At 38.3% G+C, this 60,948-nt stretch overlaps 1 protein-coding gene across 1 annotated transcript; it reads right to left on the bottom strand.

Moving 5' to 3' along the window:
• Positions 1-2,208: 2,208 nt before the first annotated feature.
• On the bottom strand, positions 2,209-53,007 carry LOC138328003 (von Willebrand factor D and EGF domain-containing protein-like). The gene is made up of 17 exons (XM_069274556.1): positions 52,864-53,007; positions 52,091-52,288; positions 50,356-50,514; positions 47,459-47,521; positions 45,644-45,912; positions 28,902-28,988; positions 28,426-28,532; positions 27,462-27,759; positions 8,577-8,662; positions 7,191-7,254; positions 6,659-6,874; positions 6,050-6,252; positions 5,377-5,722; positions 3,354-3,512; positions 3,064-3,247; positions 2,677-2,858; positions 2,209-2,458 (listed from the first exon to the last, which is right to left on the bottom strand). The coding sequence occupies exons 1-17, from the start codon at positions 52,928-52,930 to the stop codon at positions 2,336-2,338; spliced, it is 2,811 nt and encodes a 936-aa protein (XP_069130657.1). The 5' UTR covers positions 52,931-53,007; the 3' UTR covers positions 2,209-2,335.
• Positions 53,008-60,948: the final 7,941 nt, after the last annotated feature.

The raw sequence follows: 60,948 nt of genomic DNA, 5'->3' as shown, positions 1-60,948 counted from the left end.
AAGAGAGAGGAAGGTCAGGTCAGGTACAACATAGAGGAAGGAGGGGGAGTTCAAGTACAACATAGTGGAGTGACAGGGAGTTCAAGTACAACTTAGAGGAGGGAGAGGGAGTTCAAGTACAACTCAGAGGAGGGAGAGAAAGTTTAAGTACTACTTAGAGGAGGAATGGGAGTTCAAGAACAACTACGAGGAGGACGGAGAGTTCAGGTACAATTTAGAGGAAGGATGTTTTGTTTGTTTGATTAATTAAAGTCCTATTTAAGAGCTATGGCTATGTAAGGGCGGCCTCCCAGAAGGAGGTCAAGTACAAATTGGAGGAGAGAGAGGGAGGTCAAGTACAATTTGAAGGAGGCAGAGGGATGTCAAGTTTAACTTAGAGGAGGAAAAGGGAGGTCAAGTATAACAAAGAGGAGGCAGAGGCAGGTCTAGTACAACTTTGAGGAGGTAGAGGGAGGTCAAGTAAAAAATTAAAGGAGGGAAAAGGGAGGTCAAGTACAACTTAGAGAAGGACGGAGAGTTCAGGTACAACTAAGAGAGAGGATGTTTTGTTTGTTTGATTAATTAACATCCTATTAAGAGTTATGGTTATGTAAAGGCGGCCTCCCAGAGGGAGATCAAGTACAAATTAAGGAGTAAGAGGTAGGTCAAGTACAAATTAGAGGAGGAAGATGGAGTTCAAGTAACAACGTAGAGGAAGGAAAGGAGGTCAAGTACAACTTAGAGGAGGGAGAGGAGTTTAAGTACAACTTACAGGAGGGAGAGGGAGGTAAAGTACAACTTAGAGGAGGGAGCGGGAGTTCAAGTATATCTTAGAGGAGGAAAAGGGAGTTTAAGTACAACTTAGAGGAAGGAGAGGGGAGGTCAAGTACAACTTAGAGGAGGGAGAGGGATAGTCAAGTACAACTTATGTGAATCAGAGGGAGTTCAAGTACAATTTAGAGGAAGGAGAGGGAGTTCAAGTACAATTTAGAGGAAGGAGAGGGAGGTCAGTTACAACTTAGAGGAGGAGAGTCAGTTCAAGTACAATTTAGAGGAGGGAGAGGGAGTTCAGTACAACTTAGAGGAAGGAGAGGGAGTTCAAGTACAACTAAGAGGAGGGAGAGGGAGTTCAAGTACAATTAGAGGAGGGAAAGGGAGGTCCAGTACAACTTAGAGGGAGCGAGAGGGAGTTCAAGTACAATTAAGAGGAGAGAGAAGGAGTTCAAGTACAACTAAGAGGAAGGAGAATAAGGTCAAGTACAACTAAGAGAAGAGAATGAGCTCTAGTACAACTTAGAGAAGAGAGAGGGAGGTCAGGTACAACTATAGAGGAAGGAGAAGGAGTTCAAGTACAACTTAGAGGAGGGAGAGGGAGGTCAAATACAACTTAGTGACACTGAGAAATAAGTAAGTAGTTCGGTCAAAGGTCACTGTGTCAGCAAATCAGAATGCGTGCACGTGGTAACTTAGAGGAGGGAGCAAACAAATTATTAATAAATATATTATTTTTAAACTTACATGAAGTACTTAATAAATGTTTGTTATCTATTAACGTCCTATTAACAGATATGTTCATGTAAGGATGGCCTTCCATGTTTGCGGTGTGTAGCGTGTATGTAGTGTGAGGTGCATGTTTTGAGAGACTTCGGTATATTCGTGTTGTGTCTTCTTGTATAGTGAAACTGTTGCCCTTTTTAATAGTGATATATCACGAAAGCACGTCACTTAAATTCATGTTAAACAATATGTAAACAGAACTTTAAAAAAAATCTTAAAATTGATATTTAGTATAGATATATTATATTGTTAGAGTATCATCATATCAGTTCCAGAATATAATAGTAGAATACGCAGAATAGATGAAACAATAAAATCGCATTTCAACATCAACGATTGAATTAATGATTTGGTCACAATCCCTTCCTATTAGGCTTAGGATATACTCCCGGCATGATTTTAGCTATTTTAGGCCTGGTCCCTAGCCGGACACCAGACAATGCTGAACGGTGGCCGGGGCTCTCAGGCAGCATCAGAAAGGTGTCCGAAGAGTTTTAACTCGAAGCTAAAAAATTTTTTTGACCAGTGTTATCCGATGTCGGAAATATGGCCAAAATCAGCGGTGTGCTCCCGATTAACCCATATCCCCGGACATTGGCCGATCATTGTAACCATAGCATTAGTAAAACACAATAAGATCGAAATAAAATATATACATACTGATAGTTGTATGCAGCTCAGACTGGTTATATTACAGTCATAGCATGTCGGGTTATACGCTAAAATAGTGGTCTCATTACTGTAGTTGATTCCGTCATTTGAGATGCTCAACTTGTAGCCTTCCGCATAAACCTGTTCGCTATCGGCCCGACCGCCGTCTGCGGATGGAATCCGGGATGGTACATATACAGCTAAAATCATTCAAATACCTCGCAGGAAAAGACTGTTGGGATCCATCAATTTCCAATCGGTCATAATAAACCTGTAGTTCAGGAAAGAAATCAATGTTTTAACCGTTGTTACTATTATATCAACTGCTTTATCTTTTTACATATTTGGTAAGTTTCTAAGGCTATATGATTAAAAATACATACATATATATAGTGTAACTTTAACAGTTGAATGTTTTAAAATTTGAAATATGTGTTATTTAATATTTTTGTTGACTTTTATTAGGCTTTGATAAAATATCAAACATACCTTTATCGGTCGAACAAGACATGTTAAACTGACGTCAAGGAAATTAATCCCAGAGATAACAAATGCCTTGCAGGATTTTTGATCGTTCGGACAAGTTATTCCTCCAGATAATATTTCAGGTGCTATATTAGTTTTCAGTATACAGCTTTCTCCATAGAAATCGGAATAGCAATCACAAGTTCCTGAAAAATATCATATTCTTAAGCTTAATCAATTTCAATTGTATTTCACATCCACATACATGTATTTTACGATTCTTTTTGTAAAAATGTAAATATATGTATGTTTTAGCATAACATTGAGCGCACTGCTGAGCATTAGTATTGTACTAAGCTCATACTTGCATAACTTATAATCATTGACATCCTATTATAATTGTCTGCCTACCATTTATGCAAATGCCATTCCCAGAACAATTATCTGTACAGCTTAATTCCAACAGTTCCTCCAGAAATGACGCGGATGTACCATTAGCATGTGTTGTTAAATTTTCGAAACGCTCTGCTTCACCTTGACACGTCGTTTGCAAGGCTTTCTTGGTGTCTTCCAAAAACCCAGCATGTCCAGATATCTGAATATGATAATTGTATTGATATGAGTATTTGCAAGACAATAATTTGAGTTTCAATATACATAATGAGATGAAATGAAAAGATATTGTGAATCGAATTATTTACCATGATATCATCCATGCATTCCTGTATCCCGTTTTCTGTAATGTCATTCATCACGAATACGAAATCTTTACATTTAATGAGCATAGGATCGCTATCCATTGTGTTCCGACAGACCTCTTCTGCTAGGGACTCATTCCAACCATTTATCCAGGTAATATTCTGAAACAAAAAAATCAATGAAGTTCAAATCAAACTTGACGATTAAATTCTATAATAGTATAACACTATCAAGTATAGTTCAAAAGTGGGTCCGCAAAATGAAATGAAAGAGAAATCATTTTCTATTTTGTTCCCTTTAATAAGGGTATTTACTAACTACTTTGACTGCAAATTGAGTTTTATAGCACAAAAATAATTTTTGACAGGATTAAACTGAAGGTGTTGGGTTTGCTCCAAATCTTTGGCATGTTATCGATATTGTTCATAAAAACATGGTATACATTTAATCTTTAAGCAGATATTTTTGAAAACAATCCGCAAAAAAATAGCTATTTAAAGACTGAAATGACGCTAGTGAGATTTTCCCTACAACTTAACATTTGCCTCAGAAGACTTTAAATTCAAAACTGATCTAAATAAGTAAACTAACATATACATGTATACTATGAAATTAGTGTATTTTTTTATTCTCGCATTTTTACTAACAGTACAAAAAGCTTAACAACTAGAAATTCTCTTAAATAGTTTCTTTTTGATGTCAGAACAGAAATCTAATAATAATTGACAAAATTGTATTTTCATTAGCAATTCAAACTCGAATCTTTCTCTCTTTTGGAAACTTGTTTAAAAATTGATTAAAAAAGAGCAAAACAGAATAACATTCTGATTTTCATTTATAATATGTTTAAACTAAAACATATTACAACACTACAAACGCTATAATCTTAGTTTTGACCAATCCAGGGTCTTAATTTCGTTACCACGACAACAAAGATGTTAAAACTGTTACTATCTTATTCTGTATACGTCATAACCCATATGAACAACTTTTACTTAATTCTGACAAAGTCTATATGTTAACCAATCAGATGTCATCATTTTGTTACCATGTCAATCAATCTTTTTGAAAGTGATACGATTTTATTCAGCACACTTTATTACTCCAATATTTCAATTTTCACTTAAATCTGACATTATCTTAACTTCAGCCAATCAAACGCCTTCATTGTATTATCATGGCGACCAATATTTTCGAAAGTGTTGTTAGTGCATGTAGTTAGCATCTAAAATTATTACTACACATCGTTTTCATATAATTTGGACTCTGAAAACTGAAGCTTGAAATGTATATCTAGGTTAATTAACGAAAAAAGTTGTCCGTTGCTGCATGTATCTGCAATCGCTATCTGCAAGTCACCAAAAAACTGTTTTCCCAGATTTTGATTTTAAAAATACAGTGTGACTTCCTGAAACCGAACCTTCTCTAAACCGATCACCTCTAGAAACTGAACATGGATGCCATGTACGGAATGAATTCCTCTTTATTAATAGTAAATAAAACTTCCTTAACCGATCCCACCCAATTACGAATACCGGATCGATTTTGAGATCGGAAGAGATAGCTCAGAAAGTATTTTAATGCAGGGTAAAATTGTGGATACACCCGTTAATAGAGTGAAATGAGATGATAAAGAGCAATGTTCTGTTTTCTCTTTTCCCCAAAAGTGTTCTTTGTTACATATTGATTACGCTAAATTTTCCATTTCAAATCTGAAAAAAATATATACGATCTACTCAAAATTATTTATGAATAAAAATATAGAATATTTAACAAAGGATGACCTATTTTTGGCATGTCATGCAGGTAGTTTTAATGAAAATGATCACTAAATATATGGTAACGCCAGTTGGGTCTTTTTGAAATCATTGAAAGACAAAGATAGTGCTATTTTAGAGGGACAAGTATTAGTACTTCCCATATGCAAAGTTTAAATAAAATCGAGCTGTTGACAGTTCCTGTGGGATTTTTAACATCAGCTTGAACACCGTTTTTTATATGATTTTATAGGAGTAGCATACATACTTCATCTGGTGAATTTGCATATGTTTCATCCAGTTTGAGATCGAATCTTGGTACTTCAATATCTTCATCTGTAGATCGTGGGTGCCGGTGTAAGTATCCAGAGGTATCACGTTTTTCCCTTACATTTTCACGATATTTATCACATTGTGTGACATACGAGCTGAAATCGCTCAACCATTCACACGATTCCGAAGGTGAAGTCAGGTTGCAATGTGTCTGGGAGATTAAACTTGGCCTGTCGTCGCCGCGTACTGGACATTGACAGTATTGTAGTGATGGTCGTGGTAAGTCCACCAGCTCGGGATTAGAGGTAAACAGCGAGGGCCCGTCAAGTGTTGAGTTCAATCTGAAATAAGAAAAAGGCAAATTAACTTATATTTGTATAGCAGCACCTCCCTTACAAGGAACATCACATCTGATCTTAGGATAGGGTTACTTTGAAACTAAACTTAGGTTATATGATATTGGAGGTTTATAACTAATCACCTTTATCCTTTCTATTTTATTTTACAGATTAGGTGGAAATGTTGCGGCCATTGAGTTTATCACAATGATCTTATATATCATGTTGTTGTGATGTCATCTTTAAAGATGGGAACGGCGGCAGCCGTGAAAGCGTTAGGGGACCTCTGCTTGTTTAACTGCTTTTATACATTGCTATCCATATACCTACAGCCAAATATTCCCAAAACCGCGGACCTTCTTTCCATCTCTATCTCTGATGTCATTATCCTTAACACCATCTAGAAAACCACACATTCCACTGGTCGCTCTCCAGTCTGATAGAGACGGCATCAATTCGAATACAAATATGTGTGTGTTTAGTGCACCTAAATGAAGTCTCATCTTGATTACCGTTCCCGAAGGAAGTGTAACCTGTATCGAAAAAAAACACATTTAAAAGGCAGTTGGTCTAGTATGAGAACTGATATTCATTAAGGTGTATTTTCATTTGCAAAAATAGTAATAACACTTATTGTTTTACTTCGTTGATATCCATTATATAAGTACAGTTCATATTATATACATTACGATCCATCTATTAAATTAAATGAGGAGTTGTCTCTGTTCTGTCACTGTGACAATACCACGATATTAGGCCAGTCGCGACTGAAACTTCTATTTTTTTGAAAACGTGGATGTAGCACAGTGATGGAAGCTACAGGTATGCTAGGCGATGGTGCTTTCGATCGTAAGTTCGAGACCCGGATAAAACAGTTCTACCAATTACTGTTGTTTTTGAGATATATAATGCTTATGAGGTATGTATACGTATCCTTACCGTATATATTCCTGAAGTGTATTGTACCGTCATACTTGAGTCTTCACAAGCTCTCATCTCTACGTATTTGTTTACATTAGATGTAGGCAGCCATTCTTCTCCAATCTTCTCTTTACAGAAATTGAGTACAAAAACAGCGTCTATGTACCTTATTGCTACACCACATGTACAAGAACCTCGTGCTGCCTGCCAGCACGTGTCAAATACTGCATGGATCTGTAGAACACAAACATTACCAAATTTAATTTCAGTTCAGTATCTTCTCGTCTACGTACCTATTTTTCCAATACTGGTATAACCGGTTATTTTCGCGTGCTATTATTTTCGGTGTTTTACCTAAAAACGATGTCTAACTCAATTATTTCTTAATATGTTGCAGCTTAAAGTTTCGCGATGATATTAATGTTCTGTGAAGCCGTCAAAAATACCAGCTATACGATATAGTATCGTATTAACTTGTTTGTATGGCTGATGATAACATCTTCATAGTTTAAAATGAAGGTTGATTTACAGCAGTTCTATGTACACTTACCCGAATAGGTATCGTTTCATGTTGGTAAATGATATACTCTCCTTCCAGCAGAAACCGCACGTGCCTGAATTTGAAAGACGACCTAGTTGTTTAAGGATTCCATGTCCCTGATGTAGTTTGGTTTATATCACTAATATTATTTGGTATTAAATAAATCACTCTCTAGTTGAAATTATGTTTTACCATTAAGAGGATTAAAATTAAAATAACAAGCAAAGCCGTGGCATTTCCATCCACAGCTTTCAGGATATATTGTAAGTAAACATGATTGAGGTTAGGTTTAACTTTGGTTGAAACATGAAAAAATAAACTGAAGTCTTATTCGGAAATAAGATGTGTAAAATAATGTCAAGTGAAAGTGACTATTAAACTTGACTGAGCTCTTAAGGCATTTAACATCGATACTAACTTTTAAGAAAATCTATTTACATTTGTTACAAATATTGCACAGGGAATGGCAGAAAGTGACGTTTTTAGTACATCAAAGGGCCATAACTCCACTACATAATGTCGGCCAAACGAACTTGGCCAAGCCCATAAGGCATTTGACCTTGTTACGAAGTTTGAAGAAAATCGGTTAATATTTATTACAGTTATTGTACGAAGTGTTAAAGACAGACGGACAAACAGACAGACAGAGGGACAAACCCAAATTAATATCCCCCGTTTCGGAGAAAGCGGGGGATAATTATAGGTATTCTCTAAATAAGTCCAATACCACTGCGCCAACATTAGCATTAATATCGTTATATATATGCTGCAACGATGTCGTGACAATATTGAGAGCAACGACAATTTAAATCCGACCTCGCCTGGTTACTTTGAAATTAGTTAAACGGTTTGATTCAATATATAATATTGAAAACAAATTAGTAGAAACATAATAGCCGCCACATTGTTGGTGGTACAGATATCTAAATCCTTTAATATTATACAATTATGGCCTTCTTTGGAGGGATACATCTAGAATTGTCTCCAGTTATTTTTTCTCGAGGTTCGCCCTCGAGAAAATAACTCTCTGCAGGGAGACAATTCTAGAAGTATCCCGACACATAGGGACATAATTAATTTATTATACCGAACAAAATTAGAAGAAAAAAAATCTGAGGTAAAATAACTCAATAAGTTACTTCCCAACAACTTTGATAAAATTTAAGCAACAGCGTTCTTATTGTTGGTTGACGTTGCAAAGATGACGTCAAATTTCGGTCACATGCGGTGCTTCCAAAGGGTTATTTTCCTGGGGTTATTTTCCTCAGGGGTTATTTCCCTCGCCTTCAAATCCCGGTAAAATATCTTAACTTATTCAATGCCATGTGATCAAGTTAAATCCAATCAGAACATTCTAAATGAAAGTGAGGTATAATAAGATGTAATATTACATACCTGCCATCGAACGTGTTGATATGAGGATCGGTTTGAATAGTACATGATTTCCCCCTTAAAATTATGTCTTCATCCAGTACGTGTATCTGGCAAACAAGAACAGTTGTTAATGACAGTAAAAATACAGGATCAGTTCCTATTGTTGTAAGTTTGCGTATACAATATGTTGATACTTAATATAAGCATAACTTCATGTGATAAAAGTGACCCAGTCATTGTGTACACTTACAATATATCTCAAACAATTTTGACCAATTAGCGGAAATTTCTCATGAATCTACTGCAAGTTAGTCATGAATTTAAGTTTAAACATGAGATGAAGTCGAGTGTTAAAACGGCAAAATTTATGATCAAACCTCTTGTAGATTCATGAAAAATGACCTTCTATCCTCATTCTACAATTCTATAAATAATTTAGTCGTGATCGGGATCTTCTGTACCATGTCCAGTTTGTCGGCCGATCCCCGATAGATGTATGCCTATTTTGAAAAAAATGACAATGTTAAATCAGATGCACATTTGAATCATTTCTTCTATGTTTCGATTACATAAAATTTTCTAACTTTCAGTTCATTTATACTGCTGATGTCATAGGTCTTCGTCGCGATCGGTATATGGAAATATGTAAGCCGTGTAACGTTAACTGGTGTCTACGTCGCCACACAACGTCTATGAATCAAACGTTGATTAAATCATGAACATAATCCAATTAAAACGTACTTTATACCAACATCAATTTAGAATCACCTGATATACCTGTGAGATGGCAGAATTGTGTCTATTAATACATAATTGCGCGATCGCTAAAGACGACCAAATTTGGGATATTATTTTTTCTCTTTTCCTTAAATGACTATCTTCTTAACGACTTGACAAATACACCTCACGTTACGTTTTCATTTGTTTAAGGACTCTGGTCAAGAAATCATATTCTACAATACTTCACGGGAATATTCCGTGGTTGTTAGGGAAAAATATCTCTATCTTACACAGGGGGTGAAGACAGCTCACACGTGCTAGACAATAGCGTGACGTCATCAATACATGCGGTGTATCTTTGGCGCGCATTGTATGACGTCATCAATTTTAAAGCATAACGCCGTTCATGCGATAATGACGCGATGAAAAAGCTTGAAACAGAGTCGTCTTTCATCAAACATGAATCTGTGAAGTGGATAGGGATATATCAACTCTCGTGAAAGATTTTGCCGTCGGTTGAATACCAAACAGGTCTTAAGTGGACAGGGATATCTCACTCTCGTGCCGGTCAACCAAAGCCTCGGGTTGACCGGCCAAAATCTTTCACGAAGGTTGGGATATCCCTGTCCACTTCACAGTCCCATGTAAGATTCTTTTATTATCGCATTTCGGACAAGGAAATCTCACGCAACCCAGTACTAGATGTTTCTATCTCTTCCGATCTGTCTGGTACCTTCACGTTATTTTGGTGGAATATTACCCAATTCATGTAACTTTCCGCGCATGTGACGTCATACTCTCGCATGAGTGACGTCATACACTTCAGATAATCAATATTATTAGAAATATGTGCATTCAGTCAGTTACCATGGAGGGAAAGGGAGGTCAAGTACACCTAAGAGGAAGGCGAGGGAGGTCAATACGACTTAGAGGTGGGAGAGGGAGGTTAAGTACAACATATAGGAGGGATAAGGAATTTGGAGTTTAAGTACAATTTAGAGGAGTGAGAGGGAAGTCAAGTACAACTTAGATGAAGGAGAGGGAGGTCAAGTACAACTTCGAGAAGGCAGAGGCAGGTCTAGTACAAGTTTGAGGAGGGAGGTCAATACAACTAAAATGAGGGAGAGGGAGGTCAATACAACGTAGAGAGGAGGGAGAGGGAGGTCTAGTACAAGTTTGAGGAAGAGGAGGGAGGTCAAGTACAACTAAGAGGAGGCAGAGGCAGGTATAGTACAACTTAGAAAAGGGAGAGGGAGTTCAAGTACAACTTAGAGGAGGGAGAGGGAGGTCCGTTACAACTAAGAGGAGGGCGAGAGTGGTGGTCATGTAAAACTTAGAGAAGGGAGAGGGAGTTCAAGTACACCTTAGAGGCGAGAGAGGAATGTTAATACAACTAAGAGGAGGGAAAGGAAGGTCTAGTGCAACTTTGAGGGAAAGGGAGTTCAAGTACAACTAAGAGGAGTGAGAGGGAGGTCAAGTAAAACTTCGAGGAGGCAGAGGCAGGTCTAGTATAACTTTGAGGAGGGAGGTCAATACAACTTAGAGGAGGGAGAGGGAGGTCAATACAACGTAGAGGAGGGAGAGTGAGGTCTAGTACAACTTTGAGGGAAAGGGAGGTCAAGTTCAACTAAGAGGAGGCTGAGGAAGGTCTAGTACAACTTAGAGGAGAGAGAGTGAGGTCCAGTACAACTTAGAGAAGGGAGAGGGAGTTCAAGTACAACTTAGAGACGAGAGAGGGAGGTCAATACATCTTAGAGGAGGGAGAGGGAGGTCTAGTGCAACTTTGTGGGAGAGGGAGTTTAAGTACAACTTAGAGGAGGGAGAGGGAGGTCAATACAACTTAGAGTAGGGAGAGGAAGGTCTAGTTCAACACATTGAGGAAGAGGGAGTTCAAGTACAACTTAGAGGATGGAGAGGGAGTTCAACTACTACTTAGAGTAGAGAGAGGAAGGTCAATACAACTAAGAGGAGGGAAAGGAAGCTCAAGTAAACTTAAAGGAGGGAAAGGGAGTTCAAGTAAAACTAAGAGGCGGGAGAGGGAGTTCAATTACAACTTAGAGGAGGGAGAGGAAGGTCAATACAACTTAGAGGAGGGAGAGGGAGTTCAAGTACAACTAAGAGTAGGAAGAGGAAGGTCAAGTACAACTTAGAGGCGGAAGAGGGAGTTCAAGCAGAACTTAAAGGAGGGAGAGGGAGGTCAAGTACATCTTAGAGGCGGGAGAGGGAGTTCAAGTACAACGTAGAGGAAGGAATGGGAGTTCAAGTCCAACTTAGAGGAGGAAGCGGGAGGTCCAGTACAACTTAGAGGCGGAAGAGGGAGTTCAAGTAGAACTAAAAGGAGGGAGAGGGAGGTCAAGTACAACTTTGAGGCGGGAGAGGGAGTTCAAGTACAACTTAGAGGAGGGAATGGGAGTTCATGTACAACTTAGAGGAGGGAGCGGTAGGTCAAGTATAACTTAGAGGAGGGAGAGGGAGTTCAACTACAACTTAGAGGAGGTAGAGGGAGTTCAAGTATAACTAAGAGGAGGACGGAGATTCCAGGTACAACTAAGAGGAGGGAGAGGGAGGTCTAGTACAAGTAAGAGGAGGGAGTGGGGAGGTCAAGTGCAACTTCGAGAGGCAGAGGCAGCTCAAGTACAACTTAGAGGCGGAAGAGGGAGTTCAAGTAGAACTTAAAGGAGGGAGAGGGAGGTCAAGCACAACTTAGAGGCGGGAAAGGGAGTTCAAGTACAACTTAGAGGAGGGTATGGGAGTTCAAGTACAACTTAGAGGAGGGAGCGGGAGGTCAAGTACAACTTAGAGGAGAGAGAGGTAGGTCCAGTACAACTTAGAGGAGGGAGAGGGAGGAGGAGGGAGGTCAAGTTAAGAAGGGAGAGGGAGTTCAACAACTAGAGAGGAAGAGGAGTTCAAGGAGATTTCAGGTACAACCTAGAGGAGGGAGAGGGAGGTCTAGTACAAGTAAGAGGAGGGAGTGGGAGGTCAAGTGCAACTTAGAAGAAGGATGTTTTGTTTGTTTGATTAATTAACGTCCTATTAAGAGCTATGGTTATGTAAGGGCGGCCTCCCAGAGGGATGTCAAGTACAAATGAGAAGAGTGAAAGGGAGGTCAAGTACAACTAACAGGAGGCTGAGGAAGGTCTAGTACAACTTAGAAAAGGGAGAGGGAGTTCAAGTACAAGTTAGAGGAGAGAGAGTGAGGTCCAGTACAACTTAGAAGAGGGCAAGAGTGGTCAAGTACAACTTAGAGAAGGGAAAGGGAGGTCTAGTTCAACTTTGAGGGAGAGGGAGTTCAAGTACAACTTAGAGGAGGGAGAGGGAGTTCAATTACTACTTGGAGTAGAGAGAGGAAGGTCAATACAACTAAGAGGAGGGAAAGGAAGCTCAAGTACAACTTAGAGGAGGGAGAGGGAGTTCAAGTAAAACTAAGAGGCGGGAGAGGGAGTTCAATTACTACTTAGAGTAGAGAGAGGAAGGTCAATACAACTAAGAGGAGGCTGAGGAAGGTCTAGTACAACTTAGAAAAGGGAGAGGGAGTTAAAGTACAACTTAGAGGAGAGAGAGTGAGGTCCAGTACAACTTAGAAGAGGGCAAGAGTGGTCAAGTACAACTTAGAGAAGGGAGAGGGAGGTCTAGTTCAACTTTGAGGGAGAGGGAGTTCAAGTACAACTTAGAGGAGGGAGAGGGAGTTCAATTATTACTTAGAGTAGAGAGAGGAAGGTCAATACAACTAAGAGGAGGGAAAGGAAGCTCAAGTACAACTTAGAGGAGGGAGAGGGAGTTCAAGTAAAACTAAGAGGCGGGAGAGGGAGTTCAATTACTACTTAGAGGAGGGAGAGGAAGGTCAATACAACTTGGAGGAGGGAGAAGGCAGTTCAAGTACAACTAAGAGTAGGAAGAGGAAGGTCAAGTACAACTTAGAGGCGGGAGAGGGAGTTCAAGTAGAACTTAAATGATGGAGAGGGAGGTCAAGTACAACTTAGAGGCAGGAGAGGGAGTTCAAGTACAACTTAGAGGAGGGAGCAGGAGGTCAAGTATAACTTAGAGGAGAGAAGGGGTAGGTCCAGTACAACTAAGAGGAGGGAGAGGGAGTCCAGTACAACTTAGAGGAGGGAGAGGGAGTCAAGTACAACTTAGAGGAGGGAGAGGGAGGTCAAGTACAACTAAGAGGAGGGAGAGGGAGTTCAAGTACAACTTAGAGGAGGGAGAGGGAGTTCAAGTACAACTAAGAGGAGGAGGACGGAGATTTCAAGTACAACTTAGAGGAGGGAGAGGGAGGTTAGTACAAGTAAGAGGAGGGAGAGGGAGGTCAAGTTCAATTAGAGTACAAGTAAGAGGAGGGCAGAGGCAGGTCAAGTACAACTTAGAGGCGGAGAGGGAGTTCAAGTAGAACTTAAAGGAGGGATGGGAGTCAAGTGCAACTTAGAGGAAGGGAAGTACAACTTGTTTGTACAAAGGTTAGAGAGGGAGTTCAAGTACAACTTAGAGGAGGGAGCAGGGAGGTCAAGTAAAACTTAGAGGAAGGGAGAGGTCAAGTTCAACTTAGAGGCGGAAAGGGGAGTTCAAGTACAACTTAGAGGAGGGAGAGGGAGGTCAAGTACAACTTAGAGGAGGGAGAGGGAGTTCAAGTACAACTTAGAGGAGGGCAATGAGTTAAAGTACAACTTAGAGGAGGGAGCTGGGAGGTCAAGTACAACTAAGAGGAGGGAGAGGGAGTTCAAGTACAACTTAGAGGGGGAGAGGGAGTTCAAGTACAACTTAGAGAGGAGGAGAGAGGGGAGGTCAAGTACAACTTAAGAGGAGGGAGAGGGAAGGTCTAGTACAACTTAGAGGAGGGAAGAGGGAGTCAAGTACAACTTTTTAGGAAGGAAGGAGAAGGATTAAGAGCTCAAGGTACAACTTAGAGGGGGCAGGGAGTTCAAGTACAAATTAGAGAGGAGAGGGAGGTCAAGGTACAACTTAGAGGGAAGGAGAGGGAGTTCAAGTACAACTTAGAGGAGGGAGAGAGTTCAAGTACAACTTAGAGGAGGGAGAGTGGAGGTCAAGTACAACTTAGAGGAGGAGGGAGAGGGAGGTCAAGTACAACTTAGAGGAGGGAGCAGGAGGAGTTCAAGTAAACTTAGAGGAGGGAGAGGGAGTTCAAGTACAACTTAGAGAGGGAGAGGAGTTCAAGTACAACTTAGAGGATGGAGAAGGAGGTCAGTTCAAGTACAACTAAGAGGAGGGAGAGGGAGGTCAAGTACAACTTAGAGAGGGAGAGGGAGTTCTAGTACAACCTTAGAGAAGGGAGAGGGAGGTTCAAGTACAACTTAGAGGCAGGAGAGGGATGTTCAAGTACAACTTAGAGGAAGGAGAGGGAGGTTCAGAGTACAACTTAGAGGAGGGAGAGGGAGGTCAATATGCAACTTAGAGGAAGGAGAGGAGGTCTTGTACAAAACTTAGAGAAGAGATTAGGAGTGGGATCAAGTACAAACTTATTAGGAGGGAGCTAGGGAGGTCAAGTACAACTATAGCGGAGGGAGAGGGAGGTCAAGTACAACTTAGAAGAGGAAAGGGAGTTCAAGTACAACTAAGAGAGAGGAGATGGAGTTTAAGGTCAAGTACAACTTAGAGAAGGGAGAGGGGAGTCAAGTACAACTAAGAGGAGGGAGAGGGAGGTTACAAGTACAACTTAGAAGATGTCTTGGAGAGTTCTAAAGTACAACTTTTAGAGCTAGTGTAAGGGCGGCCTCCCAGAGGATGTCAAGTACAACTTAGAGAGTGGGGAGAGGGAGGCTCAAGGTCTAGTACAACTTAGAGGAGAGAGAGGGAGGTCAAGTACAACTTAGAGGAGGGATAGAGTGAGTCAAGTACAATCTTACAGAGGGCAAGAGAGGTCAAAGTACAACTTAGAGAAGGGAGAGGGAGTGCAAGTACAAGCTTAGAAGGGAGGAGGGGAGAAGGGAGGTCAAATACAACTTAGAGGATGGAGAGGGAGGTCAAGTACAACTTAGTGGAGGGAAAGGGAATTCAAGTACAACTCTTGGGAGAGGGAGGTCAATAACCACTTGAGAGGTCAAGAAGTACAACTTAGAGGAGAGAGAGGAAGGTCCAATTCAAACTAAGAGAGAGAGGAAGCACAAGTACAACTTACAGGAGGGAGGGGAGGTCAAGTACAACTTACAGGAGGGAGAGAAGTGAGGTCAAGTACAAACTTACAAATGAGGGCAAAAGAGGAAGGTAAGTACAACTTTAAAGGAGGGAGAGGGAGTTCAGAGTAGGAAGGAGGAGGTCAAATACAACTTAGAGACGGAAGAGGGCGGTCAAGTACAACTTAGAGGAGGGATAGGGAGTTCAAGTACAACTAAGAGGAGGTCGGAGAGTTCAAGTACAACTTAGAGGAGGGAGAGGGAGGTCAAGTACAAGTAAAGTGGAGGGAGAGGGAGGTCAAGTACAATTTATAGGAGGGAGAGGGAGGTCTAGTGCAACTGAGAGGAAGGATGTTTTTTGTTTTTTTTATTAATTAAACGTCCTATTAAGAGCTTTGGTTATGTAAGGGCGGCCCTCCCAGAGGGATGTCAAGTACAAATTATAGGAGTGAGAGGGAGGTCAAGTACAAATTAGAGGAGGGAATGGGAGGTCAAGTACAACTTAGAGGTGGGAGAAGGAGTTCAAGTACAATTTAGAGGAGGGAGAGGGAGGTCAATACAACGTAAAGGAGGGAGAGGGAGGTCTAGTTCAGCTTTCAGAGAGAGAGAGTTCAAGTACAACTTAGAGGAGAGAGAGGGTGGTCCAGTACAACTTAGAGGAGGACGAGAGTTGTCAAGTACAACTTAGAGGCGGGAGAGGGAGGTCTAGTGCAACTTTGAGGGATAGGGAGTTCAAGTAGAAATTAGAGGAGGGAGAGGGAGTTCAATTACTACTTAGAGGAGGGAGAGGAAGGTCAAATACAACTAAGAAGAGGTAAAGGAAGCTCAAGTACAACTTAGAGGAGGAGAGGGAGTTCAAGTAAAACTAAGAGGCGGCAGAGGGGGTTCAATTACTACTTTGAGGAGGGAGACGAAGGTCAATACAACTAAGAGAAGGGAAAAGAAGCTCAAGTACAACTTACAGGAGGGACAGGGAGGTCAATACAACTTAAAGGAGGGAGAGAGAGTTCAAGTACAACTTAGAGTAGGAAGGGGAGGTCAAGTACATCTTATAGGAGGGGATAGGGAGGTCAAGTACAACTTAGAGACGGAAGAGGGCGGTCAAGTACAACTTACAGGAGGGATAGGGAGTTCAAGTACAACTAAGAGGAGGTCGGAGAGTTCAAGTACAACTTAGAGGAGGGAGAGGGAGGTCAAGTACAAGTAAGTGGAGGGAGAGGGAGGTCAAGTACAATTTAGAGGAGGGAGAGGGAGGTCTAGTGCAACTGAGAGGAAGGATGTTTTGTTTTTTTGATTAATTAACGTCCTATTAAGAGCTTTGGTTATGTAAGGGCGGCCTCCCAGAGGGATGTCAAGTACAAATTATAGGAGTGAGAGGGAGGTCAAGTACAAATTAGAGGAGGGAATGGGAGGTCAAGTACAACTTAGAGGTGGGAGAAGGAGTTCAAGTACAATTTAGAGGAGGGAGAGGGAGGTCAATACAACGTAGAGGAGGGAGAGGGAGGTCTAGTTCAGCTTTCAGAGAGAGGGAGTTCAAGTACAACTTAGAGGAGAGAGAGGGTGGTCCAGTACAACTTAGAGGAGGACGAGAGTTGTCAAGTACAACTTAGAGGCGGGAGAGGGAGGTCTAGTGCAACTTTGAGGGATAGGGAGTTCAAGTAGAAATTAGAGGAGGGAGAGGGAGTTCAATTACTACTTAGAGGAGGGAGAGGAAGGTCAATACAACTAAGAAGAGGTAAAGGAAGCTCAAGTACAACTTAGAGGAGGGAGAGGGAGTTCAAGTAAAACTAAGAGGCGGCAGAGGGGGTTCAATTACTACTTAGAGGAGGGAGACGAAGGTCAATACAACTAAGAGAAGGGAAAAGAAGCTCAAGTACAACTTACAGGAGGGACAGGGAGGTCAATACAACTTAAAGGAGGGAGAGAGAGTTCAAGTACAACTTAGAGTAGGAAGGGGAGGTCAAGTACATCTTACAGGAGGGATAGGGAGGTCAAGTACAACTTAGAGACGGAAGAGGGCGGTCAAGTACAACTTACAGGAGGGATAGGGAGTTCAAGTACAACTAAGAGGAGGTCGGAGAGTTCAAGTACAACTTAGAGGAGGGAGAGGGAGGTCAAGTACAAGTAAGTGGAGGGAGAGGGAGGTCAAGTACAATTTAGAGGAGGGAGAGGGAGGTCTAGTGCAACTGAGAGGAAGGATGTTTTGTTTTTTTGATTAATTAACGTCCTATTAAGAGCTTTGGTTATGTAAGGGCGGCCTCCCAGAGGGATGTCAAGTACAAATTATAGGAGTGGGAGGGAGGTCAAGTACAAATTAGAGGAGGGAATGGAAGGTCAAGTACAACTTAGAGGTGGGAGAAGGAGTTCAAGTACAATTTAAAGGAGGGAGAGGGAGGTCAATACAACTTAGAGGAGGGAGAGGGAGGTCTAGTTCAGCTTTCAGAGAGAGGGAGTTCAAGTACAACTTAGAGGAGAGAGAGGGTGGTCCAGTACAATTTAGAGGAGGGCGAGAGTTGTCAAGTACAACTTAGAGGCTGGAGAGGGAGGTCTAGTGCAACTTTGAGGGATAGGGAGTTCAAGTACAAATTAGAGGAGGGAGAGGAAGTTCAATTACTACTTAGAGGAGGGAGAGGAAGGTCAATACAACTAAGAAGAGGTAAAGGAAGCTCAAGGACAACTTAGAGGAGGGAGAGGGAGTTCAAGTAAAACTAAGAGGCGGCAGAGGGGGTTCAATTACTACTTAGAGGAGGGAGACGAAGGTCAATACAACTAAGAGAAGGGAAAAGAAGCTCAAGTACAACTTACAGGAGGGACAGGGAGGTCAATACAACTTAAAGGAGGGAGAGAGAGTTCAAGTACAACTTAGAGTAGGAAGGGGAGGTCAAGTACATCTTACAGGAGGGATAGGGAGTTCAAGTACAAATTAAAGGAGGGAGAGGGTGGTCAAGTACAACTTAGAGGAGGGGGAGGGAGGTCAAGTATATATTAGAGGAGGGAGAGGGAGTTCAAGTACAACTTAGAGGAGGGAGAGGGAGTTCAAGTACAACTAACAGGAGAGAGAGGGATTTCAAGTACAACTAAGAGGAAGGAGAATAAGGTCAAGTACAATTTAGAGAAGGGATAAGGAGTTCAAGTACAACTTAGAGAAGAGAGAGGAAGGTCAGGTACAACATAGAGGAGTGACAGGGAGTTCTAGTACAACTTAGAGGAGGGAGAGGGAGTTCAAGTACAACTTAGAGGAGGGAGAGAAAGTTAAAGTACAACTTAGAGGAGGGAAAGGGAGTTCAAGTACAACTACGAGGAGGACGGAGAGTTCAGGTACAATTTAGAGGAAGGATGTTTTGTTTGTTTGATTAATTAAAGTCCTATTAAGAGCTATGGCTATGTTAGGGCGGCCTCCCACAAGGAGGTCAAGTACAATTTGAAGGAGGCAGAGGGATGTCAAGTATAACTTAGAGGAGGGAAAGGGAGGTCAAGTATAACAAAGAGTAGGCAGAGGCAGGTCTAGTACAACTTTGAGGAGGTAGAGGGAGGTCAAGTAAAAATTAAAGGAGGGAAAGGGAGGTCAAGTACAACTTAGATAAGGACGGAGAGTTCAGGTACAACTATGAAAGAGGATGTTTTGTTTGTTTGATTAATTAACGTCCTATTAAGAGTTATGGTTATGTAAAGGCGGCCTCCCAGAGGGAGATCAAGTACAAATTAGAGGAGTAAGAGGTAGGTCAAGTACAAATTAGAGGATGAAGATGGAGTTCAAGTACAACTTAGAGTAAGGAAAGGAAGGTCAAATACAACTTAGAGAAGGGAGAGGGAGTTTAAGTACAACTTAGAGGAGAGGGAGGGAGATCAAGTACAACTAAGAGGAGGTCGGAGAGTTCAAGTACAACTTAGAGGAGGGAGAGAGAGGTCAAGTACAAGTAACTGGAGGGAGAGGGAGGTCAAGTACAATTTAGAGGAGGGAAAGGGAGGTCTAGTGAAACTTAGAGGAAGGATGTTTTGTTTTTTTGATTAATTAACGTCCTATTAAGAGCTATGGGTATGTAAGGGCGGCCTCCCAGAGGGATGTCAAGTACAAATAATAGGAGTGAGAGGGAGGTCAAGTACAAATTAGAGGAGGGAGAGGGAGGTCAAGTACAACTTAGAGAAGGGATAAGGAATTCAAGTACAACTTAGAGAAGAGAGAGGAAGGTCAGGTCAGGTACAACATAGAGGAAGGAGGGGGAGTTCAAGTACAACATAGTGGAGTGACAGGGAGTTCAAGTACAACTTAGAGGAGGGAGAGGGAGTTCAAGTACAACTCAGAGGAGGGAGAGAAAGTTTAAGTACTACTTAGAGGAGGAATGGGAGTTCAAGAACAACTACGAGGAGGACGGAGAGTTCAGGTACAATTTAGAGGAAGGATGTTTTGTTTGTTTGATTAATTAAAGTCCTATTAAGAGCTATGGCTATGTAAGGGCGGCCTCCCAGAAGGAGGTCAAGTACAAATTGGAGGAGAGAGAGGGAGGTCAAGTACAATTTGAAGGAGGCAGAGGGATGTCAAGTTTAACTTAGAGGAGGAAAAGGGAGGTCAAGTATAACAAAGAGGAGGCAGAGGCAGGTCTAGTACAACTTTGAGGAGGTAGAGGGAGGTCAAGTAAAAATTAAAGGAGGGAAAGGGAGGTCAAGTACAACTTAGAGAAGGACGGAGAGTTCAGGTACAACTAAGAGAGAGGATGTTTTGTTTGTTTGATTAATTAACATCCTATTAAGAGTTATGGTTATGTAAAGGCGGCCTCCCAGAGGGAGATCAAGTACAAATTAAGGAGTAAGAGGTAGGTCAAGTACAAATTAGAGGAGGAAGATGGAGTTCAAGTACAACGTAGAGGAAGGAAAGGGAGGTCAAGTACAACTTAGAGGAGGGAGAGGGAGTTTAAGTACAACTTACAGGAGGGAGAGGGAGGTAAAGTACAACTTAGAGGAGGGAGCGGGAGTTCAAGTATATCTTAGAGGAGGAAAAGGGAGTTTAAGTACAACTTAGAGGAAGGAGAGGGAGGTCAAGTACAACTTAGAGGAGGGAGAGATAGGTCAAGTACAACTTATGTGAATCAGAGGGAGTTCAAGTACAATTTAGAGGAAGGAGAGGGAGTTCAAGTACAATTTAGAGGAAGGAGAGGGAGGTCAGTTACAACTTAGAGGAAGGAGAGGCAGTTCAAGTACAATTTAGAGGAGGGAGAGGGAGGTCCAGTAGAACTTAGAGGAGGGAAAGGGAGTTCAAGTACAACTAAGAGGAGGGAGAGGGAGTTCAAGTACAATTTAGAGGAGGGAATGGGAGGTCCAGTACAACTTAGAGGAGCGAGAGGGAGTTCAAGTACAACTTACAGGAGAGAGAAGGAGTTCAAGTACAACTAAGAGGAAGGAGAATAAGGTCAAGTACAACTAAGAGAAGGGAGAATGAGCTCTAGTACAACTTAGAGAAGAGAGAGGGAGGTCAGGTACAACATAGAGGAAGGAGAAGGAGTTCAAGTACAATTTAGAGGAGGGAGAGGGAGGTCAAATACAACTTAGTGGAGTGACAGGGAGTTCAAGTACAACTTAGAGGAAGGGGAGTGAGGTCAAGTACAAATTAGAGGAGGGAGAGGGAGTTCTAGTACAACTTAAAGGAGGGAGACGGCGGTCAGTACAACTTACAGGAGGGAGTGGGAGGTCAATACAACTTATAGGTGGTAAAGGAGTTCAAGTACAACTTAAATGAGGGAGAGGGAGTTCAAGTACAACTTAGAGGAAGAAAATGGAGATCAAGTACAACTAAGAGGGGGGAGAGGGAGTTCAAATACAACTTATAGGAGGGAGAGGGAGGTCAAGTACAACTTAGAGGAGGGAGAGAGAGTTTAAGTTCAACTTACAGGAGGAGAGGAGTAAGTAAACTTAGAGGAGAGAGAGGGAGTTTAAGTACAACTTAGAGGAGTGAGAGTTAGCTCAAGTACAACCTAGAGGAGGGAGACGACGGTCAAGTACAACTTGAAGGAGGGAGAGGGAGGTCAATACAACTTATAGGAGGAAAAGGAGTTCAAGTACAACTTAGAGGCGAGAAAGGAAGGTCAAGTACAACATAGAGGAAGGAGGGGGAGTTCAAGTACAACTCAGAGGAGGGAGAGAAAGTTTAAGTACTACTTAGAGGAGGAATGGGAGTTCAAGAACAACTACGAGGAGGACGGAGAGTTCAGGTACAATTTAGAGGAAGGATGGATGTTTTGTTTGTTTTGATTAATTAAAGTCCTATTAAGAGCTATGGCTATGTAAGGGCGGCCTCCCAGAAGGAGGTCAAGTACAAATTGGAGGAGAGAGAGGGAGGTCAAGTACAATTTGAAGGAGGCAGAGGGATGTCAAGTTTAACTTAGAGGAGGAAAAGGGAGGTCAAGTATAACAAAGAGGAGGCAGAGGCAGGTCTAGTACAACTTTGAGGAGGTAGAGGGAGGTCAAGTAAAAATCAAAGAAGGGAAAGGGAGGTCAAGTACAACTTAGAGAAGGACGGAGAGTTCAGGTACAACTAAGAGAGAGGATGTTTTGTTTGTTTGATTAATTAACATCCTATTAAGAGTTATGGTTATGTAAAGGCGGCCTCCCAGAGGGAGATCAAGTACAAATTAGATGAGTAAGAGGTAGGTAAAGTACAAATTAGAGGAGGAAGATGGAGTTCAAGTACAACGTAGAGGAAGGAAAGGGAGGTCAAGTACAACTTAGAGGAGGGAGAGGGAGTTTAAGTACAACTTACAGGAGGGAGAGGGAGGTAAAGTACAACTTAGAGGAGGGAGCGGGAGTTTCAAGTACAATTTAGAGGAGGAAAAGGGAGTTTAAGTACAACTTAGAGGAAGGAGAGGGAGGTCAAGTACAACTTAGGAGGAGGGAGAGGGAGAGGGTCAAGTACAACTTATGTGAATCAGAGGGAGTTCAAGTACAATTTAGAGGAAGGAGAGGGGAGTTCAAGTACAATTAGAGAGGAAGGAGAGGGAGGTCAAGTTACAACTTAGAGGAAGGAGAGGGAGTTCAAGTACAATTTAGAGGAGGAGAGGAGGAGAGGAGTTTGGTCAAATGTACAAACAGGGTACGAGGAGGAGGGTACAATTGGTGAGTAGAGAGGTCACTTACAACTACAACTGAGAGGAGAGAGATAAGAGACGCAATAGAGAGGGATGATGGAGGTCAATAACGATACAAACTCTAGAGGGAGTTAAAGAGGAGGTTTAAGTACAACTTAGAAGAGTGTGAGAGGAGGTCAATACAGATTGGAGGAGAGGTCGAGGAGTCCAGTACAACTTAGAGGAGGGAGAGAGGGAGGTCAAAAACTTCGAGTACAACAACTTAGAGGAGAAAGGAGAGGAGAGGTCAAGTACAATTTAGAGGAGGGAGAGGGAGGGAGTTAGAGGAGGAACAAGTTCACAACACTAAGAGGAGGGAGAGGGAGAGTCAATGGAAGGATACAACTTAGAGGAAGGAGGATTGGAGGTCAAATACAACTTAGTGGAGGACAGGGAGTTCAAGTACAACTTATAGAGGAAGGGGAGATTGAGGTCAAGTACAAATTAGAGGTGGGAGAGGAGTTCTAGTACAACTTAAAGGAGGGAGAGACGGCGGTCAGTACAACTTACAGGGGAGTGGGAGGGTCATACAACTTATTAGGTGGAAAGAGGAGTTCAAGTAACAACTTAACTGGAGGGAGAGGGAGTTCAATACAACTTAGAGGAAGAAAAAGAGAGATCAAGTACAACTAAGAGGGGGGAGAGGGAGTTCAAATACAACTTATAGAGGAAAGGAGAGGGAGTTCAAGTACAACTTAGAGGAGGGAGAGGGAGTTTTAAGTAGTTCAACTTACAGGAGGGGAGAGGGAGTTCAAGTACAACTTAGAGGAAGGTAGAGGGAGTTTAAAGTACAACTTAAGAGGAGAGAGAGGGAGTTAAAGTACAACTTAGAGGAGAGAGAGGGAGTTTAAGTACAACTTGAGGAGTGTAGAGGAGTTAGGTCAAGTACAACTTAGAGGAGGGAGGACGACGGTCAATGTACAACTTGAAGGAGGGAGAAGGGGAGGTCAATACAACTTAAAGGAGGAAAAGGAGTTCAAGTACAACTTAGAGGCGAGAAGAGAAGGTCAAGTACAATTTTTAGGAGGGAAAGGGAGTTCAAGTACAACTTAAGGAGGGAGAGGGAGGTTCAAGTACAACTTAGAGGAAGGTGAGAATAAGGTCAAGTACAACTACGAGAGGGAGAATGAGCTCTAGTTACAACTTAGAGAAGAAGGTGAGGGAGGTCAGGTACAACATAGAGGAGGGAGAAGGAGTGTCAAGTACAACTTAGAGGAGGAGAGGGAGGTTCAAGTACAACTTAAGTGGAAGTGAGAGGGAGTTCAAGTACAACTTAGAGGAGGGAGAGGGAGGTCAAAAGTACAACTTAGAGGAGGGATAGGGAGTTCAAGTACAACTTAGAGGAGGGAGAGGAGGTCAAGTACAACTTAGGGGCGGAGAAGGGAGTTCAAGTACAACTTAGAGGAGGGAGATGGAGGTCAAGTACAACTTAGAGGAGGGAGAGGGAGAGTCAATACAACTTATAGATGAGGGAGAAGGAGTGTCAGTACAACTTAAAGGAGGGAGAGGCGAGGTCAAGTACAACTTACAGAGGGAAAGGAGGTCAATACAACTTATAGGTGGTAGGAGTTCAAGTACAACTTAGAGGAGAAGAAAGGTCAAGTACAACTTAGAGGAAGGAAAGGGAGTTCAAGTACAACTAAATGAGGGAGAGGGAGTTCAAGTACAACTTAGAGGAGGGAAAGGGAGATCAAGTACAACTAAGAGGAGGGAGAGAGAGTTTAAGTTCAACTTACAGGAGGGAGAGGGAGTTCAAGTACAACTTAGACGAAGGAGAGGGAGTTAAAGTACAACTTAGAGGAGAGAGAGGGAGTTAAAGTACAACTTAGAGGAGAGAGAGGGAGTTTAAGTACAACTTAGAGGAGTGAGAGTTAGGTCAAGTACAACTTAGAGGAGGGAGACGACGGTCAAGTACAACTTGAAGGAGGGAGAGGGAGGTCAATACAACTTATAGGAGGAAAAGGAGTTCAAGTACAACTTAGAGGCGAGAAAGGAAGGTCAAGTACAATTTTTAGGAGGGAAAGGGAGTTCAAGTACAACTTAAAGGAGGGAGAGGGAGTTCAAGTACAACTTAGAGGAAGGAGAATAAGGTCAAGTACAACTAAGAGAAGGGAGAATGAGGAGTTCAAGTACAACTTATAGGAGGGAGAGGGAGGTCAAGTACAAACTTAGAGGAGGGAGAGAGAGTTTAAGTTCAACTTACAGGAGGGAGAGGGAGTTCAAGTACAACTTAGAGGAAGGAGAGGGAGGTCAAGTACAACTTAGAGGAGGAGAGGGAGTTAAAGTACAACTTAGAGGAGGGAGAGTTTAAGTACAACTTAGAGGAGTGACAAGTACAACTTAGAGGAGGGAGAGGGAGTTCAAGTACAACTTAGAGGAGGGAGAGGGAGGTCAAGTACAACTTATAGGAGGGAGAGGGAGTTCAAGTACAACTTAGAGGAGAGAGAAAGGGAGGTCAAGTACAACTTAGAGGAGTGAGAGGAGGTCAAGTACAACTAAGAGGAGGGAGAGGGAGCTCAAGTACAACTTAGGAGGGAAAGGGAGGTCAAGTACAACTTAGAGGAGGGAGAGGGAGTTCAATAACAACTTAGAGTAGAGAGAGGGAGTTTAAGTACAATTTAGAGGAGGGAGAGGGAAGTCAAATACAACTTAAAGGAGGGAGAGGGAGTTCAAGTACAACTTAGAGGAAGGAGAATAAGGTCAAGTACAACTAAGAGAAGGGAGAATGAGCTCTAGTACAACTTAGAGAAGAGAGAGGAGGGTCAGGTACAACATAGAGGAGGGAGAAGGAGTTCAAGTACAACTTAGAGGAGGGAGAGGGAGGTCAAGTACAACTTAGTGGAGTGACAGGGAGTTCAAGTACAACTTAGAGGAGGGAGAATGAGGTCAAGTATAACTTAGAGCCGGGATAGGGAGTTCAAGTAGAACTTAAAGGAGGGAGAGGGAGGTCAAGTACAACTTAGGGGCGGGAAAGGGAGTTCAAGTACAACTTAGAGGAGGGAATGGGAGTTAAAGTACAACTTAGAGGAGGGAGAGGGATTTCAAGTACAACTTAGATGAGGGAGAGGGAGTTCTAGTACAACTTAGAGGAGGGAGACGGCGGTCAGTACAACTTACAGGAGGGAGTGGGAGGTCAATACAACTTATAGGTGGTAAAGGAGTTCAAGTACAACTTAGAGGCGAGAAAGAAAGGTCAAGTACAACTTAGAGGAGGGAAAGGGAGTTCAAGTACAACTTAAATGAGGGAGAGGGAGTTCAAGTACAACTTAGAGGAAGAAAATGGAGATCAAGTACAACTAAGAGGGGGAGAGGGAGTTCAAATACAACTTATAGGAGGGAGAGGGAGTTCAAGTACAACTTAGACGAAGGAGAGGGAGTTAAAGTACAACTTAGACGAAGGAGAGGGAGTTAAAGTACAACTTAGAGGAGAGAGAGGGAGTTTAAGTACAACTTAGAGGAGTGAGAGTTAGGTCAAGTACAACTTAGAGGAGGGAGACGACGGTCAAGTACAACTTGAAGGAGGGAGAGGGAGGTCAATACAACTTATAGGAGGAAAAGGAGTTCAAGTACAACTTAGAGGCGAGAAAGGAAGGTCAAGTACAATTTTTAGGAGGGAAAGGGAGTTCAAGTACAACTTAAATGAGGGAGAGGGAGTTCAAGTACAACTTAGAGGAAGAAAATGGAGATCAAGTACAACTAAGAGGGGGGAGAGGGAGTTCAAATACAACTTATAGGAGGGAGAGGGAGGTCAAGTACAACTTAGAGGAGGGAGAGAGAGTTTAAGTTCAACTTACAGGAGGGGGAGGGAGTTCAAGTACAACTTAGACGAAGGAGAGGGAGTTAAAGTACAACTTAGAGGAGAGAGAGGGAGTTAAAGTACAACTTAGAGGAGAGAGAGGGAGTTTAAGTACAACTTAGAGGAGTGAGAGTTAGCTCAAGTACAACTTAGAGGAGGGAGACGACGGTCAAGTACAACTTGAAGGAGGGAGAGGGAGGTCAATACAACTTATAGGAGGGAAAGGAGTTCAAGTACAACTTAGAGGCGAGAAAGGGAGGTCAAGTACAACTTAGAGGAAGAAAAGGGAGGTCAAGTACAACTAAGAGGGGGGAGAGGGAGCTCAAGTACAACTTAGAGTTGAAAGGGGGAGTCCAAGTACAACTTAAATGAGGGAGAGGGAGTTCAAGTACAACTTAGAGGAAGAAAATGGAGATCAAGTACAACTAAGAGGGGGAGAGGGAGTTCAAATACAACTTAAAGGAGGGAGATGGAGTTCAAGTACAACTTAGGGGAAGGAGAGGAAGGTCAATACAACTTAGAGGAGGGAGAGGGAGGTCAAGTACAACTTAGAGGAGGGAGAGGGAGTTCAAGTGCAACTTAGAGGAGGGAGAGGGAGTTCAAGGAAAACTCAGTGGAGGGAGAGGTAGGTCAAGAACGACTAACAAGAGGGAGAAGGAGCACAGCACAGCAGCATGCGGAGACGAACCCCCAAATTATATAGCCATGCATATGAAATCTCAACCCTGAAAGTCAATATATGTTCAATATGCAGCTCGCATTAGTTTGGGACATCGACTGAATATGACGACGTGTTCAAGGACTACTCCGTGCAGATATTAGGATTATTTATGAGTGTTACTGGCGGTAAAAACATAAATAAGTCCTAAATGGTGTATAATTTGTACAATGTTCTTTGGAATAAATGTGGTGTTTAGGCGATTAAAGCTGTGTGGTAAGTATTTTTTGACGTGACGCAGCTGTAAGCCTTGTCCCATAGAGTTATAATTTCTATAGAACACCTGTGAACTAAACTATATTTATGCAATAAAGTTCATTGGCAGCATGCCAGCCATTGGTAGTTGGTTTCCCGTATATATGTTCTGTTGTTGGATTTGTGTAAGAAAGTAATACAAACTGGAACAAATTGTTTAGTTACATTTATGCTTACCTTGATGTCTGGCTTCGTTGCATGTGACCATGCTACACTGGCAAAGCTAGCGTCTGCTTCTAGTCTGAGAAACGCTGTCGTGCTGACAGACATTTTGACGATACCGTCAGTCGACCCATATACTGTTAAGTTTTTAGATATGTTCCATTCATCAAAGTTAAACTGAATTCCACACTGTGTGTTGTCGAAGGAAACTGGATCGTTAGTAACTCCGCCAAGTGTACATGAAACATCAGATTCCTTAGGAACTGATAACCGAATACTTACTTTGCAAAATTGACCGGTATAACTATGAATTCTGAAAATAAAAATAATGCATATTTTTGTAAAAAGCATTTGAAAAACACTTACGCACAATACTAATCACAGTCTTATCACAAAATGAGAAGAGAAAAAATATCAGAATTAAACACCTTTTCAATCAGTATCACTTTAAAACATATTCTGAAGTAGTTTGCACGACTCAATTACAGTGAACATACAAAAAAAAAAAAAAAAAAAAAAAAACCACTTGTGTCCTCAAGGTACATACATTATGTATAACAAGGGGCTCAGATGTTCTTTATTCATAACATGGTTTGTTTAGCAATGCAGCATTTATCAGTGTTTGTTTGTTTTTAATAATTGTAAGAATAGTTATCTCTTATATTCTCTTATAGGCCTCGCTTTTACTGCCCCATACAAAGCCATATTTTATTATAGTTTTGTTACCGTTTCACCAAATTTATTACAATCCATTCAACACGTTATGACTACAAACGATTTGAAGGGTTTACATCTATTTCTCTTTACTGAACCTGAACTGCCATGCCCCATGAGAATCAGAGTTAAAAGTTATGCAAACGATATTCATTAAGAAAATGTTTACGGACAGACGCCGCAACATCGGATAAAATGAGCATGCGATTAAGGTATAATCAAAATTCGATTTGACTGATGCTATACAGGACTACACTATACTTACTCTTCAGGCGTGAACGTTGGAAGGTACATACAGTCAATGGGAACTGTGAGTCTGACTAGTATATTAATATGGGCATTTTCCGGAACTTCATACTCCAGCGAATCAGTCTGTAGAATGGAATTTGTGTTTTATAAGTCTTCAAGCCTGTTTTATAAGCATTGCGATTGAAGTGAAGTTGAAACGAAAATTGACCTTCTCATATATTTTTTGTAGTGATAGCCATAAAAGATGATTAGTGCCGAAATTATTGTTAGAGGTATACTGAATTTGTGTAATTTTCAAAGTTCATATGAAAATTTCTGACTTTGTCTTCCATTTGCCTATGAATCAGTGACATGAGTTCCTATAAAAATACCTTAACTGCCCTAGACAAAACGACACACATCTTTCATTACGACTTGCGAGATACCATATTATGCTTCTTCTTTTTATGTTTCAAAAAATGAAACTTATATTACATTTGAGTATTCACTTACCTCAATCCCAGCATGAAAATACTCGCTGTTAGTAATTTGGGTAGGTGGATTATCTGTATCATTTCGTACACGGACTGCACACTTTACCTGTGTAAAAGAATGGAAAGGAGTGACATTACGTATGTATCAGTAATCAACCGCGGCAGATAGGACAATAAAGCTGTGTATGCTGTCTCTATTGCATGATCGTAAAGGTCGGCTATAAAGGGTCTTATTCTTTTTCTCCTCCTTCAATGATTTAAACTCCGGTACTCGATTTTTTTCAAACGTGACTATGCATAATATGGAAAAAAACCAACAGAAAAAATCAAGAGGCCCACGGGCCTTAACGGTCATCTGACTCATGGCACAAAACAGTCACAGTTTCAAGTAGTGGTTAACAATTAATATAAGCAATACAAAGAACTTCTTAGTTTAATATGTAAGTTTCTGAAATAGGTAAAGGTCATTTGTTGAGCCCCGCCACTTTTTCCCTAAACGTCAAATCTGGTTCATTTATATAAAATATGATTGTCCTCCCCCATTGATGTTTCACACCAATTATGGTTCACTTAAGTGTTAAGGAGAAGTATTATTTTAAAGCCAAATTTCAGTCAAACTACCCCATCTGAGCCCCACCCAGCTGTTCCCAGTCGTCGGACCTAGTTTATATCAAATATGATTGCCCTTTCCCCAATGTTGTTTTAGACCAAATATGGATGGAATCTACTCAAGGGTTAAGAAAGTGTAGGATTCTAAAGCCAAATATTATCAAAACTCCACCTTCTGAGTCCTGCCCCATACGTGTTTATATGAAATATGAATGTCCTTCCCCAATTATGTTTTACACCAAATACGGATGTTATTCACTCAAGGACTAAGGAGGAGTAAAATTTTAAAGCCAATTTTTATCAAAGTCCCTCCTTCTGAGCCCCGCCTCTCAATCCCCAGGGGTCGGACCTAACAAACTATGTAACATATGATTGTCCTTCCCCAATGATGCTTTACAACGGTTATAGATGTAATCCACTTAACAGTTAAGGAAGAGTAGGATTTTAAAGCCAAATTTCATCAAAGTTCACCCTTCTGATCCCCACCCCTCTGTCCCCAGGAGTCGAAACTAACTCGTTTATATAAAATATGATAACAGTTCCCCAATGATATTTTACACCAAATATGGATGAAATCAACTCAAGTGTTAAGGAGGAGTAGGTTTTTAAACCCAAAGGAGGAGGTACGTTAAGACTCGAATATGGCCTCAAAATTAATTCTCAAGTAAAGAACAACATATTTTGCCATATAACAGCTGAATACATTTGCTAACACATTACATCTCGAAAATATCCCGCATGTGCCAATTATGTTCACTATGACGTCATCAACATGCAGTTTCCCGCCATTTTTCACAAAAATCCTTGAAAAATCATACTTTTTGAGTGGTTTTCTCTAAAAATGAATGTGGCCGCCTTCGTGGAGCAGAAAGAGATTTTCACACGTTGTGTATCGTGTATTTACGCATATCCATGCAAAATGTAAAGTTGCTCCAAGGTGGCGGCCAAATCCATTTTAAGCCTTTTCTAACCTAAAGATGATGAATTTCTAGCAAAATTTGGAAGAGGAAAATCATCGAGGTGGCGGCCAAATCCATTTTAAGCCTTTTCTAACCTAAAGATGATGAATTTCTAGCAAAATTTGGAAGAGGAAAATCATCGATTTGATGACATGATAGGTGGGACACATCGTGTACATGGTTATAAAAAATTATGTTTTGATGAATGGCAAGTATGAGGGTATTTATTGATATGAAATTAATGAGAATCAGAGTTTTTATCGGCCTGAAAAATTAAGGCCAAATACTGGATCTATCATATCTACTCCTTTCATCAAAGTTCCCCCTTCTGAGCCCCGCCCCTCTGTCTCCAGGAGTCGAACCTAACTCGTTTATTTAAAATATGATTTTCCTACCCCAAAGATGTTCCACACCAAATATGGATGTATTCCACTCACTCAAGTGTTAAGGAGGAGTAGGATTTTAAAGCAAAATTTAATAAAATCCCCTTTTGGGGCCTCATCCCTCAGCCCCTTGGGGTAGGACCAGGCTCGTTTCTATTAAATATGATTTCCCTTTTCCAACAATTTTTCAACCAAATATGGTTGTTATCCATCGAAGGATGAAAGAGTAGTAGCATTTTAAGCTAAAATTAAGAAAATTCCGCTTTTGGGGCCCCGCCCCTCTGTCCCTTGGGGTCGTACATAACTTATTTATACAAAATATGATTACCCTTCCCCAATGATACTATACACTAAATATGGATGAAATCCATCCAAGGATGAAGAAGAAGTAGGATTTGAAAGCTAAAATAAAGCTGTTGGGGCCTCAGCCCCTAAGGGTCAGAGCAGGCTCATTTATGTAATATAAATAATTGGCCTTTCTCGACAATGTTTCAAAACAAACTTGGTTGCCATCCATTCAAGGATGAAGGAGAAGTAGGACTTTAAAGCTAAAATTATGAAAATTTGCCCTTTTGGGGCCCCGCCCCTCAGCCCCTTGGGGTCAGACCAAACACATATACATAAAAAAGGATTGTCTTTCCCAATGATGTTTCACACCAAATTTAGTTACCATCCATCCAAGGATGAAGGAGTTGTAGCATTTTTAAGCAAAAATTAAGAATTTTTTCCCTTTTGGGGCCCAATCCCTCATCCTCTAGGGGTCAGAGCAGGCTCATTTATATGATGTTTCAAAACAAAATTGGTTGTCATCCATTCAAGGATGAAGGAAGAGTAGGACTTTAAAGCTAAAATAAGAAAACTATTGGGCCCCGCTCGTCAGCCCTTTGGGGTCGGAACAGGCTCATATGATGTTTCACGCCAAATATGAATGAAATCCAAGGATGAAGGAGGAGTAGGATTTTCAAGCTTAAATTAAGAAAATTTCCCCTTTTGGGGCCCGTCCCTCTGCCCCTAGGGGTCGTACCTATCTCATTTATATAAAATATGATATTTCACACCAAATATGAATAAAATCTCCTTTGCAGTAAAGGAGGTGTAGCGTTTTAAATGCAAAAGTTTACGCACGACGAATTTGCTATTTAGAAACGTTATATATTGGGGAATGATTTTTTTTCTGTAGGTTTCCAATGATCAACCCATGTTAACGACAGCAAAACCGTAACATAAATGTAAATCGCAAATTAATGTTTTTGTTCATGACAAGGCGCCAAACATACTGGCTCTTGCTACTTGCCAACGTGTAGGCGTTCAATTTCCTTTTCTGTTTTTGACGTCATCATTGTATTCAGTGGCACTGTAAAATGGTGTTATTCACGTAGAAATCAAACCGAAACAAATTAAAATACAATAATCTTTTCATAATTAAAAGTACTATCTTGGAGTCTAGATAACCGACTTCATTTTCACCAGTTTCTCGTTTGCTCATTTGGCTAAAGCTTCAATAGACATTTACAAAACGCCAAAATCAAACCGGCTGAAATACATATTATTACTTACAGTTTGTTAGTGACCTAACACGGAAAAATATTGGGTCTAAAATAAAATTGTATCCCGTCGAAGACCCTTTCAATAAAGTAACTGCAAAATGCATTATGTATGGAAACCAAAACGACTTAAAACTTAAAAAATACAATTTTATTTTAGACCCAATATTTTTTTCCGTATTAGGTCACTAACAAAATGTCTAACTAATAATATAGAATAATATACAATATAAAGAGCGTTCGGTCTCGACATATTAACGCCACGTACATATTTACACTGATTAAGATAAAATAATGTACATTGAATTATTATTTAAAAATATTCACGCATCGTTGATATACAGAGAATGTATCTTCATTGTCGTATGATATAGGCAATATTTTGGCTCGAAATAGAAAGATAAAAATGTTGAATAAGCGTTTTTGGGGAGAGGATTATGAAAGTCTTAAGGCTGATGATAAAAGATGCTCCACCGCCGACAAAGCACAGATGATATTCCTCCGTTGAACAATAATTGGTGTTTGATCGTGTATATATATGTCTATTTAACACAAAAAATAATATAAAATAATTTATTTCGCCTTTAGTGCATGCGCAATCAGTACTTCCTTCCATATAGGATATAGTGACACGGAATTTTTTCGGGATGCAATTAAATATTTTTCATATTTTTAACTTGAAGCAAAATTAGAAGCTCAAACTTTTCAATGGTGGTAATAGTGTAAAGTGAGTAACTTTTGTAACTGAAGAAAAATACTAAATCGTCTGCTCCTGTTTTTGATAGTGAAAAAATACCATTTGTCAGCGGTGAAGCATCTTTAAATATGTCTAATCGAAATATCGAAAATAACGTTATTTTATATGTTGAAAACCATAAGCTGTAGAAATCTTTTTAATGGACGGACATATATAGACATTAGTGGCAATACCCTGCCTTGTAAGCGTCTTGTTAAAACATGCTTTATGTAAATGCCCTGTAGGTAGGGCGTTAGAAGTGTGCATGATCGTAAAAGGCGACCAAATTCAGGACTAACTTTCCTCTTTGTAACGCCCTTGACACCGACTCACTTTTGGCCATCCGTTTAACGCTCGGGGCTAATCGTGGTACATCATTTTATTTTAATTCCGTCAGAGTGGTACAACGGTATTTCAGTCAGAGTAAAATGGTGGCTACAAATTCCGTCAGAGCAAAATGTGAGACATATGTTACTTTAAGTACATGTAGAAAGATTACTATTGTGTAATGTGCTTTGATTATTGCGGTCACAACATCACTATTTGCAAATTTGTAAAGGAAATATGTCAATTAGTTGAAGTTAAGTTTTGGATACATAAAAGAGGCCTGAAAAGTATTTTGTTAACCAAACAATATAAGGATATGATCATTTGATCATTATGACAGATCAAAGCCGGCGAAAAAGAAATTTTATGGCAGTTTGCTTTGATCGAAATAAAGTATTTGGAACAATGATACATTTTCCGTTCACTACTGATACAATTTCCGTTACCTACTGATTGAGACGTGATACAATTTCCGTTCATCGTCAATTAAGAAATAAAAAGTTTTATTACCGTTTCAATCGGGAAAATGTACATAAAGTACGTATGCGAAGCACAATAAGCATCCTCACTAGATGAAATATTATTGGTATTCATCACGAATCAAGGAATATTCTATTTATTACAAAAATATACATTTTTCTCGCACTCATCTACCAAAAAAACATCACTACTAGTTTCGCCAAAGGTTATTCCGTCATTGCATTTTAAAAGTTATTTACCTTTTCGATTATTAACTATAAACTACTAATGACGCAGCAATCACAGTGACATTTTCACTGCCAATGCTGCATTCATATTGGTGAAAAGCGAGTGAAAACATACCAATTGATATTTCAATAGAGTGAAGTATATCGTTTTTATGTTCACCATATATTTTATTGCGAAAAATGCACTAAAATGGTATAATACTTTTAAAACTAAAAAGTCAATGAAAAGTATTAATGCTGACCAATGGAAATAATAGACATTGCTTTGCAGGAAGAAGTACCAGGTGTGTCAGGATGCATTTAACACAGTGTTCTAACACAGATTATCAGAGAGGCCAAGGAAAGGAAAGGAGATCTGGCTGTCATGTGGTTAAACCTGGAAAATGCGTATGGTTCACGCTGTAGAGGTATCATGTGCCGGAGAAGATAAGCTATCTGCTTGAGGATTTCTTTGACAGACTTCAGATGAAGTTTACAGTGCCAGATTATACAACCACCTGCCAGTGTCTAGTAGCTGGAATAGTTACCGAATGCACTGTGTCAGTGATTTTGTTCTCTACGCCTATAACCTGATGGTTACATCTGATGAAAAGAGGGCCATGGATGAAAGCAGGTATTCGATAACTCCAGTAAAAGCTTTCATGGACGACATGACGGTAAGCACAAATACGGCAGTCGAAGCTAGGTGGAGCATGGTATCGAAGAATGGAGAAGTTACCAACATACATTTGAGATAGAAGACACTATTCAAACCGTGTCCACGAAGCCAGTGAAATGCCTTGGTAAATAAATACTACAACGGCTCATTGAATGACACCAAAAACGTGTGTGAAACCAAACAGCTGAAAAAGTGGATGGACACAATAGAAAGAATACACAGCCCTGGATTTATCAACACGGCGTGCTACCTCAAATCATTTGGCCTCTACTAGTGTACTAAATGAAAATGACGGCAGTCGGCTGGCAGTTCAGAAAAAAGTTACAACTTCCCCTGATATCACTAACAGCGGAGTGAAATGTCACCAAAGTCAGACAGCTACTAATGTTTAGGGACAGCAGAGATCCTAAGGTGGGAGGAGCGAAGGAGGACATCACATCTGGTTAGCCAAGAGGACAATGAATGGAGTAGAGTAATGTTTGAGGCATGGACACATCGTGTGAAGTCTGGCAGGCACTCGATGTAACAACTAGAGCAAGATAGGGAACAGCTACGGATGAGAAGAGAGAGCTTGTAAAGAAGGAAGTCCGCCAGATAGAGGAACACACAAGAACGGTCCGGGCAACAACGTATCAGGGCAGTTGGTTAAATTGGGAAGGTACTGGTCAAAAGAAGTTAACATGGAGCGATATCTGGTCTATGGACGCGCAGAAACTGCAGTTCCAGCTAAGTCCATATATGATGTTTTGCCCTCACCAACAAACTTCGTAACATGGGATATAAGAGGAACCCAATTGCAAGCCCTGGGGAAAACCAGCAAATGTAGAGCACATCCTGTCTTCATGCTCAGTAACGTTGGCGGATGGACGATATACATGGCGTCACAACAAGGTTATATCTGTCCTTGCAAATGCATTAGGGAAGAACAGGAAAAAGCCAGAGAAGAGCAAAAGGGTATGAAATTTGTCACATTTGTCCGAACAGGAGAGCAGATTACGAAAGGCGGTGTGTAAGGAATTGGGCTATTTGCGAGCAAATCTAGAATGCCGAATGCAGCTTCCACCAGAGATAACAACGACAAATCAAAGACCAGGTATTGTCATTTGGTCTACCAAACAGGTTATCTTGGTGGCGTGGAAGAAACGCGTATGAAAGAAAGGAAGCCAATACCAGGATCTAGTAGCAGACTGTCAGCAAGGAGAATGGAAGATGGAAGGTATGATGCGTTCCAGTGGAGATGCGAATCATTGGTGCCACCTGAGCAGAGAGGAAGAAGTTGATCGGATGTGTGTGCCGGGAGACAGAAATGGCTTCATTATGGGCGTGGAGGAAACAAGAGGAGCTGTGAAAAGTGCTACACAAGTAAGACCTACTGTGTATGATCATTCCTCCGAAACATACCAACTGATTGCAGCCATTCCAGATTGTCGGATAGCTGAGTGTTCCCGGGCTGGGACTTGATCATCCCAGTCGGCGTACTTCTGCAGATTGTAGTGGACAGCGCTGAAACAATCGCGGAAGGAGGATCCACCTGATGACGGAATGATGTAGTATTATTATCGTCGATACTCTCTGAATCAGATGTTTACTTAATTGGAAATGGATATTTATAAATTCTTCATATACCTGTTATTCATTAGTTATAGCCAGTCAAATGAGTGGGCAATTAGGCCATGGGCTACGAGGGTTCCACATGCACCCCCCCCAAACCTCCGAACCAATATTTTTCTGAACCCTAATGACCCACTGATCACAAATCAAAATGTTAACATTGCATAAGTTGGGATGAGCTTCCGGTTATGACGTCATCAAGATGGCCGCCATCTCGAATTTGACTAAAAATTAAAAAATAATCATAACATTGACATTTTTCAACCGAAGTAGACAAATGAGGTAGCAAAATGACCACAATAGAACAATAAATACATATCAGGACCAAAAAATCCAATATATGTAGTGATTTCTACGCTGGAAATGAAAAAAATATTTATAATAATAATATATTTTCATTTCTTGCGTACAAATCACTTCATATATTGGATTATTTGGTCCTGACATGTATTTGTTGTTCTATTGTGGTCATTTTGATACCTCATTTGTCTACTTCAATGGAAAAATGTCAATGTTATGACTATTTTTCATTTTTCAGTGAATTTCGAGATGGTGGCCATTTTGATGACGTCATAACCGGATTTTATGCGATGTCAACATTGGTTTTAATTGTTTTCGTTGCTTAAACTGATAGATAAGTGGTCAAAAAACTTATTAGAAATAATAGTTTGCTGTTGGGAAACATTTTTGCTGCGTCAAGCCAAATATGAAAAATTTGCTGAAAAATCTCCATTTTTGAGCTTAAAATAAGATTTTTTCATTTCCTGCGTAGAAATCACTATATATATTGGATTTTATGATCCTGATATGTATTTATTGATCAATTGTGGTCATTTTGATACCTCATTTGTCTACTTCGGTTGAAAATGTCAATGTTATGACTATTTTTCAAATTTTAGTCAAATTCGAGATGACGGCCATCTTGATGACGTCATAACCGGAAGTTTATCCCAACTTATGCTAACATTTTGATTTGTGATCAGTGGGTCATAAGGTTCAGAAAAATATTGGTTCGGAGGTTTGGGGGGGGGGGGGGGTGCATGTGGGACCCTCCTAGCCCATGGCCTAAATACTTTTGTTCATGTAATACAAGTGTGAGTATGTATGTATTTTCTGACAAAGGATTTGTGAATTTCTTGTACATGAAAGAGTGAGAGTAAACAAGTTGATAGTTATGATAATTTGTAAATTGCAATAATGAGAAACCTGAATCAAAAGAAAATTATAAAAAAATATTATTATCGTATTTTATTATGGGGAAAAATAAGGAATATTCCAATAAAATAAGTACCATATTTGTGTTCTAGTTTTAATTACAGCATAATGTTACCGGACATTGTGAATTTCATGCATTCTAATATACACGGTTATTCCGTGTCTCTTGATGAATGATGGTGAGGGATGGTTCATCCGCTGTGGTTGAGTTGCGAAAAAACTATTTTATTCAGTTTACTATTAATTACATTTTGCCCGCTTCCTTTCACCGGTTCAATCAAATGCAAACTCTCAATCTACCAGAGTTACTAACAATCCCTAATTGAGCTATCATTCCTTGCGGGTAGGTACCGGATAATACGTCTTATATTTGTCATATTGAAATTTTCGCACACAAATTTAGGACGTGCGTAACAATCAATGCTTGCCTTCTAGGGTATAACAATACTGAATATTTTCACAGCAAATACCGCAAAAAAGGCGATTTACGATATAAACACTATGTCGTGGTAATTAAAAAGGTACATGGATATATGTGTATATATATCTACAGAAATTTGTACATACACTTTGCGTGTAGATCAGTATACGTGTATTAATGAAAAAGACAATTACAACCAAGACAACCACAATACTACTGTAATACAATGGTAAATTATCTTGCTTGCTTTGAATTTTGTCTTTATTCACTTCAAAACAAGAAAACTTAACCTGAAACGGTCTTCTAATGAACAAAACAGACATAATTAGCTTTGTCACAACAAAATAAAATGATTGGAATAAGAAATACAGAAATATACACTACAAATGTCTTCATTGATGTAAATGAGATATCAAAAGACATGAGCTGAAATTGTATCGTACTTCAACGGAATTTGTATCATCCTAGATTTTTAACTTGACAGAAATTGTATCATTGAATTTTACATATATTGAAAAAATCTACAAACCATGATTTTACTTACCAAAAGGTCACTAATTACACAAATATAATGATTATCGTGATACTTACTCTAGTTATGATCTGTGGACAATATACGAAATACATCTAAAACACACAAAAAGCAATTTTTACCAACTTTCAAGGCAATCGTGATATAATTCCATAAAAAAACTTTCAACAGATATGTATTACCATAGCTAGATATTAAAAAACGTATCTATATCCATGTCTCGCAAGTAAAAAGATGGTTTAATTCACATATACTTTCTTTTTTTCTGCTTCAAAGTGCCAGTGTATGACTTTTCCTCTGACGGAATTTGCAGCCAACATTTTGCTCTGACGGAATTGAAATAACGTTGTACCACTCTGACAGAATTGAAAAACCGATGTACCACGATTACCCCCGTGTGGTAGTTTCTGATTCGGTTTAGCGCTTAGCACTTAGGGTGTGGGAATATGTGTTTCACTATATAAGAAGCTACAACACGAATATACCACAGTCTCCCTAAATACGCACCGCACACGTGGGAGTCCGTCCTTACCTGAATATGGCCGGTAATAGGGCGCTACTTTATAATTAATCAAACAAACAAACATCCCGAGATCTAATAGTTTCTTGAACAATTTAAACATTGTAAGTATTCTCAAAATGTTTGTAATTTTAGATGGTGAATAATATCTTGAAAGCTCTTCTTACTTATTTAGTATGAACTTACGGCTCAAATTTTAAAGGTAGGTTTCGCCCAATGAAATGTAAGTTTACGAAATTTGAAAATTTATCCTGTGCATAGATATAATCTTCAGATAATTTTCGATGCATACAGCGAACAATATGGGTTGTCAGTTGCCTAGCTTGACCAGGAAAATACTCCTCTGACAAGAGGCCCATGGGCCTTAGCGGTCCCCTGAGTTCGGATACAGAATGAAACAAAGACACAAAAACACTATATATTGGCCCATCAGGAACTAGAAAACAGTCAGTGATTTTATTACTGACTTTTCAATCTATGAAGAGTATCTGGTTCCATCAAATCTGTTTAATCAGAAGATTTTTCTTCTTATTTTAGTCATTTTGACCCCTTTTAGTCCCGCCAAACTACCCCTGTAGGTTGGCCAGGACCAATATGGATATGATGATAAAATGCTATCACAGGGTAATAATTCTAACCAAGTTTGACCTATTGAAAATTAAGCAAATAATGCTCATAAATGTGTTTTTTCCAATATCAATTAAAATAGATTTGACCTCTAATCAGGGGAAAGTCTGAGATGCCAGGGCCATGAAATTCACAATATTTGTAAAGGGCCTTAAAAAGACCTTCCAATCTATGAAGAGTATCTGGTTCCATCAAATCTGTTAATTCAGAAGGAAACTTCTGAAATTTTAGTCATTTAGACCAATTTTGACCTCACCCTCTGGCCCCTGGGGGTCGGCCAGGACCAATATGGATATGATGTTAAAATACTATCTCAGGCTAATAATTCTAACAAAGTTTGACTATTTCCTATAACACATGACCAAATAATGCTCAAAAATGTCTTTTCCCTGTATAAACTATAGTAAACTTGACCCCCTCCCAAGGGGGGGGGGAGGGGGGTGGGGAGACGTGAGACTCAAGGGTCATATAATTCACAATTTTTGTTAAGGACCTCAAGACCTTTTAATCTATGAAGAGTATTTGATTCTACCATTTCTGAAATTTCAGAAGAAGATTTTTGAAGGTTTAGCCTATTTGACCCCTTTTGGCCCCACCCCTCAGGCCCCTGGAGGTCAGTCGTGGAAAAATTGTTAATAGGATTCAATGGCCTTCTCATACTGATAATTCTGACAACATTTGACTTATTTCCTATTACAAATGGCCAAATAATGCTCAAAAATGTCTTTTCCCTGTATATACTATAGTAAAATTGATCCCCTTCCCAGGGGGGGAACGTGAGACCCCACGGTCATATAATTCACAATTTTTGAAAAGGACCTCAAGACCTTTTAATCTATGAAGAGTATTTGATTCTACCATTTTTGGAATTTCATAAGAAGATTTTTGAAGTTTTAGGCTATTTGACCCCTTTTGGCCCCTCCCCTCAGGCCCCTAGGGGCTGGGACCATATACTTCACAATTTTGGTTAAACTTTGGCTATTGAAGGTTTCTGCAAAATTTCAACAAATTTGGTTCAGTAGTTTTGGAGTAGAAGTCGAAAAAATAAATTGTTTATCGCCATACGACGGACGACGCACGACGGACGACGCGCGACGACGGACAAAAGGCGATTAGAATAGGTCACTTGAGACTTTGTCTCAGGTGACCTAAAAATAGAGCGAAGTCAAGCTTTACATAGAACATATTTTTTCCCAAAACGAGGCCGCGGCAACAAATGGAAGCGTGCAACAAAATGTCAGATAGAAATGACAGTCTTTCTTGCCTCGGCATGTTTAGTAAAAATCAACAATAGCAAATCGAAGTACGATGTCTTTTTTATACATGTCATATAATATATAACACTTCAAGTTACTTACATACGCTCGCTAGCTTGGTATATCATCATGTGCGCTGAAATTAACTCACCACGTGCAACACAGCAGAATCCAAGCGAGTTTCACTTGAGAGTTGGCTTGTGTTTCTTCTATTGCTACATTGCCATCTCTGAGTTTTCCCTAGATATCCTAGGGTGCTACCGATTCCATTCTAATTTCCTACTCGTTGTTGCCGATTCTGATACATTTGTTTTCTCACACGCTTTCGTTCAGCCATTTTGCTTACTTTTAGTGCGTAACAATGCGCATGCGCGAAACTTCGACAACACTATCCATCCATCGCTGCTTCATTTGCATACAATCCTTTCAGCCTGATTTCCTTCAATTTTATATTCAAGACACATTTGTTTAATCTCATACGCTTTAAAAAATTAAATTGAGGTATTTTTAATGTTTTTTCACCTTTTCTTCCGTTAACGGATTTTACAAAAAACTTTTTTACTCGGTTGGGCGAATCCTACCTTTAATTTTACAGATACAAATACATGTATCTGAAAATTACTTTGATCACACTGCCAAAATCTATAATTTCATTTCACATTGTCACAGTGCTATTTGTAAATTGTAAAGCAATTTGCATAATGTATTGTGGTATTTTTCAATTTACATATACAAAAGCCATGAACAAATAATGTATAATGCATAAATGCATAACAAAAATATCTTTGTCTGTCCATTTGAATGATTTCCATAGATTTCGGGAAAAAACATGGCATGTCACAATGTCTACCTTTGTATGTCACATATCATTACGGTGTTTTAGGGTCACCTGTGACGAAGTCTCAAGTGACCTATTCAAATCTTTTGTCCGTCGTCGTGCGTACTCCGTCGTGCGTCGTGTGTCCGTAAACAATTTACATTTTCGACTTCTTCAAAACCACTGAAGCAATTTAAATGAAATTTGCACAATACTTTTAAGGCATAAGGCCAATCAAAATTTCGAATTATATGACCCTCACCCCCAAGGGCCTGTGGGAGGGGCCCAAAAGGGATAAAATTGGCTAAAATTTCAAAAATCTTCCTCTCCACTCACAGATTTGATGGAACCAGATACCCTTCATAGATTGGAAGGTCTTAAGGCCATCTACAAAATTTGTGAATTATATGACCCTTGGGTCTCAAGTTTCCCCTGGGAGAGAGTTAAGTCTGCTATAGTTTATATAGGGAAAACACATTTTTGAGCATTATTTGGTAATTTATAATAGGAAATTAGTCAAATGTTGTCAGAAGTATCCATATGAGATGGCCATTGAATCTTAATAACAAATGTTCAATGACATGGCCCAGGGGCCTTAGTGGCCGGGCCAAAATGGGTCAAATAAGCTAAAACTTTAACAAGAGGCCCAGAGGGCCTGTATCGCTCACCTGGTTTGTAATGCCAAGTAATGTTCTGAATATAAGTTCATTGTTTCTTTTCTGAAGGAATTTGGATATTTACTTCTAATTCCCCTATTGGGCCCCACTCTTTCTGCTCCAGGGTGTCAAAGCCAAAATTTATACGAATTCTGTAAACCACAAGGATGTTTTTGGCCAAATTTGGTTACAATCCATGCAGAACTCTAGGACAAGTAGCAATTTTTAGAATTTACCTCTATTTCCCTTATTAGGCCCTGCCCTTCCTGCCCCCGGGGGGTCTGAGCCAAAATTTATACAAGTTCTGTTCCCCTTCCCCCAAGGATGTTTCTGGCCAAATTTGGTTACAATCCATGCAGAACTCTAGGACAAGTAGCGATTTATAGGATTTACCTCTATTTCCCCTATTGGGCCCCGCCCCTCCTGCCCCCGGAGGTCAGAGCCAAAATTTATACAAGTTCTGTTCCCCTTCCCCCAAGGATGTTTCTGGCCAAATTTGGTTACAATCCATGCAGAACTCTAGGACAGGTATCGATTTATAGGATTTACCTCTATTACCCCTATTGGGCCCCGCCCCTCCTGCCCCCGGGGGGTCAGAGCCAAAATTTATACAAGTTCTGTTCCCCTTCCCCCAAGGATGTTTCTGGCCAAATTTGGTTACAATCCATGCAGAATTCTAGGACAAGTAGCAATTTATAGGATTTACCTCTATTACCCCTAATGGGCCCCGCCCCTCCTGCCCCCGGGGGGTCAGAGCCAAAATTTATACAAGTTCTGTACCTCTTCCCCAAAGAATGTTTCTTGCCAAATTTGGTAAGAATCCAAGCAGAACTCTAGGACAAGTAGCGATTTATATGTTTTACCTCTATTACTCCTATTGGGCCCCGCCCATCCTGCCCCCGGGGGTCAGAGCCAAAATTTATACAAGTTCTGTTCCCCTTCCCCCAAGGATGTTTCTGGCCAAATTTGGTTACAATCCAAGCAGAACTCTAGGACAAGTAGCGATTTATAGGATTTACCTCTATTACCCCTAATGGGCCCCGCCCCTCCTGCCCCCGGGGGGTCAGAGCCAAAATTTATACAAGTTCTGTACCCCTTCCCCCAAGAATGTTTCTGGCCAAATTTGGTTACAATCCAAGCAGAACTCTAGGACAAGTAGCGATTTATAGGATTTACCTCTATTACCCCTAATGGGCCCCGCCCCTTCTGCCCCCGGGGGTCAGAGCCAAAATTTATACAAGTTCCGTTCCCCTTCCCCCAAGGATGTTTCTGGCCAAATTTGGTTACAATCCATCCAGAACTCTATGACAAGTAGCGATTTAAAGGAAATGTTGACGGACGGACGGACGGACGACGGACGCGGACGCGCCATGACATAAGCTCACCGGCCCTTCGGGCTAGGTGAGCTAAAAATTTTCTTCCGAAATTCTGGAACTGGTAGAATCACATACTCGTCATAGACGGAAAGGCCTGCAGGCCCTCTACAATAATTGTGAATTATATGACCCTGGGATGTCGTGTTTCCCCCTAGGGAGGGGGTCAAGTTTACTATAGTTTATATAGGAAAAACACATTTATGACCTTTATTTGCTTATTATCATAGGAAATTAGTCAAACTTGGTTAGAATTATTAGCCTGAAATAGCATTTAAACACCATGCCATATTGGTCGTTGCCGACCCCCAGGGGCCAGAGGGGCGGGACCAAAAGGGGTCAAAATGGATGACATTTCAAAACATCTTTCTTCTGAATTCACAGACCTGATTGAACCAAATACTCTTCATACATTAAAAAGTCAAATTTATAAAATCACTGACTGACTTCAAGGGCCTGATTGGCCAATATACAGTTTTTATATTTCTTTGTTTCATTCTGTATCTGAACACATGGGCCTCTTGTTTTTTCACGATTGACCAGTTTTGATAAGTTCATACATGTAGCATAGAACGTGAACGTAATTTGATATTGTATTACAAACCGGTAAAATGTTGCACGATACCAAATACCATTATCATTCACAAAATACTAGATGTAGGTATTATCTTCATGACAAAGTCAAACGTTTTTCGAAAACATTATTTTCCTATTTTTTTTCCATTTCCAATAAGCTCCTTATATTTTTAAATAATTTATCATTGAATCACAAACTAAATAATTGGTCCTCTAGTATTCCATGAACATGTTTTACATTACGAAGTAGGTGCACAGGATATTTGCCTAGTTGATTTTGTCTCTTCTTTGTACATTGGTTTATTTTTTAACAATTTATCTACATTGGATTTCATTGGTGATGTCCACTACAGATAATAATGTACAATTAGGTGTTATAGTGGCACATGAAGAAACATACTCACATTTAAATGGGTAATTCAATTATGATGCCAAGCATAATATGTTAGACATCATATATCAACTCCAGTAAACTACTTTTGATTTATATTCTATATTTTTTTAAGAATAAAGGAACTCTTTTTCGGTTTATATCTTATTATACTTCAATGATAGTATCTAAAATAATGACCTCGTGCTAGGTATTTGAACCTTTTTTTATTATTATTTTTATTCAATTCAATCATTACGGTTTCATTGAAGCATTTATGTCACTATTTTTAACTTCATCGGGGTATGAAAGAAATTTTGCTTGCAAACTGAATCCGCGTAGCAGATTCTCAGAATGCTTGAAACAAAAATAATCTCATACCCCGATGAAGTTAAACAAATACTTACATCAATGCTTATAATCAGTTTTTCAGATAACTTAATAACAAAAGATACGTTTAAACGTACGATTCCATTGATTTCCCAATGTATTACATTTTCTTAATCAATACGCAATATCGACGTCTCTATTGTGAGGTCATGATAACGTCGGGTTTTCGCGCAATTCACGGATTTTGTTTTCATAGTAGCATGAACAAAAAGTATCCGCCAATCAGAAAGTCGGATTTAGTATGAAATCAAATAAAAAACAATTATAATAAAATGATTGAATTATAAGATAATTGATTATTAATAATATATTAAGGGGTTAAAATGACATGTAAAAATGTAAATGTTACTCAAAAGATTGTAAACCATTCAAAACTCCTAACACAGAATATATACAGCTATCTGCATCACATGAATTAAAGTGCTTACATTTGAATGTATTTTAATTATTATTGGATAATATAAAATGACTCACCAGACACCCTAGTTTATATGTACCAGTCCACTCCGACTGATGTAGGCCGGTCTGTGTGAGGTTGGTGTACGGTATGTTTCTGTGTGTTACAATACTGTTGTCGTTGATGAACCATTGTATATCATACACGTAGGCCGTCAGATCATCGTCACTGGAGATGTCACACTGGAACACTATTCCCTTCAGTATCGTGGGGGTTCCCGCAAACTCTGATGGTGCTTCAACTAGTCCATGAGTTACTTCGGCAGTCAACGTAATATTCGGGTACTCTTTAAGAACAAAGTAAGTTAATTTGAAAAACACATAATTTTCAAGAAAAGAAATCACATTTGATGACATGGATCATATTGTAAATATGACAATAATATGTTTGTAAGAGCTCCCTGAAAAAAATGTCCAACAACTGTTGTCCGGACCTGTTGCATTTCGCATTTAATGTCATTTAGGCTAAATTTATGTCATGAGAGTGAATTAATGTGGGGTTGGTCTATTTGGTGTACCGGCTATAATATGATATATTTATGCTGTAAAGTAATAAATATAATATATAGGTATTTATTCATTATATATCTATAGTAAATTCTATTTTAATTTAATGGTAATTACATTTAGAAATAACATTTAATTTAAAGTCACTTGACTATATGCATCGCCCTAACCTCATCGACCACGTGCGGTCCTTTCATATACACACATATTAATTTATATATACATAAGGTTTATGGACAAGTCATTTCAAGAAGTTATAACAGAAAACTATAAAGTATATTAATTATATTGCCTAAAGAAGAATAAGTTATGAGTTAAGATGTAAACAAACATGTAGAAGAACACGTTGTGTTAGTGTTATTTCGGACTGAAGAGGGCCCCTATAGTGGCTGAATATATATTCCATAGAAATGATTTTGATTTTACTTTGAATTTATTTATTTTGGCCTTTTATTTCGGATTAAGAATAAGTTAATTACTTTATTTCTAGTTTTATATTAAATAAACATACCTTTCAGCACTGTGGCCGTAAAGCACACAGGCTTCCAGCTATAGGTGGTCTATGTTCGGTGCCTAATTGCCATGTAATGTATGGACACGCTTCCACCAGGGTGGGCGTGCCCGTGCAAGGACAGGGTCATACAAGGTCAATGTGACACTCTCATCGAATTTATTTGCTCGCCTCTAATACGTCATCACAACAACTGACATACACACAAATTTACATGTACATGACATTACATGACACAAGGACATCTAAATTCAGACATTACACAGCGCATGTAGTTAAACACCTAATATTATACATTATTCATACACAGGGAATGTAAACACCGTGACATTTATGTTCAAAATAACTTCCTGATCATTTATACTACTGAAAACTCCAGTATGTTTTCCTAATAATTTGATAAAATAATACCAATAGTTTGTCGATTGCTAGAGATAGAGTTGTATCCTTATGGCGATAGAAGTTGCTCTTCGTTTAGAACATAGCAAGTCATCCTTTATTTTGTTAAATAACAAAATTTAAATCAATTGGTATTGCTTTACACTATAATATTCCCTGGAAAAAATGCACAGAATACTATCTCTCTCTATATATACAGCTTTATGCTGATTATTACAAAAACTGCAAAAATCTTGTTATTAGTCGTTCTAACAGTACACACAGTACGCAATGTCATAACAAAACCAAAGTATAAAAATGTGTTTTTTTCAAAAGCATGGAAGACAAGTGAAAATCAAAATGGCCGCGCAAGAAATATGGCACCAAGAAAAATATACAAGTCAGCAGAGGATACGACATATTCAAATGTAACTTACCCCCACACCCAGGCTGATATCCTGTGTCAGAATTCTGCCCAGCAGGACATTTGATCCTGTCACCTGAAGAATAGTTATAACATATATTCATTCGCGTTATACTTGATTTACAAATCTGACATAGCTGAATCGGTGCAAAATTTGATGGTTAATATTATTACATCTGTAGACCTTTAGTCTCATCATTTATTTGTTTTAAAAATCTGATTGTTGTTCTGTTCTCTTTGTAAAATTAGTAGAAAAAGTCGGCTTACATACGTAGGATATCATTCATTTGATATCAACTAATCACATCACATATTTATTAATATTGAAATATGGTAGTTACATGATACAACTCGATATGGAATATGATATTGGACATGTTAAAAGTTTACAAAAACCCAATGTTAATGTATATTACAATAATAATCCAAAAAATTTATTTGTGTTCATGCTCTTGTCTACGACTTGTTGACTTCTTTTAAAGACAGTCAAACCTGTCTATAACGACCACTGAAGGGGTGACAGAAAAACGGTCACTAAAGACAGGATGTCTTTATAGACAGGTTGGGGCTTTCGTGCCAATCAGCGAGCCAGTACATACATGTAAAACTGAATTATATTAATGCAAAACAGACCTGCAATTGGATATTTATATATTAATTGCCATGCAATATTTAAGAAATGATATTTGTGTTCGTTTTATTGTGAAAGTTTGCATGGTGCTTTCAAATGCAATCGGAAATTTCGATCATAACAAAATCAACTCGTTTTGATATATATAGTAGATTTTTTTTTCAGCTATGAACATAATCATTCCCTAATTACTGACTTCACATGGCCTGGAATTGTCACTGGACGACTATAAAGGCCTAATTTTGACAGAAATTGCCCTAATTTTCAAAACAGGCCTAATATTGAGAGAAAATGACCTAATAATAAGAATAAGTATGTTTGTGCAAGATTATTTTCAGATGTAATGTATGCGTGTAATATTTTTGCAACACATTCTTGCTGGCAAGTCGTATAAAATGTTGCCGTGTAACCAGTTTTGACGGATTAATCTCGGAACATGAAAGATCGATTTGGAGGCGTTTTCTCATAGTATATAACTTCAAAACTATTAAAATCACAATACAGGTACACAAATTAACTTTTAGTAGCATTTCTACCAAGTTATGTGGCCGTATTTTATTGATAAACACATCGAGTAAGAGTTACATCGGGCGAATATTCGACTGACTCAAATCGGAAAGAAATCGAACGTAAATTTATAGGACTAATTTGAAATAGATTAAGTACAGCCCATTTCTTAGTATTAAAACAATGTTAAATATCGACAATAAATAACGGAACACATTAAATAAATCGGCATGTTTAATTTTGCCTACCGTATCATCCGAGTTGTGGCTTCAAAATCACGCTTTACGAGTGATCTTTTCGTGCACATGGCGTTCGCGACCAAACATAATTTCAGTCTTTGATAGGCATAAACGGTTGTTAAAACTTCCATCCTCAAGTCGGCATCCATATTTGTACCTTAAATGGTACGGCCGCTAGGTTATAAACAATACAGTCTTGTATAAACAACTCATAGCTTGGGCTTCAGTTAAGGCTGCCATTTGCTTACTAAGGGAGTTAATTACCGGAAGTAGATCAAAGGGACGCTACTACACTACACTGTACTCGGTACTCGAAAAGTCGATCTCGGCGACCGGTCGTTAGACAACTTTGACGGGGCTAAAATGACCGGTCGTTAGCCACATTAGACAGGTGGTCGTTATGCAAAGTGCCATTATATAGTAAAACGCACGGGGAGTCTAAAAACCGGTCGTTATAGACAGGCGGTCGTTATATACAGGCGGCCGTTAGAGCAGGTTTGACTGTACATTAATCTAGTGGGTGAACAATTATACATTATTATGTAATTGACGATGGAAGAAATTATTAAAGTGTAAAGGTAACGTTAAGAACACAGTGATATATAATCTGCGAAAAAACCTACGTCGAGAATGACCTGTAGGACGCAGTAAAATAGATAAGGCAGACATCTATATTAGTTATATTATATCTTAAGAGATAATTTAAAAAGCTGTATAATTTGGTTTGATATTGAACATGGGGTTTCATATATCAAATATAAAAGCTTTATGACGTCTAGCAACAGAAGAAAAATGAATTCAATTTTGAGCTTATTTATGAAAATCAGGCACATCGATGAAATATGCTCTTTTGAATTCCTTGTTTTTGTTAAAAGATTATTTGAGACAACATTCCAGTAGTGAACCAATAACCATTATCTAGATGTAAATGTTTGAACTTTATAAAAACCTCTCAGATTCAACTCTATGACCATGTGAAATTATGTGTAAGTATAATACCCCAGAGCACAGTTGTTCTCAAAAGATGATATAACTTTGCATAGTTTAACGGCAATTTTTACATCAAAATAAAATAGTTCCTTGAACTACCAAATTTACAAAATCATTTAGGATTCCTCATAACTGAGTTGCACTCATAAAATACTTAATCTAAGCACATTCTGAACCGCGTTGCCCAGAGTTTTTTAATGAGTGGTTTATTGAGGGTTGTCTTCATTTTAAAAGTGTTGCTATAATGCGACCGGGAGGGGTATGTTGCTTAGTGTTTTCGACAGCATGCTTCAGTGATATAGCACTATAAAAAGGGCAAGAGTTCCACTATACAAGAAGACACAACACAAATATACCACAGTCTCCAAAACCACGCACCACATACTACATAAATGCTGCACATCGCATACATGGGAGACCGTCCTTACATGACCATGGTACCTAATAGAACGTTAATTAAGCAAACAAAGTGTTGCAGAAGAACGATTAAACGTAATTAAAATTAAGCACAATATTCTTGTTGATTTCTGAGTTTTTACTTACCGAAGCAATATGCTGCATTACAAAGATTGGCTTGCTTCAGCTCGTAGACATAAAACGTGTTGCATTTCTTCACACGGATGTTCCATGTAAATTGACATGCACTAAACAAGGACTTCAGACAAACTTTCACCTCCGTTATACTGGTAGATGTTGGTAAACCTGTCAAGGTGAATAAATCTGAGTTTAAATTCAATCCTAATGTACTTTGACTTGCATGAGTTATTGTATTTATGTATTTTTGTCACAAGATTAAAGTCTAATATAATCTTATATATTCTAAGATACCGACACTTTATCGCATTATTGTCTTACTCTACTATACCAAGGCAAACACAAAATTGAATGGAAAAGTATTCCTTGTTCAAAGTTAACCTGCAGTATTTTGACGGATAAAATAAAATTGCAAAACAAAAATATCTGCATATTTTTTATTCCAGTATAAAAGTGTATAAAGTAATAAAGTGGTGTTTCTGCTCCTGCATAACGCTTAGCAAACAGGATGTATGACGAATGGTGCGCCTGCCATCAGTATAATGTTACAAGTATAAAAAGAGGTTCATTGGCTTTAAAGGTTATATGACAGATAACGTAGTATGACACAATATTCATTTGCCCTTTCAATAGTTGTTGAAACCTTAATACAGTTAAGCTCGTCTACGGAAAAGCAGCACACCCTTGCATGCATTACAGAAATTGTGAAGGTTCAAAAAGGGGTTTAAAATCATTTTAATTAATTCGAACTGACGTCCAGTATTTTGCTTCTACAGATTTAGATATTATATAGAATATAACTGTCCTTCCATAATGATGTTTCACGACAAATATGGATGTATCCACTCAAGGGTTTAGGGGTAGTAGGCTTTTAAATAATAAATTAAAAAAACCCAGCAAAGATACCCTTTTGGAGCCCCACCTCAGCCCCTGGGGTCGGACCTAACTCGTTTGTATATCATATAATTATCTTTTCTTAATGCTGTTTCACAACAAATAAGGTTGTAATCCAATCAAGATTTAATGGTAATACTTATTTAATCGAGATAAGAAAAGTAAATAGCTATATAGTAAGCTTAATCTAATAGAATCATGGCGAAATTCCCATAATAAACGTCTTGATTTCAAATAAAAACCGATTTAAAATTGAACATTACTCCTAATATATATAGCAAATATAGTGAGAAGATAGTTTGAAGATTGCATTTACAGAAATGCATCGTGATACAGAAAGGATTGATGTTTGTTTTAGAATAGAATCGAAATTTAACAATATCAGAGTTGTTTAAGTCAATCCGCAATTTTTGATATTTCAAACTCCCCGATCCGGCAATGGTGTCTTCCGGTTTCTGATGATGGACCAGTTAAAGTATCTTTCTGCGCAAAAATGTTCTGTGCGAACTATTTTTATTGGGTTAAAAACGACATTTAACACGTGTAGTACAACGGCCCATCGACTACCATTTCAGGATTGTCATTGCCCAATTTTCAGGCCTATGAAAATATATTACATAATATGAACTTAAATACACATTCACTAGCGGGGACGCAAGTTTTGATGCAATCGGTCTACAAAAACAAATTCCAAAACGAACATGGAACATAAAAATCACCATTACCAGTTTTTGAAATTCAGTAAAGGAAAGAATTAACGTCCAAAAACATATTCTGTTTTTATAACAAGATATTAAACTAATGTATCCGGTGAAATGGACTCTAACTAATCCTAGTAGACCACACTTACTGTCATCCATCCATATTGGGCTTGTTGTCCCACATTTATTAAGATCCGGTGCAGAAGTTGGCATGTCAGCCCCTTCGGGTTTATACCATTGTTCCTCGATGGCGGCATCACAGTGTTTTGTACCGCCAGCAGGAGTTTCATAGGACGTTGATCGCCAAGTGTCACCCAGAATGGCATGATTGGCGTCGTCACATGGATCTGTAAAATAGATCGGTAATGATTATTAAATGGTACATGGGAACAAATGTCTATCACATCTAGTTATAATTACATAATTCATTCAAGTGTTAAGGAAAAGTGGGAATTGAAAAAAAAATACACAAAGTACCCATTTTGGAGCCCTGCAATTCTGTCGCGGGAATACATTTGTGCATAATTTCAGCAATATTCCTCATTTGAGCCCATTTAATACATAACATACCACTATCGTTTTCCAATGTGTTCCACGTGGAACCTGAATGTAACAATTTGAAAGTCTTATCAATGTTTAGCATTTGAGGCCACGCTTCTTTCCCTCGGAGGGTTAGATCATACTAATGTATATAAAATATGACTGCCTTTACCCAATATTGGTTTTTAGAATGAAGTAGTGTTACGCAATGGGGACGGCGTACGATGATGAGCGAAACACGATGGCTAAAAGAATCCCCACAAATCCAGAATAGTATCAGAATTGCACCCATGTTATTGGTAACTGGATAATGAACCATTAAAATTAGTTTATACATACTGTGAAGTTCTTTCTTTACTCAAATCAAATTAGAAGTACATACCACTACCAGTGGAAGAAACAGTCAGAACAAAGAGAATGAGATATGACCACACTTCAATTCTAATCATTATGTCATGATACGCATGTACATTCCCTGGCTATAACCTCAAACCGTTATGAATTCTGCTGGTATATCAATGTCTACTTTATAGGTTCCACGTTACGCATTATTGACCAGCAATAATAGCATTGCAGTGCACATATGTACATACATGTGATTAGTAGGCTCTGTTGATTTTTGGTATGTCTGTAATTAAATGTTAACAAAATAATGAATTCAATAAGGCAACACATTGACATTTTTTAATGCAATGATTTTCACTCCTTCCTTATTTCATACTGAAATTTGTATTAGAAATAAAATAATAGTTTAAGGATTAAGGTCAATTACTGCACACAATACACAAGTTACGAAAGAAAGTTGATATTTGCCGACAATATTAACTTAAGTAAGTCAAAATATTGAACGCGGATAATAATAATGAAAAAAAGTTAGTCATGCACATCTTTGGGTAAATAATAAAGTAAAAATCTAGTTAAACACGTAAAGGTTTGACTGGTAACTTAATCCTAAAGTGATACATCTCATCAGCCGTTATGTAATTATTTCAAATTTTGTGTAAGGCTGGAATGATGATTTGGGACGGAGAGATATACTTTTGATATAAACAAATATAATTGTGTAAAAAACTGGTTGAGAGAAGAAAAAAATAATCTTTATATACACAAACTTTAGTCATATTCACACTTATCAGGACAAACACAGATACCTAAATAATAATTTGATAAACATTTTATATTTCATACAATAGAATTTAGGGTGAGAAATATCCATGTCAAAAAAGCGAGATTAATGGTATTCATTTGTAGTGGGATATTCACAAACCATAGCAGTCATGCTCAGAATGAATTTCCACTTGTTTCCTTTATTTTATTTCAATACATATGTTACCTCTCCGCTCATTGATATCAAGTAAAGTTATCAAAAATAGCCAGACATTTTAATACATATTGACAGAAAATGAACCTACAGCTATATTTATTTTACATAAATATATATTCAAATATGCATAAGCTGTTGTTATGTATGTATTAAGAAATTGTGTAAATTTTGTTGTCTCTATCGGATTTTCGGATCATGAATACCAATGAAATGTCATCGTTTATTACATAATGCGAAATTGAAGACAGCTTCAGACACTTGTGTTCACGACCAATTCGTGGTGAAGTGTTGGAAGGTTTAAGCCTAATCTATTTCATAATTAAAAGGGGTGGTATGATTATTCAAGGTCTCAGATACAATGAACGGGATATCTTACATGATTACATCAGACCGACAACAGGAGAACAAGTTGTGACCAGCTCTGTAAGCAGGAAACCCAATTATGTTAAATTTAGAAGATTATATCATGGTTCTAGATAATTAATACAAATTCCCTTCGTACATTAGCTTGAATTGATTAAGATTGTTAACGGACAACAATTATGTCTATTTTCTATAATCAAAGTAAAGTGAATTGATACCATATAGATAAATGAGTCATTGAACTTAAATGCGTCTAATGATTGGGTTTTTATTGCAAAAAAATATATGAACCATTGATATGATTGTTTTAGAAAGAACATAACATGTTAAGTTTGACTGACATAATCATATTTTTTTCAGAAGTTTTCAAAATGTAAAAGTTACATTAGACATCAGCACACAAATCATTCATAACCTTTATTCACTCATTCATCATCATCATCATACATATACTCACTCATAATACAACGTCATTCAGTAATCACCATATCCCAGAGTAGCAAATTATATTTGATTACCATTATCACACTCAATAAACAGCATCACTATAGTTACAACTTTGCACACTAACATCATCACTCAATTCGCATCATCATTACCCTGATCATCATCATTGTCAAAAATATCCTTACTACATGTATTTTAATATCATGATCAATAAATCTTATATTTTAATATCATAATCAATGTTAGCACATATCCTCTTATCCTCAAACATAACATTATATGATATTATCACCCACTTCGACATCATCCATAAAAAAGATAACTGTATGAGGTCATCACTGTACATTTTACATGTAAACATCCAAATTGATCTGAATGAGTTTTATTTTTTAAAATATTTTTAACTGATTTGTGTACAAACAAACAGAATATACCAAAAACTAAGGAGAGAGAAACATACAGACAGAGACAAGCAGACAGAGACAGACAGACACAAACAGACAGACACATAGAGAGAGGTGAGATTGAGGGAGATATCAATTCACATGGATTAAAAGGAAAGTCGTTTTATAGACGAAGTTGTCATTTCTCCTTTCTTTCTCCTGCCATGTAGCAAAGGCTCTAAGTTCTGTCCCCTGGCTGAGACATAATATAGTATATAAAATTTGTAATATTTACTCCTGTTTAGTGTTCAACATTAAGAGTGTGGGACGACTGGTTTTCTCTTTGTCAGTATAATGTGACAGGGTAAGATGTTTGTTCTGTTTGTTTCCATGCGATAGCACAAATATGCCGCAGTCTACCAAACCAAAGACATCCATAGACCGCAACCTATCGCACAATATGACAGTCCGTCCTGGAGATAATGATATTCAAGCAGGAAATCTAGATTTGCCTCCAGTGCCTGGAATATAATTTTTTTCTTAGTTTTGTCTTAATCAGTCTCATTCTAGACCTAAACTTCAAATTAAGGTCAAATTGTAAAATTCAGATGATATATCGCTACCTAAGTAGGCTCTGGTGGCTGGCCCGGCTACAAGGGTGTCTTGTCTGCTTGCTTGCTTGTTTGTTTGATTAATTTAAGTGTGATTGCGTGTATAAAGTGCTGGTGTGTGTTTTGAGAAATTAAAAGGTCAATTATGATAAATTTAGACGTGCATGTCATGCTTCCGAGTATTATGAAGAAGGCCATGTCTTTATAACAGCTTAGTTTTAAGCTTCCAAACAGATTGAAGATTGAAATGTAAAATCATGTAATAACTTAAAAGCCTAACAAACAAAAAAAAAACAACAAAAAAATCCGTGAAGTGATGAAAAATGCGTGATCTCTGGTGTATACCCGAACGACATTTGCCGATCGAATGACCCATTGGTAGTGTTAATACTGACTACAATTGTACTATGCACACATGTCCTAATGACTAGGTTATTAAAGAGTGCACGGTTGGTTACCGTTTTATACTGAGAGAAGTGTTTACTAAACACGTGTGGAAAAGTGATGTAGTCATCAACTTTGATTTGTTTTGATTCTTAAGATATGCCACATGTACAAACATGACTACATTTAGTCAAACATTATATTATCTGACAGTTTGAGGATATCCACAATAAGGTATACTATACACCATTGTGTTATTATCCACAGAATGTACACAACAATGCATATCATTTGGTTCTAGAATTAAAAAGATTGTTCAAAATAAAAACAATGTAAACCATTGAAACTGAACAGCTTGTTCAAAACATTAACGCAATTATTCAAATTTGTATCAGTTTTTGTACTCATATCGGCAATCAAAATGAACCTTATAGATATAAGACATCAAATACAAAAGAAAATTGATGTCTGAGAACAGACCATCTATTTTTGAAGTGGTGGCATTTCTAATGTATATAAGGTATACCATTAATAATGTACAATGTAGGTATAAATTACTACTATGGATTAATGTTTTTGTTTCTTTTAGTTAAAGTATAATGGAGTCTTGATTATGAATAATTCAACAGTTTATGAATTTTGAAACTAATTTGTGTGTTTTAGATCGTAGTAAAACATATCTATGTAGGAATGATCATTTCAAAGACCGAGCATGTGTTTTCCCCGAAAAGAAGAAACGAGAAAAGTTCCTAGAAATTAAGTGAAATAGAGTCATATTTTCATTTCAACCAATAATTTTATTGATAATAATCAATATAATTAGTCCACAGTCTAAGCCTATATAAGCCCTCTTTCAGAATAAGTTTACATATGATTTGGCCAGTCAGCATGTGATGTTTATTATTTAAGTGTTTGTCGTGTTGTTTCTGTAGGTAAGTTTATAAGAACAAAGATTTGAAGTTCCTTCCAATTATTTGAAATGGAGTCATGTATGGTAAGAAATTAATGGTTTAGAATGTTCCGTTGTGTTAATATTGTTTGGGTATTATTTCAATATGTGTCATATTGTTGTCTTTGTAGATAAGATTATAAATCTCAAACTTGTTACATATAACCTTTAAATTATCCTTTAAGGTCGATACCTATATATGGAGATTCCTGGAGCTAAATGTTTCGGAGAACCGTTTTGTGATATATGTACTTTACGGATGACCTACTAATATTCTGTTTAACTAATGCGTGTTATCTGATCATATCCGCCAATGTTTATTCCGTAGACCCAAAGAACTGCATTACATGTATATAAAAATAGGATCATTAACCAATTTGAAGTAAAAAAACAAACAATTGTTTCCGAGCGTAAATACGCAATGAATGACCATGTGTGTAATTGTAATGCGGTACAAATCTTAAATTGGCATTTAAACAAAAAAAATACTCAAATGTCGAAATGTGCCTCTAATGCACCTATATCTGTACAGTAATTTATAGAAGGATATGTTTGCGAGTAAAGCTAGTATAATAAATTGTGAATTTATTTTGTCAGCTTCCAGGGAGTTATTACTTTACCTTGATTTTAAATGACCATTTCTATTTTTCTACCTGCATCTAAAGGAACTTTACAATAATTTTAAAATGAATTCAAGAAACATATTGTTGTCTATTTGTTATGACTCATATAGCTTTATGAAATACTGAAACATGTATATCTGGATGATACATATACTAGTGCGCGACATTTTATCGTGATTTTGATTGACGGGACATACGAAACGCGATTTTAAACAGTTTCGTATTTAGAAAGATGACACATACCATAATCATCAACAATATTGTCATTTTTAAACAAAATTCTGCCAATTTCATTAGTTCTTACTTCACAGAATTAGTCAGATGGATGTATGATATCAGTTTTATTCTATGATAATTAGTCCTAATTCATATATCGCCTGCTTTCTGTGCTTACTTAGTGCGTTGGACATGTATCGTACTGATCCTAACGAACTGAACTTTATGTATATTAAAACATTGATGTAATAATCAAACAATACTCTGTTATGGTTCCGAGTTCCGTTTAACTTCAACAACACTCGGAAATTGGAATCGATCAAAAACCAAATTAAAGTGGAAATACCACTTCTAGTAATTCATGGAAAAAGACAACAGGCAACATCTGTCATCTGATCAAAATTTCTTTTGTCTTATAAAAAAACATTAATTAATTTCTCTGAATGAATCTCACCATAATGTTAATGAAGTCAAGAAAGAATTGTCTATTTTTTATGAATCATGTCGCCTTATGACTGAAATATTGAAACACGTAGATTTGGATGATACATAAACTGGCGGGCGACATGTCATCGTGAGTTTGATTGATGAGGCATACCAAGTACTACTTTAAACGTTTTCGTGTTTAGAAACAATACAGTAATAATCAACAGTGTTTTCAAATTTTAGCATTAAACGGTCAAATGACCTCTTTCACGAACAATGGAAATTGTCCACGAACCAATTTTTTAATGTTAAATGTTATATGTAGCAACATTAATGCAAACCCTTGATATATGTTTGAAAAATTCAAAAGGTCCCAGGGGCCTGTGGTATGGTCAATTTAAAGTTGCTCAGTAGAGGTGTATGACAGGGTTCCCTTTTTGATCCAAAAAGGTATCAAAATATTGATTTATTCATCAAACTGTATTATTTTCTGAAGAGTATACATACTGACATATTATATCACAAATATGTAGGCAAAATGTAATAAATAAAATGTTGCCTAAATTTTTAAGACAGAAAATGTTGAAATCTTGGGTGTTGTTTTCGGCCATGTCAATTATTAACAATGTTGATTCACCCACTGCAAGTTTGAGTGCACCAAAAATATTTTCTAAAAAGTTGGCTCATTACCTGAAGTAAATATTATGAAAATTTCAGAAAAATTGTGGACCGGTAAATTTGTCATATAAAAGTTATAATATGGTCTTTTTTTAGAAACGTTACATAATGATATTAATATGCTTATTTTGGATCATTAATCACGAAACTAACGGTGTCAAAATTAATAGGTAATCCAATACTCATCTGAAACGCTTGCTATGCTTTTGAAATTGATTTATTAAGTGATATTTTGTAGGAAAAATAAGATTTACTCAATCAAAATTACAAAACATCTGGGTGTTTTAAGACCGTATTAAGCTGTTTTGCATTTTAAGTAGCTTCACTAATATGTCCTGTTCTAATGATTGATTTTGTTATAATTGAGCATATTTACAGTGAAGAGGGTGATTAAAATGAGCTTCTGTAACTGTGTAAATTGAGAGGGAAGAGTTACAAGGTTACATGAGTCATGTTACAAACCTACAGTAATTCAATTATTTGCAGGGCTAACACTTCTGATAGATTAACATTTATGTTGATTCATGCTAACAAATGTAAATCTCATCACTTTTATAATGTTTTAGATTTTAAGTTTAATTTGGTCGGGAAATCCATTCAGGTATACAATTGTAATTTTAGATTAAGATACATTAATGCCATATACGTCTTTAATCATGCAAAATAACAAACATAATGCAGCAGTTTTAATAATGAAAATGCACTTTATTTATAAGTAGATCATCAAAACTTTTTTTTATATTTCACGTGATCACGCCCATGTCCAGACCTGACATACATAGCTCCTATGTTTTGGATAAAAGTCACCTTTTTGGATGCAAATACGACCTCAATAACTGGACTGATGATTATTTGAGTGACAAGCAACGCAATGAGTGAAAAATATTTGAAATAGAACTTTGCAAAAAAAGAACTTTTGAAATCTATAAACTGTATTCAAATCTGCGGGGGTCAGGTATGTTACGCAAGTCACGCATGAATACCTGATTACAAAGCATGTAATACCCAGGGTACAAAGACTCACTTGTGAATTTTACTGCACGCGTACGTAACGGTAGCGCTACTGCTGTCATAACACGAATGACTGACAACAAGAAAAAGTTGAAGGATCTAAAAGATATCTGTCAATGTCATCAGATTCGAGTTTTGATGCGGGTTCTCACGATCAAAGCCCTACCCGTGATAGTCGAAAGTCTGAGAAATGAAAAAAGGACATTAAACAGCAAGGTAAAAAAGCAAAACTAGATAAATCGCAACCGACAATAGCCGAAATCACTGACAAAATGGGAAAACAAAAAGACAGTTGTGAGGTCAGTGCTCGTTTAGAGAGAATCGAACAGCTTCTAAATAAGATCGTTACGAAAGATGACTTCGAAAAGAAAATGCAAAATTTAGTGACCACTAATCAACTAAATGACACAGTACAGAGACTGTCTAATCAATTTGAAAAAGATCTAAGCGATCTCAAACAACAACATGAAAACACCATGGATAAAGTCAACAGTGAAATACATGACTTACATGTTGAAAATGAAAAACTTAGAAGCACTGTTAAAAAGTTAGAAAGCCAAAATGAAGATATTCATAGTGACCTATACTCCATGAACAAAGAGGTTATGGAAAACAGTAAAAACTTGAATGACCTCGAGCAGCATGGCAGAGCTAATAGTATAAGGATTTCGGGACTCGAAGACAAGAATCCAAACGAAAATGTGGAGGAATCTGTTTCCAAGGTGATTCAGCTATTCAATATGAAACTCGGAATGAAAATGGACCCAGACGAAATTGACACTGCCCATCGACTAGGCGGCATTAAGCCAGGAAAACCAAGGGCCATCATATGTAAATTCGTGCGACGTCGCATTAAATTTGAGGTTATAAAGAACAGATACAAACTAAAACAATTTGGTATTGTTATATCAGAAGACATCACGCGAAAGAACCTGGAGCTCCTCGGGAGAACTTACCAGAGTCAGTCGTGACAACATACAAAGCAATTGGGTAATGAACGGGGAAATTAAAGTTAAAACTAAAGACAATGAATTAAAACACGTCAAACAAAT

This window comes from Argopecten irradians, chromosome 7 (genome assembly GCF_041381155.1).
Source record: "Argopecten irradians isolate NY chromosome 7, Ai_NY, whole genome shotgun sequence".
NCBI lineage: Eukaryota > Metazoa > Mollusca > Bivalvia > Pectinida > Pectinidae > Argopecten > Argopecten irradians.
Note: the sequence above shows the minus strand (reverse complement) of the source record. Positions and strands in the feature narration are given on the sequence as shown.

What these genes read in the sequence shown, in the direction of transcription:
- LOC138328003 (XM_069274556.1), bottom strand. Translation starts at nt 52,930, where the DNA reads ATGATTAGAATTGAAGTGTGGTCATATCTCATTCTCTTTGTTCTGACT. An exon ending in TAATGCAGCATATTGCTTCG is followed by an intron (nt 47,522 to 50,355) that starts GTAAGTAAAAAC and finishes ACTATTCTTCAG; the next exon opens with GTGACAGGATCAAATGTCCT. An exon ending in ATATCAGCCTGGGTGTGGGG is followed by an intron (nt 45,913 to 47,458) that starts GTAAGTTACATT and finishes TTGTTCTTAAAG; the next exon opens with AGTACCCGAATATTACGTTG.